General features: G+C 43.6%; 1 long non-coding RNA gene across 1 annotated transcript; it reads left to right on the top strand.

Annotated features, from left to right (window-relative positions):
- Positions 1-38,247: 38,247 nt before the first annotated feature.
- LOC311150320 lies at positions 38,248-38,654 on the top strand. The gene is made up of 2 exons (XR_014615089.1): positions 38,248-38,346; positions 38,431-38,654. It is a non-coding gene; the product is annotated as an uncharacterized lncRNA (long non-coding RNA).
- Positions 38,655-52,261: the final 13,607 nt, after the last annotated feature.

Raw genomic sequence — 52,261 nt, 5'->3', positions numbered from 1 at the left:
TGTTTTTTTCCCCTCATCAATCTACACACAATTCCCCATAATGACAAAGCAAAATAAAAAATAAAAAACTTAAATATAACATTTACATAAGTATTCAGACCCTTTACTCAGTACTTTGTTGAAGCACCTTTGGCAGCGATTACAGCCTCGAGTCTTCCTGGGTATGACGCTACAAGCTTGGCACACCTGTATTTGGGGAGTTTCTCCTATTTTTCTCTGCAGATCCTCTCAAGCTCTGTCAGGTTGGATGGGGAGCGTCGCTGCACAGCTATTTTCAGGTCTCTCCAGAGATGTTCGATCAGGTTCAAGTCCGGGCTCTGGCTGGGCCACTCAAGGACATTCAGAGACTTGTCCCGACGCCACTCCTGCGTTTTCTTGGCTGTGTGCTTAGGGTCGTTGTCCTGTTGGAAGGTGAACCTTTGTCCCAGTCTGAGGTCCTGAGCTCTCTGGAGCAGGTTTTCATCAAGGATCTCTATGTACTTTGCTCCGTTCATCTTTCCCTCGATCCTGACTAGTCTCCCAGTCCCTGCCGCTGAAAAACATCCCCACAGCATGATGCTGTCACCACCATGCTTCACCGTAGGGATGGTGCCAGGTTTCCTCCAGATGTGACGCTTGGCATTCAGGCCAAAGAGTTCAATCTTGGTTTCATCAGACCAGAGAATCTTGTTTCTCATGGTCTGAGAGTCCTTTAGGTGCCTTTTGGCAAACTCCAAGCGGGCTGTCATGTGCCTTTTACTACTCTACCATAAAGGCCTGATTGGTGGAGTGCTGCAGAGATGGTTGTCCTTCTGGAAGGTTCTCCCATCTCCACAGAGGAACGCTGGAGCTCTGTCAGAGTGACCATCAGGTTCTTGGTCACCTCCCTGACCAAGGCCCTTCTCCCCCGATTGCTCAGTATGGCTGGACGGCCAGCTCTAGGAAGAGTCTTGGTGGTTCCAAACTTCTTCCATTTAAGAATGATGGAGGCCACTGTGTTCTTGGGGACCTTCAATGCTGCAGACATTTTTTGGTACCCTTCCCCAGATCTGTGCCTTGACACAATCCTGTCTTGGAACTCTACGGACAATTTCTTCGACCTCATGGCTTGGTTTTTGCTCTAAAATGCACTGTCAACTGTGGGACCTTATATATACAGGTGTGTGCCTTTCCAAATCATGTCCAATCAATTGAATTTACCACAGGTGGACTACAATCAAGTTGTAGAAATATCTCAAGGATGATCAATGGAAACAGGATGAACCTGAACTCAATTTAGAGTCTCATAGCAAAAGCTCTGAATACTTATGTAAATAAGGTATTTCAGTTTATTTTATTTTATACATTTGCAAAAATGTATAAAAACCTGTTTTCGCTTCGTCATTATGGGGTATTGTGTGTAGATTGATGAGGGAAAACATTTATTTAATCAATTTTAGAATAAGGCTGTAACGTAACAAAATGTGGAAAAAGTCAAGGAGTCTGAATACTTTCCGAATGCACTGTATTTAGTATATTTTTATCTCAAAAGGATAACTTATTTAATGTTTCACTATTTTTATTAAATTCATTGAGGAGGATGGTCCTCCCCTTCCTCCTCTGAGGAGCCGCCACTGCATCTTGTACCCTTAACCTTTTTTCAACTGACTGTCGTATTTGTTGATTAAATCGGACTTGATTAATATTATGAGTAATCCAGGAATGTCACAAGTTAATTGACACGTGAAAACTTTAGAAAGTGGCAACTCTATAGAGCTCAATGACAACAATGAATGGCTAAATTACTTCCGGACACGCGGAGCTCCTCCTCCTCCTCCTCCTCACCACTCTATGGCGCTGCCCATGCTGTCACAAAAACTGTAATGGCAGATACAAAGATGAGTCCTCTATCTAGCTCTATGCCACAAATAGAACAATGAGACGGATATTTCACTGGATGTATAAATATGAAGCATCTGCTTGGCGTTTCCATTCACTACCAAATATGGTAGTGAGAGGAAGCCCAGGGGCCGGGGGTGGGAGAAGATAGAAGGAGATGGATTTTGGCCTACATTCTGCACATTTTCTCATCGATGAAACATTTGATCTCAATACAGTTTTCTGATCCCAAAACTAGAATCTGTTATGAACAGAGTGGACTACGTTTGGTACACGTTAGCCTATGCCAAAGTTGTAAAAAATCGCGTTGTTTAGAAGGAGTGCAAAGGCGAATTGAGTTATTGCACACGCTCACTTCACAGAGTACGCGTTCTCTAACGAAAATATGCAGATATATGCTAGAACGGGCCAATAGGATCTCGCCAGCTCGTGCTTGGCTCTGCCCACCCCCTTGCTTGTTCTGCTCACTATGACACATCTGTTCCCATTGGAAACGACAGGCTGTGGTCTATCTTGGTTTAGCTATACAAATCTGTGTCTATGCCTTTCACACACCATTGACCTCGCGAGCATTGTGCGTACTTCTCGCGCGACTTCTTTCCACCTCAAGATTTTGATCTTGATTGTGCATTCAAGCAGAGAGGAACTGCTTGATTTTGACATTTTCAGATATAATACGTTTCTAATTTTGTCAGAAAGTTGTTTCCATTTCAAGTTAAAGCATACTGTTAGCTAGCTAGCTAACGTTAGCTGGCTGGCTCGCTAGCTAACGTTACATGTATGATCTGTGTAGTAAAATTATTCGTATCTCAGATCCATTTACATTGCTAGTTATAGCCTAATGTTAGCTACCTGAGATTAATGCAGGGTAGTAACGTTATGAGTTGGGATTATGGTTAATTGTTTAGCTAGCTAGTTACATGTCTAAACAAAAGACTCCACTATGCAAGTAACCATTTCACTACACCTTCTGTATCCTGTGCATGTGACAAATAAATGTTGATTTTATTTGATATAATATGTGTTTACCAGAGACGGTAATGTGAAGAACATGACATGCACTAAAGTCAAATTAGGATATACAGTGGGGAGAACAAGTATTTGATACACTGCCGATTTTGCAGGTTTTCCTACTTACAAAGCATGTAGAGGTCTGTAATTTTTTATCATAGGTGCACTTCAACTGTTAGAGACGGAATCTAAAACAAAAATCCAGAAAATCACATTGTATGATTTTTAAGTAATTAATTTGCATTTTATTGCATGACACAAGTATTTGATACATCAGAAAAGCAGAACTTAATATTTGGTACAGAAACCTTTGTTTGCAATTACAGAGATCATACGTTTCCTGTAGGTCTTGACCAGGTTTGCACACACTGCAGCAGGGATTTTGGCCCACTCCTCCATACAGACCTTCTCCAGATCCTTCAGGTTTCGGGGCTGTCACTGGGCAATACGGACTTTCAGCTCCCTCCAAAGATTTTCTATTGGGTTCAGGTCTGGAGACTGGCTAGGCCACTCCAGGACCTTGAGATGCTTCTTACGGAGCCACTCCTTAGTTGCCCTGGCTGTGTGTTTCAGGTCGTTGTCATGCTGGAAGACCCAGCCACGACCCATCTTCAATGCTCTTACTGAGGGAAGGAGGTTGTTGGCCAAGATCTCGCGATACATGGCCCCATCCATCCTCCCCTCAATACGGTGCAGTCGTCCTGTCCCCTTTGCAGAAAAGCATCCCCAAAGAATGATGTTTCCACCTCCATGCTTCACGTTTGGGATGGTGTTCTTGGGGTTGTACTCATCCTTCTTCTTCCTCCAAACACGGTGAGTGGAGTTTAGACCAAAAAGCTAAATTTTTGTCTCATCAGACCACATGACCTTCTCCCATTCCTCCTCTGGATCATCCAGATGGTCATTGGCAAACTTCAGACGGGCCTGGACATGCGCTGGCTTGAGCAGGGGGACCTTGCGTGCACTGCAGGATTTTAATCCATGACGGCGTAGTGTGTTACTAATGGTTTTCTTTGAGACTGTGGTCCCAGCTCTCTTCTGGTCATTGACCAGGTCCTGCCGTGTAGTTCTGGGCTGATCCCTCACCTTCCTCATGATCATTGATGCCCCACGAGGTGAGATCTTGCATGGAGCCCCAGACTGAGGGTGATTGACCGTCATCTTGAACTTCTTCCATTTTCTAATAATTGTGCCAACAGTTGTTGCCTTCTCACCAAGCTGCTTGCCTATTGTCCTGTAGCCCATCCCAGCCTTGTGCAGGTCTACAATTATATCCCTGATGTCCTTACACAGCTCTCTGGTCTTGGCCATTGTGGAGAGGTTGGAGTCTGTTTGATTGAGTGTGTGGACAGGTGTCTTTTATACAGGTAACGAGTTCAAACAGGTGCAGTTAATACAGGTAATGAGTGGAGAACAGTAGGGCTTCTTAAAGAAAAACTAACAGGTCTGTAAGAGCCGGAATTCTTACTGGTTGGTAGGTGATCAAATACTTATGTCATGCAATAAAATGCAAATTAATTACTTACAAATCATACAATGTGATTTTCTGGATTTTTGTTTTAGATTCCGTCTCTCAAAGTTGAAGTGTACCTATGATAAATATTACAGACCTCTACATGCTTTGTAAGTAGGAAAACCTGCAAAATCGGCAGTGTATCAAATACTTGTTCTCCCCACTGTAACGTTATGCCAATGAGACAGTGTCCAAGTTAAAACAATCTCAGGTAGAATGCCCTGCTTTTATTCTGTCACACTCACAACCGTAAGCTATTTTTGTAATTGGCTCGCCATTAACTTGTAAATAATGATCTTGTTGTGAGTTTATTTTTCTGTAATAATGAAGACAAATTAGCTAAAGTGAAGACGTTGTCAGCTATATAATATGGTCATTATTTGAACTGGCTAGCCAGCTAACTTAACATTTTTAAACAGGTGGTTTTATTGGTGTTGAAATACACTAGTTATGCTATTTTGGACCACCAGGCTGCTGATGTCATGTAGCTTGTAGTATTTGTGATTATACTTTTTCATAACGCCAACAACAAGTTTGATGTCGGAAAACAATAGAATGTTCATGATGTAACTGCGACAACTGTTGATAGACGTAGTATAAACCAGCCTTTAGTCTTGAAATCTTTAGTTGTTTAGTACATGGCCTCACATGTCAAGCCTTAAAGAGATGGGTGGGGCTTAAGAGGGTGTAAAATATGCTGAATGGGTGTAGACAAAGAAGAGCTCTCCAGTAGGTTTACCAAAACATTCAAGGGCCATTTTCTCAAAAGTGAGGTTACAAGTTTATCAACTTTCAAAGCAGAATTACTTTCCCATTGTTCCTCAACTGTAGTGTATGATATACCATTTTCTAGCTCTGAGTCTCTACTTTTATCCAATGTAAAAAATAAGACAGAATCGAGCCAGTCGGTCACAAATACTGTAGACACTTCTTTGATAATTTGCTATTTCTATATTTTAGAGATGTTATATAATATAAAATCATTAGAGAAATATTGAAAATGTTTTTTTCACCCATGAAATTCATTTTATGGATGAACATTTTTCCCAATAAAATAAACAAATTCACAATTTATTGGCAGACACTACCAAAAATAAAAGAATATCACATTTGGTAATGCTTATAGGTTTACCCATCTTATCACTAATATATATTTTCATATCTGTCGAAAATATTTCACTATGCAAACAATCACAAAATAAATTATCTACAGTGAGGGAAAAAAGTTTTTGATCCCCTGCTGAATTTGTATGTTTGCCCACTGACAAAGAAATTATCAGTCTATAATTTTAATGGTAGGTTTATTTGAACAGTGAGAGACAGAATAACAACCAAAAAATCCATAAAAACGCATGTAAAAAATGTTATAAATTGATTTGCATTTTAATGAGGGAAATAAGTATTTGACCCCTCTGCAAAACATTACTTAGTACTTGGTGGCAAAACCCTTTTTGGCAATCACAGAGGTCAGACGTTTCTTGTAGTTGGCCACCAGGTTTGCACACATCTCAGGAGGGATTTTGTCCCACTCCTCTTTGCAGATCTTCTCCAAGTCATTAAGGTTTCGAGGCTGACGTTTGGCAACTCAAACCTTAAACTCCCACAGATTTTCTATGGGATTAAGGTCTGGAGACTGGCTAGGCCACTCCAGGACCTTAATGTGCTTATTCTTGAGCCACTCCTTTGTTGCCTTGGCCGTGTGTTTTTGGTCATTGTCATGCTGGAATACCCATCCACGACCCATTTTCAATGCCCTGGCTGAGGGAAGGAGGATCTCACCCAAGATTTGATGGGACATGGCCCCGTCCATCATCCCTTTGATGCGGTGAAGTTGTCCTGTCCACTTAGCAGAAAAACACCCCCAAAGCATAATGTTTCCACCTCCATGTTTGACGGTGGGGATGGTGTTCTTGGGGTCATAGGCAGCATTCCTCCTCCTCCAAACACAGCGAGTTGATGCCAAAGAGCTCGATTTTGGTCTCGTCTGACCACAACACTTTCACCCAGTTCTCCTCTGAATCATTCAGATGTTCATTGGCAAACTTCAGACGGGCATGTATATGTGCTTTCTTGAGCAAGGTGACCTTGCGGGCGCTGCAGGATTTCAGTCCTTCACGGCATAGTGTGTTACCAATTGTTTTCTTGGTGACTATGGTCCCAGCTGCCTTGAGATCATTGACAAGATCCCCCTGTGTAGTTCTGTGCTGATTCCTCACCATTCTCATGATCATTGCAACTCCACGAGGTGAGATCTTGCATGGAGCCCCAGGCCGAGGGAGATTGACAGGTCTTTTGTGTTTCTTCCATTTGCGAATAATCGCACCAACTGTTGTCACCTTCTCACCAAGCTGCTTGGTGATGGTCTTGTAGCCCATTCCAGCCTTGTGTAGGTCTACAATCTTGTCCCTGACATCCTTGGATAGCTCTTTGGTCTTGGCCATGGTGGAGAGTTTGGAATCTGATTGATTGATTGCTTCTGTGGACAGGTGTCTTTTAAATAGGTAACAAACTGAGATTAGGAGCACTCCCTTTAAGAGTGTGCTCCTGATCTCAGCTCGTTACCTGTATAAAAGACACCTGGGAGCCAGAAATCTTTCTGATTGAGAGGGGGTCAAATACTTATTTCCCTCATTAAAATGAAAAACAATTTATAACATTTTTGACATGTGTTTTTCTGGATTTTTTTGTTGTTATTCTGTCTCTCACTGTTCAAATAAACCTACCATTAAAATTATAGACTGATCATTTCTTTGTCAGTGGGCAAACATACAAAATCAGCAGGGGATCACTACTTTTTTCCCTCACTGTATATTCTCATTTTCCAATTGTCAAAAGCTACATTCATTTTCTACATTAAATACATATTTAGAAATAAGACTATTACAAGGATAACATCTTGTGAAGGATCTTGTAAGATACTTTTGTTACTTTATTAGTTATCAAATATTTATGTTAATTAGTCCACCCTCGCTGCCATTTCACATCAAATGATGCTGCCCATTGAAAAATTACAGCAGGGGTAATCTTCCTGTTAATAATGTCTCTGACTAAATTGTTATTACATTTCTAATATATTGATGCCATTAATTTCTACACTATCACTGTAACTTAGTGCATGTAATGAAAAGCTTGATCGATCCTTCAGTTTCATTAAAATGTCATATTCCTTACACAACATAACAATGTTATATTTGGCTAATAATTAATTGTATGTGGTCCTCTGTAGCTCAATTGGTAGAGCATGGCGCTTGTAACGCCAGGGTAGTGGGTTCGATCCCCGGGACCACCCATACGTAAAAAAAATTAATAATTATGCACACATGACTGTAAGTCGCTTTGGATAAAAGCGTCTGCTAAATGGCATATTATTATTATTATTATTATTGTAAGTATTAAGATTACCATTATCATTTATAAGTTGACTAACCACGAAGATGTTATTGGCAAACAAAAAATTAAAAATTAAGTTTTATTTCTATATCTAATATCACCGTTATTCCAAATAAAACATTTGTGTGGAGAGAGGTTGTGCTTGTATAACAAAGACCAGCACATTAGAGCTTGGTTTTGAAATTTTGCTAATTTAACAGGAAGTTTACCCACAGCATTGGAGTAAAAAATTAAGCCCCCCAATTTTCTGGAAAATAAACGTTGGTATTATATTCCAAAGACTATAAGGTGTTTTGAGATCCTTCTTAATCCAGTTAACTTTTGTAGTCTGATTAAACAGCATAAAATCTAAAACATTAAGACCACCATCACAAATCTTATTGGTAATGACGTCCTTCCTGATCTTGTGTGGCTTATTTTTCCAAATTAAATGGAATTATAATTTGTCGAGAGTGGTACACGTAGACTTTGGAATCTCTAAAGATGTAAAAAGATGAGAAACTCTAAATAATAATTTGTCGAGAGTGGTACACGTAGACTTGGGAATCTCTAAAGATGTAAAAAGATGAGAATCTCGAAATAAACCCTCTGCCTTTAACACAGAACTCTACCCTGAAGAGATCAATCTCCTGCCAACGAAGAATTAGATGTATTTTCTATAGATTTAATTAAGGGATTTACATTAATTTCTTTAATTTCATTAATATTTTGGGTAATTTTGACACCTAAGTAGATTACAACATCTTTGACAGAAATGTCAGGACTCACTGCGTCTTTAAGTACTAAAAGTGGTCAAATTTCACATTTTGCAATATTCAATACCAAACCTGACACTTGAGAGAATTGCTCTACTGTATGTAGGGCTACTGGAACCTGATTTTCATTTCTAAAAAACAGGGTTGTATCGTCGGCTAACTGGGAAATCTTGACCTCTTTATCACATACAGCAATTCCTTCAAATTGACTCTTGGTGACCGTTGAACAAAGAATTTGTGATACTAACAGGAATACAAATGGTGATGCTGGACAGCCCTAACAAATCCCTTTATGAATATCAAATCTAGGTGAGGATCCACAGGAAAGTTTAACACAACTATTACCACCATTATAAAGAGTTTTATGTTGAGTTGATCAAAAAATTACCACATTTGAAATAGTGCAATGTATAAAAAATAAACTCATGGCTAACAGTATCAAACGCTTTGGTAAATCCACAAATAGAATAACAGGATTTTCATCTAATAAAATCAGTATATTCCATCATGTCTAATATCATGCCTGATATTGTTTGAAATATGATGCCCTTTCAAAAATCCAGGTTGGCATACGTTAATCAAATTATACAGACCATTTTAAGTGTTTCGCTATTGATATGAGGTATTTTCACAGTGTTGTAGGAACGATGTTAAAGCCATTAGATAGGTAACTCTTGGTGCCACAGAGTCTGAATACCAAGGATTCCAGTATGTCTAGGGAGCTTACTGGTGTTTATCTTAGAATGATTTATAGATATCCTGCCTGGGGGTACAAGCTGGTACCATCAGGGGAGTGTCCACTGATGATTGTCAGATGTTGCTGAAGACCCATGTAACATTAAGTATATAAACTGAGAGATTTGCTTTGTCCAGAGTTCAGATGACAAAGGGCAACCCACGTGCTGTTTGCTATGCTGAACCCGGTACTGTATCTATTAAATACATGTATCAACTCTCCATATAAGTCTTTAAGTATCTTCTTGCATATTGAATTCCTTGATACCAGAGAAACTCATCATAACAAATGGCGTCACAAACCGGATACAGTTTACGGCCGTACCAACTGGTAAGCAGACTTTCATTTTTTGGGGGATTATGTTAATATCTGCTTATCTGTGGTAAGGCTTGTGGGGAATTTTTGGTTAACTACTCTATCTCACTCAGGGGCGGACAACATAAAAACCAATGCTTTAAAATGCTTATGGATTAAGAACCAATTAAAGGGTTAAAACAGAGCAGAGACATTTCTTTAGTGCAAATGCTGTGCTTCTGATAATGGATGGTTCCCTCTAACTCCCTGCAGCTGGTCTGGGTATGTCAATGACATGTGATGGAGATAAAACTTCTCGTTGTAGCTGTGTGGAGATTGGAGTAACAATGGAACTAGTGTTATCACTTGTTTGTGCTTATGACCTGACACACATAGTCACATGCATATAGTCACAAGGAAAAACCATAGCCACAAGGTCCTGCGAGGATGGCTGTTGGGAAAAGGCTTAAATATATGTGGTTGAGAATGAGTCACGCCATGACATGTGTAAACCATGTTTAAGTATTAATTGATATGTTTTATAATGTGTTATGAAATGATAAGGGTAAAACAGAATGAACATAATTGATACTTTGTACTCCAGATGCATGTCTGGATAGTGAATATAGTCAATACAGAGTGTGATTGTTCTTTAACGGACATATGTATATAATTTTTTGAGTCACGCCACCAATATAATGAGATAAGTGACAGAGGCCCCATTTAGAGAAACGCACGTAGCCCTCGTGAGTAAACATGTGACACCGAAGGATGTTAATCATGTACATATAATGGAGTAACTGTGTAGGTTGTATAAGCATGACTATGCATTTGTGTCTGTATAAAAGGAGAGCTCAGAGTCAGGGAAAACAGATGTTCTGCTGACCATCTCGGCTTTTCGTTACTTTGTGTGATAAAAGTATATTTTCATTCTACAAGAACTCTGGAAGAACTTTTGATTTTTAACAAGTATAGTGATAATTATCCACGACATATTGGCAAGCTTGCCAGGAGTGGAAGGGATCGTTGAGTACTTCGCCATCAGAGAAAGTTTGGACGAATCACACACAACAATACAGTGGCCACTGTTAATACAGGTAAGCGACGTTCTTACTTTTAAACATATAAATTGTGTGATTCGATCAAGCTGAATCTGAGGGTAAGGTACGGGAGGGGTCTCTCCAGCATTAAGGACTACATTTAGGAAAAGTACAGAGTTTTTGTTGGAATGAGAAATAAGTATGCATGCAATGTTGAATATTGGTGGTAATTACAAATAAGGTAAATCCTGCGGATAAACACTTTGGAGAGCTAAAATTAGCACTCCAGAGGACTGGATGGGCAGGTGGCTAGCCAAGAACCTACGGTTACCGCTCTAACGTAAGGTTGTTAGAGGCTGCTCGGGTAGGTGGTGCATCATCCTGTGGTGTGTTGATGCAACATTTAGACAGGGCCGATCAGGTAAAAAAAAGTAGTTCATCCTGAGTAGGTGAACGGGTTAAATAGCCACAAGGGCTTCAAAATATAGAGAAAGTGTTAAATAGAGTAGGTCTGCTCATCTCATGTGGGTGAATGGTTTGCTTGGGCGGCTGTGAGTCATTCAACTGTCTGATTCATTTAAGCACAAGGGGCTGCTCATCTGTGTGAGTGATTGGACAATAATAAGAAATCCTGCAAATAATAGTATTTTCTGTGTTGAGGAAGTGTCAAGGAGAGTACCTATATTTGAGGTCGTTTGAAGCTTCTATGTCTGGTGGAGAAAAGGCGTGCCCAATCTCACATTAGGAAAGCGAAGAATAAATGGTATGTGGATTTTCATTGACCAACTGAGTGTGGAAAATTCACGTTACCAGGAGGGGTCGAATAAATCCTGTTGGAGGAACAGGACATGTGTACTGGTTTGGTCGTAGAATGTTTACATTGTATTTCGGCCAATCTTTTAGGGTATCATTACATTTGGGAAATTTAGAAGTAATGTAGGATTATGGCAAAATTGACCATAGTGAAATGTCAAATGTGATAGGGTTAACATTCCAAATGTGGGCACTTTTATAGAAGAATATATTCCTGCATGTTATACGAATATTGATTGTGTGTTGGGAAATAGCGTTGTGTGAATGTGATATGAGAGTCATGTGAATATGGGAATGAGTTTTAAATCTGAAGTTTGGATAATAAGCTTTTGATATAATGGTATCTTGGGGTTTGTACAACACTGCCTGTCATAGAATATTGTGAGATGTTAGTTCAGGGAATAGTGACCAGTCTATAAGATTCTGGGACGATTTTATGACTGAAGGGCAGGGTCTAGGTATTTAAAGTAGTTGTTCCGCTGGGACTAGATTATGGTAAAGTAACTTGTGGTAATAAAGAATCATTAGAAATACGAATAGTTGGGTTGATAATACCTGGCGCCGACGAAGATGGCGGCCTCGCGACTAGCTCTTAGGAAACTTTGCGGTATTTTGTTTTTTTTATGTATTATTTTTTACATTATTAGCTTAGAAAGTGTTTTGCATCATTACCAACAGCCGGGAAAAACTATTGGATATCAGAGCGGCGGTAACTCACCAGCATTACATGGCTCTCTTGGGATATTCTGTCAAAATCGGTCCAGCCAGATGGGTTCTCAGTTCATCGCGCAGACAGGAATAAATATCTCTCCGGGAAGCAGAAGGGCGGATGTCAGCGCGTGCTGTAGGTGGGTGCTGTGGTGGAATCAAACGCAGGACACAGACGGATAGTCCAACAGACTTTAGTGATCGCCAAACACGGCAATAGGTCAACTCTTGCCCGAAGGCGAAATACGCACGAAGGCGAACAAAACAAAAGCGCACAAACAGGTGCGTAAATACTCCAACAGTGGAGGGAAGCTCAACCGAGCGAAATACAGGAATCACGCCCTATACACGAATGACAAAAATCAATAACACACAACACTAGACACACACAACGAGAAACTTATAGAACACTAATTAGGCTAAACAAGAACAGGTGTAATTAGGCTAAAACGAACATGAAACATACAACGGTGGCAGCTAGTATTCCGGAGACAACGAACGCCGAAGCCTGCCCGAACAAGGGAGAGAGGCAGCCTCGGCCGAAACCGTGACAGTACCCCCCCCGTGACGCGCTGCTCCAGACGTGCGCCGACTCCGGCCTCGGGGACGACCCGGAGGACGCGGAGCAAGGTGCGTCGGGTGCCCACGATGGAATTCCGTCAGGAGAGACGGGTCCAAGATGTCTCTCCTCGGCACCCAGCACCGCTCCTCCGGACCGTACCCCTCCCACTCCACTAGATACTGGAGACCCCCCATCCGACGTCTCGAATCCAAGATGGACCTCACAGTGTACGCCGGTGCCCCCTCGATGTCCAATGGGGGCGGAGGAGTCTCCCTGATCTCACTTTCTTGGAGTGGGCCAGCTACCACCGGCCTGAGAAGGGACACATGGAACGAGGGGTTAATACTTTTATATTCAACAGGCAGTTGTAATTTGTAACACACCTCGTTCAACCTTCCCAGGACTTTAAATGGCCCTACAAACCGCCGACCCAGTTTCCGACAGGGCAGGCGGAGGGGCAGGTTTCTGGTAGAGAGCCAGACTCGATCACCAGGTGCGTACACCGGTCCCTCACTGCGGTGGAGATCGGCGCTCGCCTTATGACGTCGGAGGGCCCGCTGCAGGTGGACGTGTGCAGCGTTCCATGTCTCCTCCGAGCGCCGCGCCCACTCATCCACCGCAGGAGCCTCGATCTGGCTCTGCTGCCAAGGTGCCAGAACCGGCTGGTAACCCAGCACACATTGAAAAGGGGTTAGGTTAGTGGAGGAATGGCGTAGGGAATTCTGGGCCATCTCGGCCCAGGGAACGTACCTTGCCCACTCCTCCGGCCGGTCCTGGCAGTATGTTCTAAGAAACCTACCCACATCCTGGTTCACGCGTTCCACCTGCCCATTACTCTCCGGGTGGTAACCCGAGGTGAGGCTCACCGAGACCCCCAACCGCTCCATAAAGGCTCTCCAGACCCTGGAGGTAAATTGGGGACCCCGATCAGACACAATATCCTCGGGTACCCCGTAGTGCCGGAACACATGGGTGAATAGTGCTTCGGCGGTTTGCAGGGCAGTAGGAAGGCCCGGCATGGGGAGCAAACGACAGGCCTTAGAAAACCGGTCCACAACGACCAGTATAGTGGTGTTCCCCTGTGAAGGAGGAAGGTCAGTAATGAAATCCACCGAGAGGTGAGACCATGGTCGTTGTGGAACGGGCAGGGGTAGTAACTTACCCCTAGGCAGATGTCTAGGCGCCTTACACTGGGCGCACACCGAGCAGGAGGAAACATAAACCCTCACATCCTTCGCCAACGTGGGCCACCAGTACTTGGCACTAAGACAGTGCACTGTCCGGCCGATACCAGGATGTCCAGAGGAGGGTGACGTGTGAGCCCAATAGATCAATCGATCCCGAACCTCGAGCGGAACGTACTTCCGACCCTCAGGGCATTGCGGTGGACTAGGGTCGGTGCGTAACGCCCGCTCGAGTTCAGCATCGACCTCCCACACTACCGGTGCCACCAGACACGACTCCGGCAGTATGGGAGTGGGCTCCACGGACCTCTCCTCCGTGTCATACCGCCGAGACAGCGCATCTGCCTTACCGTTCTGTGACCCAGGGATGTACGTGATCTTAAATGTAAACCTGGTCAAGAACATATTCCATCTTGCCTGGCGAGGGTTCAGCCTCCTCGCTGCCCGGATGTACTCCAGGTTACGGTGGTCCGTCAAAATGAGGAAAGGGTGTTGAGCCCCCTCAAGCCAGTGCCTCCACACCTTTAGGGCCTGTACCACGGCTAACAGCTCCCTGTCCCCTACGTCATAGTTCCGCTCCGCCGGACTGAGCTTCTTAGAATAAAAAGCACAGGGGCGGAGTTTAGGTGGCGCGCCAGACCGTTGTGAAAGCACGGCTCCTAGACCGGCCTCTGACGCGTCCACCTCTACCTGGAACGGCAAAGAGGGATCCGGATGCGCCAGCACCGGGGCCGAGGTAAACAGGTCCTTCAGCCTCCCAAACGCCCTGTCCGCCTCGGCCGACCACTGCAGACGCACCGGACCCCCCTTCAAAAGAGACGTGATGGGAGCTGCCACCTGTCCAAAACCCCGGATAAACCTCCTGTAGTAATTTGCAAACCCCAAAAACTGCTGCACCTCCTTCACAGTGGTTGGTGTTTGCCAATTACGCACGGCCGACACCCGGTCTACCTCCATCTTCACCCCTGACGCAGACAACTGATACCCCAAAAAGGAGACCGACTCCTGGAAAAACAGACACTTCTCTGCCTTAACATACAGGTCGTGCTCCACCAGCCTCCGCAACACTCGGCGCACCAGGGCCACATGCTCGACACGGGTAGGCGAGTACACGAGAATGTCATCTATGTACACAACCACCCCCTGCCCCTGCATGTCCCTGAAGATCTCATCCACGAATGATTGGAAAACTGACGGAGCGTTCATCAACCCGTATGGCATGATCAGATACTCGTAATGGCCCGAGGTGGTACTAAAGGCTGTCTTCCATTCATCGCCCTCCCTGATGCGCACCAAGTTGTACGCGCTCCTGAGATCTAATTTAGTGAAGAAGCGCGCCCCATGCAATGACTCAGTCATGGTCGCAATCAGCGGGAGTGGATAACTGTACTTCACCGTAATCTGATTGAGACCACGGTAATCGATGCACGGGCGCAAACCACCATCCTTCTTCTTCACAAAAAAGAAACTCGAGGACGCAGGGGAAGTGGAAGGCCGTATGTATCCTTGTCTCAGAGATTCGTCTATGTAGGTCTCCATAGCTTTTTTCTCCTCTTGAGACAGAGGATACACATGGCTCCGTGGGAGCGCAGCTCCTGCCTGGAGGTCTATCGCACAATCTCCCTGCCTATGGGGCGGCAACTGCGTCGCCCTCGACTTACTAAACGCAAATAGCCAAATCCCCATACTCAGGGGGAACGTGCAATGCGGGCACCTGGTTTGGACTCTCCACCGAGGTAGCCCCTACGGAAACGCCTAAACATCTACCCACACACTGGGCAGACCACTCCATCAGAGCCCTCTCCTGCCACGAAATAGATGGGTTATGGGTACTCAACCAGGGCATGCCCAGCACCACCGGATACGCAGGAGAGTCAATCAGAAATAGCTGAATCATCTCCTGATGACCCCCCTGCGCACACATCCTAAGTGGCGCAGTGACCTCCCTGATCAAGCCCTCACCCAACGGACGACTATCTAGGGCATGAACGGGGAAAGGGACATCAACAGGAAGAAGGGGAATCCCTAAAGCTAAACAAAACTTCTTATCAATAAAATTCCCAGCCGCGCCTGAATCTACCAGCGCCTTATGCTGGGAATGAGGTGCTACCTGTGGAAAACGCACAGGTATACAGAAATGTGCAACAGAGAGCTCTGGGTGAGTGGGGCGCCTACTCACCTGGAAGGAATCCCCAGTGCGGGACCTGTCGTCCTCTCCCCTAGGAGGCCATCCCCAGCACCTAGCCGCGGTGTGTCCTCCCCGACCACAGTTGGTGCAGGGGATGGACCCCCTAGTAAGCCGACCCCTCCTCTCTCTAGCGCCAGCGCCCCCGAGCTCCATGGGGCACGGCTCGGAGGCGCTGGAGGGTGAAATGGACGGACCCCCCTCGGGACGTCCGCGGGTAGCTAGCAGGTTATCCAGCCTGATGGACATGTCGACCAACTGGTCGTACGTGAGGCTGGTGTCCCTACAGGCCAGCTCCCGACGGACATCCTCTCGTAGACTACATCTGTAGTGATCGACGAGAGCCCGATCATTACACCCTGCATCTGCCGCTAGAGTACGGAATTCGAGGGCGAACTCCTGAGCACTCCTCCTCCCCTGCCGGAGGAAGACCAGACGCTCCCCCGCCGCTTTCCCCTCCGGGGGATGGTCAAACACCGCCCTGAAGCGTCGGGAGAACTCCTCGTAGGTTATGGTGTCCGCGTCGATCCTCCTCCACTCCGCGTTGGCCCATTCCAACGCCTTCCCGGACAGGCAGGAGATCAGGGCGGACACGCTCTCATGTCCCGAGGGCGCCGGGTGCACGGTGGCCAGGTACAGCTCCACCTGGAGAAGGAAACCCTGGCACCCAGCCGCGGTTCCATCGTAAGCCCTCGGGAGCGAGAGTCGGACTCCTCGGGGTTCCGGTGCGGGAATAGGCTGACTGGCCGATGGTGCTGGCAGGGCGGGTGGCGGTGGAGGCGTCCCCCAGCCTCGGATGGTGGTGATCACCTCCTGCAGTGCGGTCCCCATCTGCAGGATCTGGTCACCTTGTTCCCGGACCCTGTCCTCCAGCGTCGCCTGGGCTGCTGCGGCTCCTGCTGATTCCATTTAAAAGGTGTGTTATTCTGTCAGCGCGTGCTGTAGGTGGGTGCAGTGGTGGAATCAAACGCAGGACACAGACGGATAGTCCAACAGACTTTAGTGATCGCCAAACACGGCAATAGGTCAACTCTTGCCCGAAGGCGAAATACGCACGAAGGCGAACAAAACAAAAGCGCACAAACAGGTGCGTAAATACTCCAACAGTGGAGGGAAGCTCAACCGAGCGAAATACAGGAATCACGCCCTATACACGAATGACAAAAATCAATAACACACAACACTAGACACACACAACGAGAAACTTATAGAACACTAATTAGGCTAAACAAGAACAGGTGTGACAACAAACAGACAAAAGCAAACGAACATGAAACATACAACGGTGGCAGCTAGTATTCCGGAGACAACGAACGCCGAAGCCTGCCCGAACAAGGGAGAGAGGCAGCCTCGGCCGAAACCGTGACAGCGGAGGTGTGTGTTTCATGATTAACGTCTCATGGTGTAATTGTAGTAACATAGAGGAACTCGAGTCCTTCTGTTCACCCGACCTAGAATATCTCACAATCAAATGCCGACCGTATTATCTCCCAAGATAATTTTCTTAGGTTATAGTCATGGCCGTGTATATCCACCCTCAAGCCAATACCACGACGGCCCTCAAAGAACTTCACTGGACCTTATGCAAACTGGAAACCACATATCCTGAGGCTGCATTTATTGTAGCCGGGGATTTTAACAAAGCAAATTTGAGGACTTGGCTGCCGATGTTCTATCAACATATCGACTGTTGTACTCGCGCTGCTAAAATCCTCGACCATTGCTATTCAAACTTCCGGGATGGTTATAAGGCCCTCCCCCGCCCTCCTTTCGGCAAATCTGACCACAACTCCATTTTGCTTCTCCCTTCCTATAGGTATAAACTCAAACAGGAAGTACCCGTCCTAAGGACTATTCAACGCTGGTCTGACCAATCGGAATCCACGCTTCAAGATTGTTTAGATCACGTGGAATGGGATATGTTCTGGGTAGCTTCCGAAAATAATTTAGACATATACACTGAAACGGTGACTGAGTTTATCAGGAAGTGAATAGGTGATGTTGTGCCCACTGTGACTATTAAAACCTACCCTAACCAGAAACCATGGATAGATGGCAGCATTCGCGCAAATCTGAAAGCGCGAACCACCACATTCAACCATGGCAAGGTGACTAGGAGTATGGCAGAATACAAACAGTGTAGCTACTCACTCTGCAAGGCAATTAAACTGGCAAAACATCAGTATAGAGACAAAGTGGAGTCGCAATTCAACGGCTCAGACACGAGACGTATGTGGCAGGGTCTACAGACAATCACGGACTACAAAAAGAAAACCAGCCACTTCGCCGACGTCTCGCTTCCAGACAAGCTAAACACCTTCTTCGCCCGCTTTGAGGATAACACAGTGCCACTGACGAGGCTGTGGACTCTCCTTCTCCATGGCCGACGTGATTAAGACATTTAAGCATGTTAACCCCTGCAAGGCTGCCGGTCCAGACGGCATCCCTAGCCGCGTCCTCAGAGCATGTGCAGACCAGCTGGCTGTTGTGTTCATGGACATATTCAATCTCTCCCTTTCCCAGTCTGCTCTTCCCACATGCTTCAAGATGGCCACCATTGTTCCTGTACCCAAGAAAGCAAAGGTAACTGAACTAAATGACTATCACCCTGTAGCACTCACCTCTGTCATCATGAAGTGCTTTGAGAGACTAGTCAAGGATCATATCACCTCTACCTTACCTGTCACCCTAGACCCACTTCAATTTGCTTACCACCCCAATAGATCCACAGATGATGCAATTGCCATCACACTGCACACTGCCCTATCCCATCTGGACAAGAGGAATACCTATGTAAGAATGCTGTTCATTGACTATAGCTCAGCATTCAACACCATAGTACCCTCCAAGCTCATCATTAAGCTCGAGGCCCTGGGTCTGAACCCCGCCCTGTGCAACTGGGTCCTGGACTTCCTGACGGGCCGCCCCCAGGTGGTGAAGGTAGGAAACAACATCTCCACTTTGCTGATCCTCAACACTGGGGCCCCACAAGGGTGCGTGCTCAGCCCCCTCCTGTACCTAGTCCCCTGTAGCTCAGTTGGTAGAGCATGGGGCTTGTAATGCCAGGGTAGTGGGTTCGATCCCCGGGACCACCCATACGTAAAAATGTATGCACACATGACTGTAAGTCGCTTTGGATAAAAGCGTCTGCTAAATGGCATATTATTATTATTATTATCCTCAACACTGGGGCACCACAAGGGTGCGTGCTCAGCCCCCTCCTGTACCTAGTCCCCTGTAGCTCAGTTGGTAGAGCATGGCGCTTGCAACGCCAGGGGTTGTGGGTTCGTTTCCCACAGGGGGCCAGTATGAAAATGTATGCACTCACTAACTGTAAGTCGCTCTGGATAAGAGCGTCTGCTAAATGACTAAAATGTAAAATGTACTCCCTGTTCACCCATGACTGCGTGGCCAAGCACTCCTCCAACTCAATCATCAAGTTCGCAGACGACACAACAGTAGTAGGCTGGATTACCAACAATGACGAGACCGCCTACAGGGAGGAGGTGAGGGCTTTGGGAGTGTGGTGCCTGGAAAATAACCTCTCACTCAACATCAATAAAACAAAGGACTTCAGGAAACAGCAGAGGGTGCACCCCCCTAACATCGACGGGACCGCAGTGGAGAAGGTGGAAAGCTTCAAGTTCCTTGGTGTATACATCACCGACAAACTGAAATGGTCCACCCACACAGACAGTGTGGTGAAGAAGGCGCAACAGAGCCTCTTCAACCTCAGGAGGCTGAAGAAATCTGGCTTATCACCTAAAACCCTCACAAACTTTTACAGATGCACAATTGAGAGCATCCTGTCGGGCTGTATCACCGCCTGGTACGGCAACTGCACCACCCACAACCGCAGGGCTCTCCAGAGGGTAGTGCGGTCTGCCGAACGCATTACCGGGGGCAAACTACCCGCCCTCCAAGACACATACAGCACCCGATGTCACAGGAAGGCCAAAAAGATCATCAAGGACTTCAACCATCCGAGCCACTGCCTGTTCACCCCTCTATCATCCAGAAGGCAAGGTCAGTACAGGTGCATCAAAGCTGGGACCGAGAGAATGAAAAACAGCTTCTATCTCAAGGCCATCAGACTGTTAAATAGCCATCACTAGCACATTAGAGGCTACTGCTGCCTATTGAAATCACTGGCCACTTTAAGAAATGGAACACTAGTCACTTTAATAATGTTTACATATCTTGCACTACTCATCTCATATGTATATACTGCATTCTATTCTATAATATTATTCTGTATCTTAGTCCATGCCGCTCTGTCATTGCTTGTCCATATATGTATATATTCTTAAATCCCATTCCTTACTAGTTTTGTGTGTATTGGGTATATGTTGTGAAATTGTTAGATATTACTGCACTGTCGGAGCTAGAAGCACAAGCATTTCGCTACACCCGCTATAACATCTGCTAAACACGTGTATGTGACAAATAAAATTTGATTTGATATGAATATATTAGAATTTTATGAATTTTATGTGCGTGTAATGGATTACTAGGAATTTGATAAAATAATAGGTGTTGACTTGCGCACCCAAAATGTAGACATACGTGAGGGGTGGGAGACAGTACATAGATCATTTGATAGAAATAAGATTAAGCATTATCGTAACTATCTATCATTTCAGAGTAGAGGTGATATAGTGAAGGAATTGTAATATATTGTAGGGGAAAATATAATCCATTTGATTAAACTCGTCAGATCTGGTTTCAAAATCAATGAATGTAGATTTGACTCGTTGACTGCTAATTCATTCCCTTCGAGCTTGTGAGATCTTTTTCCTGTAAAGCTATTTTCTGATAATTGTGTTATGTGCCAAATGTTAAAACTACAGACCATTATAATTGGAATAAAGGAGGATTTACTTGTCATTTCAATAAAGCATAGGTTCTGCATGACTGACTAAAATCTTTTTTTTTTAAATTGTAGTTCCACTATGGTTATGGGTTGCTTAGATTGATAGAACAGTCAGTGTTGATTTTGTGATGTAAGACTGGGATTTAGCAGCTTGCGTCTTTCGAATTGAATGACTCACTTATTCAACAGGAATAGTGGGACGAGTTCAAGAGTCATTTTTTGTGTGGTCTAATGATTTGGGAGTTTAAACTACTGTGAATGGGATTGTAATTTGGAATATTGAATTGAATATGGATATGAATTTAATGTATGCTTGTCCATTATAGCAAGTGTTTGTTTTATTAAATATAGCCTAATAAGAAAGGACAGTTACATAAATGTAACAGCGGACTGGCAATTATAATTGAGATGTGGCAATGATTTGAATTGATAACAGAGGGAAGTGATTTAATAGGGAAGTGAGAATTTCAAATTTGAATTGTTTAGGTAGACTGGAATGAAATGAATGTATTTTAATAATATGAATGCAAATATACTATTAGCTATTGGTGGTTTGTGAATAGACTTTACTAATGCCATGTTTTAGTTCGCGGGTAAAAGAGAGTTGTACTTTCTGGACTGTATCGAGCTGTAAGAGACATTTTAAGCAGAAGTCTGAATAGGTGAATGGAAAACATGTATTTGACAAATTCTTATTGTCATTACTTTATTCTATAGTTTGCGTAACACCAGTGACGTATGCAAATAGTTAATGAATTCTAAAACGATAATTTGTTTTCATTACGTGAACCAGTGGATTGCAGGTAGTTTTAACTATTATGCTGATGGAATAGCACCAACTTATTGTGGGTTCTAGATTTGTTAAACAACAAATTTATATTTTAACAAAATTTATGCAATAGGCTACAATTATAACATTATCAGAAAAAGGCACAAGCTAATGCGAAACAGCTATTACCTATGACATTGATCCAGTAATGATACCAGGATAATAGTAATAACATTTAGGATAGGGACTAGCTGTCCAGATATAAACAAGTAAAAGAGAAAGCTAAAAACCAAGATTAGGGAATAAATGCCGAGACGAAGATTAAAGAGAGAACAGATACAAAAATTCAGATACGGGAAAAATTGAGTATGTCAATACAACTGGAGGGTTTTTGAAAAGTAGAGTAATGAGGATATTGATCGGGGAAAATAGGGTGTGGTCTAGTGACCCGAGGCTGAACAAACCACTGGGAATATACCTAAGCACAAGAAAGCGAGAGTGGTTTTATAAAATTGAGATAACTTACAGGAAAGTAATGAGAAAGATAAAGAAAATAAAATAATATTAAAAGGAGGGGCACAAGGGATATAAACGCATTTTTGGAAAAAAGCAGAGTATGAAGATATATTAGGAAGAAGGATACCATGGATTGAGGAATATAAAAACTTTTAGCTGAGAAAGCTAACAGAAATAATTTACTTTGCATCCTAATATAAACACTGAATCAACAATACAAGGAGTAAGGATGGCAGGAACAGCAGTATAAATCATGAAGAGAAGGTTCCCAGAAAATAGTGAAAAGATTGGTAAAATCTCTGATAAATGGGAAATAAGAACTAGAAAACTAGCAACAAAATGGCCAAAGGAAGGAACGTCTGATGTAGCAGTGTGTGAGGAAATGGATACCCTAATAAAAAACTATAAGACAGGAGAGAGAGGGGAGAAAAGAAAGAAGAAGCGAGAAGGAGAGAGAACCAAAAAAGGCTGGCTTAACTACACCACCATCATACACAGAAGGGGGGCAGTATTCTCAGGTCACAGGTCTAATCTCAATAACAGGGAATGTAGAGATAGAAGTAGAAAAAGGGTTCCACACCAAAGAAAGGAAAATAATCACATTTAGATATAGACCGTTATGGAGGACTGAAGAGTATGTTAAACAAATTGGAAATTATAGGATAGATGGACAAGATGTTGATGGACAGAGCAAGTGGGATGATGCAAGTAATGAGGAAATAAAACAGTGTGCTGACTCTGAGCAAGAACAGAGTGAGACAGAGGGACAATTATCACAGCAAGGAGCCACAGGAGATAATTCTATAGTAACAGAACTAGGTGAAGCACTGCAAGCCCATCTGGAAAAATCAAAGAAAAAATTAAGTAACAGAAGAACAATAAAAAAAACTGACAAATATGGAGCCCAGTATCCCATTTTGGTAAAGGAGACACAGGTTCACTATGTGCCTTTGGGATCACAGGACTTGGAAGGCCTGGTGACTAGACTGCCAAACATACATGAATGAGCAGGGAAATGGATTAGAACATTTGAAGAACGAACAATGGGGAAGCTACTGGCGGTGGGAGACTTGAAGGCAGTGCTGGCCAGGGTGGTGGGAGTGGCCAGAATGGAGGACCTGTTGCAGGCGGCTGGCCTCATACAGGCGGTGCGGAGTTTGGAATCTGATTGATTGATTGCTTCTGTGGACAGGTGTCTTTTATACAGGTAACAAGCTGAGATTAGGAGCACTCCCTTTAAGAGTTTGCTCCTAATCTCAGCTCGTTACCTGTATAAAAGACACCTGGGAGCCAGAAATCTTTCTGATTGAGAGGGGGTCAAATACTTATTTCCCTTATTAAAATGCAAATCAATGTATAACATTTTTGACATACGTTTTTCTGGATTTTTGTTGTTGTTATTCTGTCTCTCACTGTTCAAATAAACCTACCATTAAAATTATAGACTGATCATTTCTTTGTCAGTGGGCAAACATACAAAATCAGCAGGGGATCAAATACTATGACACACTCTGAGAATGGAGTATCCAGCCAAAATAGACCTTAAGGCACTGAGAGGGGAGCCATTGGGGGATAAAGAAAACCTGGCAGGTTACCCGAAGGACCAGCTCAAAAGGTGGCGACAAGAAACAGAAAAAGATCCAGAGGGGGATCCACTGATGACAACACTGTTCAGGACATCATTGATGGAAGCAATGCCAATGCCTGTCAGAAGCAGACTGAAAGATGTGGTGGGAATAACGTCAAAATCATGCAAAGAATTCTGCTACCATATTCTCCATGCAATGGAGAATTACAGGAAGGATTCACGGAAATTGGCGAAGCAGTGGAGAGAGATTCTGAGAAAACTGGGACAGATGCAGCTGGAAGAGCTGACAAGAAAGAACAAAAAGAAAACACAAGCTCCGGTGATTACTTCGACACTGCCAGAAGAGGTCGCCATGGCACCTGTTCTCCAAGGGGGTTCACAAATACTGCCTCAACCACAAGGCCAAAGAGCTTCTGCCTTACCAGTAGTGAATGTGCACACACAACAATCCCCTAGACAGTGGCAAAACAAAAATAATAAAAGCGGACTGAGGAATCAAGGGCACCAACCACAGCAGCAGACATACCAAAATGGTGGACTAAGAGGCCCGCTAGGTGCCTGCTGGGGGTGCAATCAATCAGGACATATAAGAAGGGATTGTCCTACCAACCCATGGTTGCCTAGGCAACCACAACAGTGTAATTGACAAAGAAATGACATCAGCTCAGATACATGGAAGCAGTCTCAGACACAGGCTCCACAGGTCCCAGTGAACCCGTGGGGAGGACTAAATCAGAGATACTAAGGATGCCCAGGGAATCCTAAAGGGTCAGCTAGTGGCAGTAACTATGCAGGCTGATTAAGAACCTATACTGCAGGTTCAGGTGAATAATAGTGGCAAACCAATGATGATAGATACTAGAGCATCTTATGCCTCTCACCTCCCCATATTAGACAAATATGTAAAAACATTAGAATTTTCATGACAAACGCAGTTAATACATATGACAGTTCCAGTAAAACCAGAAGCAGGAAAAAGCTACCTATATTAGTGTGAGAACAAACTTCAGGGCTAAAGTTCAAGAAATTAGAGTACCAAAAGTAGGCTATCATTGTACACTGCAATATGGTTCATATCAAAATAATTTGCTAGAACAACTATGGTTAAGGAAGGCATGAGGTAAACCAGCTTCCATGAGATCGCAATATTTTGTAATAGGAAAACAAGGGTCTCCAATGGAAGCACAAGAATCTCTAGGATCTGATATCATACAGACCTGGTTCATAACACTTTTAGTGGCCAAGGGATAACAGCCAATGTTGTTGTTTACTTTTTTGAACGCATGAATCATGATGTGAATCATGTGTCCAAAGGGGGGAGTACTGGTTAAAACAGAGTGACTGTAACAGGCCACCAGTACTAAAGGCAGACAAACAGAAGTGGAGATTGGTTCATGATCTGAGAGCAGTAAATGCAGTAGTTCAGGATAAAGCAGAGGTGCCTAATCCACACACACTGTTAACAAATGTTCCAACAGATGGAAAATGGTTCTCAGTAATAGACTTATGTGGAGCATTTTTTTGTGTACCCTTGGCATGAGAAGGTAGACACTCATTTGCATTTATTATTACACCTATTATTAATATTTGTAGTTGGGTAGGGTTTTATTTTTGGTTTCATAGGGTAGAAATAGTACACCTTAAAGGGCACATAAAGTACATTTTTGGAAGTTTCTATTGCCAGAGTTTTAAGTACACAAATTCTCCTGATAAGAAATTTACTGAAAAAACCCAATGTAAACTTGGTACGTAACATTTTTGAAATGTTTAAAATATCGTTAAATAATATATTGGATAAAGGGGAAGGAAATGGAAAGAGACATTAATTTACATGGGGTTGAATGAACTCTGGTCTTTGTTCTGACTTTCTGGTTGGGCCTGATCACCCTCCCTAGAAAGCTAGAGACATTGTGTGAGATTTATATGTAGTGTGAAAACACTAATAATTAGGAATAAGCTTATAATTTAGCAATAGGCCTATGTATGATTCATACCATAACAAGGACAGAGAAAGAGAACTAGCCCTGAATGAGGGACACCTGTTGCTAATAAATTGTACTATTCCTTGAATGACCTTATGAGATACAAGTAAGTTAAGGTGTTATCAAGGGTTATTATTCTAATTTGATTTGGTGTTTTGGTTTAACAGACAGTGTTGTTTTGTTTTTTGGGGCCTTACATCTGGCACTAATGAGTTATCGCATGCAAGCTAACAGAAATACGCATCTAAACACTGCATGAAATGCTTACAGGTTGACATGCCTGTGCCGGTGCTTAGGGGACCATATGAGGGTCCGCCTCTAGAGCACATGGAAAGGGAATTGGAAGGGTATATCAGGCAACTAACTGTCATATATGAAGTTATATACCAACAGGAGAGAAGCAGAGTTCTAAAACCAGAGGCGAATCCACCACGACCAGTGGTCCCGGGGGAGAAGGTCTACGTCAGGGTCTTCAGAAGGAAGTAGAACGAACAGAGACATGTGGTACCCTACGCCTTCATCCAGGTTACACCAACTGCTGTAAGGGTTGAGGGGAGCTCGACCTGGTATTATCTAAACCGATGACAGAGAGATGAGGAAGTTGAGGATGCCGAGACCCTAGTGATGGAAGAAGTCCTGAGCGAAAGGGACCAACGCCGGCCCGGAGTAGAAGCCCAGAAGCAGATGGTCATTATCACAACATTGAGGACCACTTGACTGCCCTTATGGCAACCTAGATTGTCTATATGTGGTAGTGGCAGGGGGTGTATGGGCCTGTCATGGTTACAAAGCTCAACAGAAACAATTGGAGGTTAGCTTAGAGGGAAACCTTCCAGATTTGTACCCAGTACCTGACTTTGCTCCTTGTCCTCGTGATGGGTCAGACTATGAGGAAGATACATTGGTCTGACTATATATTCTTATAAAATGTAACCACAGATGGCAAGGCTAAGAATAAGTACATGCACATGCTTACACTCATTTTATGTTAACTTTTGTTTTATTGGTTGGGACTTATTTAAGTCCCAAAGGGGGGATATGTGGGGAATATTTGGTTAACTACTCTATCTCACTCAGGGGCGGACAACATAAAAACCAATGCCTTAAATGCTTATGGATTAAGAACCAATTAAAGGGTTAAAACAGAGCAGAGACATTTATTTAGTGCAAATGCTGTGCTTCTGATAATGGATGATTCCCTCTAACTCCCTGCAGCTGGTCTGGGTATGTCAAAGACATGTTATGGAGATAGAACTTCTCATTGTAGCTGTGTGGAGATTGGAGTAGCAATGGAACTAGTGTTATCACTTGTTTGTGCTTATGACCTGACACACATAGTCACATGCACATAGTCACAAGGAAAAACCATAGCCACAAGGTCCTGGGAGGATGGCTGTTGGGAAAGGCTTAAATATATGTGGTTGAGAATGAGTCACGCCATGACATGTGTAAACCATGTTTAAGTATTAATTGATATGTTTTATAATGTGTTATGAAATGATAAGGGTAAAACAGAATGAACATAATTGATACTTTGTACTCCAGATGCATGCCTGGATAGTGAATATAGTCAATACAGAGTGTGATTGTTCTTTAACGTACGTATGTATATAATTTTTTGAGTCACGCCACCAATATAATGAGATAAGTGACAGAGGCCCCATTTAGAGAAACACACGTAGCCCTCGTGAGTAAACAACATGTGACACCGAAGGATGTTAATCATGTACATATAATGGAGTAGCTGTGTAGGTTGTATAAGCATGACTATGCATTTGTGTCTGTATAAAAGGAGAGCTCAGAGTCAGGGAAAACAGATGTTCTGCTGACCATCTCGGCTTTTCGTTACTTTGTGTGATAAAAGTATATTTTCATTCTACAAAAACTCTGGAAGAACTTTGATTTTTAACAAGTATAGTGATAATTATCCATGACAGGCTGAGCTGTAAAGAATGTTTAAAATTCAATATTTTAAAGGAGGAAGATGAGTGCTATTCAAGAATGTAAGAAAATATGTAAGAGGAGTATCAAATTAGACAATGGCATGGTGCTATGATTTGAAATAGGATGCGTTCAGATTATTGAGTATAAACAACAGAGGATTAACGATTGGGCGCAGGCATCCCTTAATGTGTAAGGCATTGAAAAGAGAAAAAATATATAAAATATATACTGTAGGTTACGGGCCTTTGGTGTGTATCATCATAAAATAAATAGGTTACGGGCCTTTGGTGTGGAGAATCATCATAAAAGGAAGTACAGAATTAGTCCATTGTGAATTACTCAGAACGATCATATTGGATCATGGCACCAATGATCAAAGAAACAAACACAATTTTAATAGAGATCAAGGTGGGGATTTGATTCAAATATTTAATTACTAACATTGCATGAACTAATATAAAAATAATGGGGAGTCAACTCAGTAGTCTAACAAGACAATCACAATTATGAGCAAATCAGAGCTTGATTTGCCTCGAAGAGGAAGAAAGGAGATGACAAAATTATTACAGACAAATCCGCATTTAAAACAAGTCTCTATTAAAAGTATCGAAAATCAGACACTGCGGGAAGGGATGTTAAGTAAATTAGGATTTTTTCTATGTGGAACCATAGCTCAGTGATTTATCAGCATGGACAGATAAGGAGTATCCTCAGGAAAGTAGTTTAAAAAAAACAAAGGGATAAAATACATTAATTTTAATCTGATGTGTGCATAATAAGTTATAGAAATGTGTATGATAATTTTATATAAGTTTGGATAATACATTTCGATATATAACAGAATTAGGTCATAGAATATCAAGGAGTGGTATTGAGAGCGGGATGTTATTCTATATAGTAGCGGAAAGTATGTATTTTCTGGGAGGATCCCATGACAGGAAGGGAAGTGTCCGGGGAAAATACAGTTGTTGTGTTGTGGTCCCGCTGGGAGTATGGTTAAAGAAGCTGTTTTGTGTCGATTGAGAATTGTTAAAAACACGAAGGGATTGATTGATGTGAGTACCTAAGAATTTCTAGCGTTCTACATGGATTATGTTAATATATGAAAATATGATTAATTTTAGGTGTGTATAATCGATTACTGGAGATTTGATAAAGTAATAATTTGAATAATATTCATATACTAACTTTCACACCCAAACGTAGACGTACGTTAGGTGTGAGAAACAATAAATAAATGTTTTCTGAGTTGATGCCATTTATGGATCATTTGATAGAGATCAGTTTAAGGGAAAACTACAAAGCCAATTTAGGGGTTCCATTAAAACTAATTATTATTGCGGAGCTAAGGTGATATAGGTAAAGGAATTTCATTATGTCGCAAGGGAAAACATAATCTGTTTGATTAAACTCGTTAGATCTCTTTCCAAATCAGTGAATGTGGATTTGACTCATTAATTGCTAATTTATTCCCATTGAGCATGTGAGATCTTTGCAAATAAATACTTGGACGACCTTTAAGGCTATTCTCTGGTAATTGTGTTATGTGCCAGTTGTTAAGACTACAAATCATTGTAATTGGGATTTAGCAGCTTGATTAGTTCAAATTGAAAGGCTAAGTTATTGAACATGAATAGCGGAACGATTTCGGGGGAATATTTTTTTTTTGGTGTGGCCTAATGGTTTGCTAGCTTCAGCTACTGAGAATGGGGTTATAATTTAAAATTTTGAATTGGATATGGATATTAATTGAATATATTTTTGTCAAAAATAGCAAGTGTTTGTTTTGTTACCTGTAGCCTAATTAGAAGGGACAGTTACCTAAATGTACTGACTTCTAATAACAGCGGATTGGCAATTGCGATAGAACTGTGGCCATGATCTTACTTGATAACATGAATTTCAAAGCCTAACAAGCTCCGCTAGGGTGAGTGGAGTATAGTATGTAGGGATAGTAGCTAGCAAGCTAGCCATCTTTAGACAGTTAGCTTGGGAGCTTGCTTGCCTTTGTGAGAATCAAGGAGAGGGGATATGAGATAACATTTAAATTGAAGGTATGTATGAGAGAGAGCACGAATGATGTTTACAAATAGTCTAACTTTATATTGCGCCGCATTTCAACGATCGCTACATGGTGTAAATTTGAGGGTTCTGTTGATAAAAAATGTTAAAGGGAATTGCAGTTAGTTTTGACTATTACTGTCACGCCCTGGCTCGGGGGACTCTCGTATGTTGAGCCAGGGTGTTAGTTTCTATGTTTTGTTGTGGGTCTAGGTTATTGTATTTCTTTGTTTGAGTGACTCCCAATCAGAGGTAACGAGTGTCAGCTGTTGGCTCGTTGTCTCTGATTGGGAGCCATATTTAACGATCTGTCTTTCACGTTGTGTTTGTGGTTTCTTGTTCTCGTTGGGTTGTGTTCAACTGTAGATGTCACGTTTCGTTTGTTATTTTGATCGTGTGATCATTTATCTAATAAAAGATGTTCACCTTCAACGCTGCGCATTGGTCCTCATTAGACGATCGTGACAGAAGAAACCACCAAGATGGGACCAAGCAGCGTGTCCAGGAGCCATCGCCAGGGAGATCCCTCACAGATCTCCTTCGCCTCCTGGACTGGGTCAAGCCGAGTGAGGAAGAGAGGGGCTTGACATTATGGCAGAAGGGCGAGAAGCTGGCGAGGGATATGGAGACCTGGTCCACGGGTAGGAGAGACGCCCCGAAAATTTTTAGGGGGGGGCTCACGACGTCGGACCAGCAGGAGGCCGCGATAGAGCGGCCCAGTGGGTTGCCGGAGAAGGCCGCCGGGTTACGGGGGCCACTGGTCGAAGAGGGGATGGAGGAAGTAGAGGCACGGCGAGAGGTACTGGCGTGTGTTGCCAGTCCGGTCCGGCCCGTTCCAGATCCCGGTGTAGAGCCAGTGGTGTGTGTCCCCAGTACGGTCCGGTCTATTCCTGCTCCCCGCACCGAACCTGCGGTGCGCGTCGCCAGCCCAGTCCGGCCCATTCCTGCTCCCCGCATCAAGTCTGTGGTGCGTCTCGTCAGCCCGGCCCGGCCCATTCCTGCTCCCCGCATCAAGCCTGTGGTGCGTCTCGTCAGCCCGGCTCTGCCCGTTCCTGCTCTCCGCGCCAGGTCGGTGGTGCGCGTCGCCAGCCCGGTCCGGCCCATTCCTGCTCCCCGCGTCAAGTCTGTGGTGCGTCTCGTCAGCCCGGCTCTGCCCGTTCCTGCTCTCCGCACCAGGTCTGTGGTGCGCGTCGCCAGCCCGGTCCGGCCCATTCCTGCTCCCAGCACCAAGTCTGTGGGGCGTTTCGTCAGCCCTGTCCGGCCCGCTCCTGCTCCCCACACCAAGCCAGTGGTGTGCGTCGTCAGTGCAGCACGGCCCGTGCCTGTTCCCCACACCAAGCCAGTGGTGTGCGTCGTCGGTCCGGCACGGCACGTGCCTGTTCCACTGGAGCCGGATCCGCCGCCTAGGCGGAGTGCCCACCCAGTCCCTCCCCTGTTGTGTTTCGTTGGCGCGGTCGGAGTCCGCGCCTTTAGGGGGGGGTACTGTCACGCCCTGGCTCGGGGGACTCTCGTATGTTGAGCCAGGGTGTTAGTTTCTATGTTTTGTTGTGGGTCTAGGTTATTGTATTTCTTTGTTTGAGTGACTCCCAATCAGAGGTAACGAGTGTCAGCTGTTGGCTCGTTGTCTCTGATTGGGAGCCATATTTAACGATCTGTCTTTCACGTTGTGTTTGTGGTTTCTTGTTCTCGTTGGGTTGTGTTCAACTGTAGACGTCACGTTTCGTTTGTTATTTTGATCGTGTGATCATTTATCTAATAAAAGATGTTCACCTTCAACGCTGCGCATTGGTCCTCATTAGACGATCGTGACAATTACAGTGAGGGAAAAAAGTATTTGATCCCCTGCTGATTTTGTACGTTTGCCCACTGACAAAGACATGATCAGTCTATAATTTTAATGGTAGGTGTATTTGAACAGTGAGAGACAGAATAACAACAACAAAAATCCAGAAAACGCATGTCAAAATTGTTATAAATTGACTTGCATTTTAATGAGGGAAATAACTATTTGACCCCTCTGCAAAACATGACTTAGTACTTGGTGGCAAAACCCTTGTTGGCAATCACAGAGGTCAGACGTTTCTTGTAGTTGGCCACCAGGTTTGCACACATCTCAGGAGGGATTTTGTTCCACTCCTCTTTGCAGATCTTCTCCAAGTCATTAAGGTTTCGAGGCTGACGTTTGGCAACTCGAACCTTCAGCTCCCTCCACAGATTTTCTATGGGATTAAGGTCTGGAGACTGGCTAGGCCACTCCAGGACCTTAATGTGCTTCTTCTTGAGCCACTCCTTTGTTGCCTTGGTCGTGTGTTTTGGGTCATTGTCATGCTGGAATACCCATCCACGACCCATTTTCAATGCCCTGGCTGAGGGAAGGAGGTTCTCACCCAAGATTTGACGGTACATGGCCCCGTCCATTGTCCCTTTGATGCGGTGAAGTTGTCCTGTCCCCTTAGCAGAAAAATACCCCCAAAGCATAATGTTTCCACCTCCATGTTTGACGGTGGGGATGGTGTTCTTGGGGTCATAGGCAGCATTCCTCCTCCTCCAGACACGGCGAGTTGAGTTGATGCCAAAGAGCTCGATTTTGGTCTCATCTGACCACAACACTTTCACCCAGTTCTCCTCTGAATCATTCAGATGTTCATTGGCAAACTTTAGATGGCCCTGTATATGTGCTTTCTTGAGCAGGGGGACCTTGCGGGCGCTGCAGGATTTCAGTCCTTCACGGCGTAGTGTGTTACCAATTGTTTTCTTGGTGACTATGGTCCCAGCTGCCTTGAGATCATTGACAAGATCCTCCCGTGTAGTTCTGGGCTGATTCTTCGCCGTTCTCATGATCATTGCAACTCCACGAGGTGAGATCTTGCATGGAGCCCCAGGCCGAGGGAGATTGACAGTAATTTTGTGTTTCTTCCATTTGCGAATAATCGCACCAACTGTTGTCACCTTCTCACCAAGCTGCTAGGCGATGGTCTTGTAGCCCATTCCAGCCTTGTGTAGGTCTACAATCTTGTCCCTGACATCCTTGGAGAGCTCTTTGGTCTTGGCCATGGTGGAGAGTTTGGAATCTGATTGATTGCTTCTTTGGACAGGTGTCTTTTATACAGGTAACAAACTGAGATTAGGAGCACTCCCTTTAAGAGTGTGCTCATAATCTCAGCTCGTTACCTGTATAAAAGACACCTGGGAGCCAGAAATCTTTCTGATTGAGAGGGGGTCAAATACTTATTTCCCTCATTAAAATGCAAATGAATTTATAACATTTCTGACATGCGTTTTTCTGGATTTTTGTTGTTGTTATTCTGTCTCTCATTGTTCAAATAAACCAACCATTAAAATTATAGACTAATCATTTCTTTGTCAGTGGGCAAACGTACAAAATCAGCAGGGGATCAAATACTTTTTTCCCTCACTGTATGTGTTAGGCCTACTGCTGCTAGGTAGCTCTCTCTCTGCTCTCTCCCTCCCCTCTGTCTGTCCTTGATTGCAGGAGTGAAGTCTGTTGTGCGGGAGTCAGGGTTCCAGCTGCAGCTCATTCACCATAATCACCTCAGCCTTTAAGACCCGGTCAAACTTGCCACTCATCGTCAGATCATAGTCAAGACTACCATGTTAGTTTCGCTGTTGACTCAACCTGCTTGTTTTCGCCCTTTGTGTTTTTGGCCTGTTCTAGTTACTTTTCTCCTGTGCCACAGATTATTGGAACCTGACTCCTGCCTCCGCTTCACTCCTGCCACCACCATCCTGCTTACCACTACCGGACCTTCCTTTTGGACTCACCACGGACACTAGGACGTTACAGTACCACTCCTGCTCTGAACCTGGATCTGTTACCCTCCCTGTTAACCTGGACTTGCTCTTCCCCTATTATTGGAAACCTGGACAAATTGAACTTTTGTAAATAAACCTGTTAAACCTTCACTGGCTCGGTGTAGTTGTCTGCATTTGGGTTCATATCTAGTTAAATCGTGACAGTATGATCTGACCAACATGAACCCAGCAGACAGTAGCTCGGATACCATCCCAGAGTGCACTCAGATTCGGACTGCCATAGCCAATCAGGGCATTTTACTTGGCCAACATGATACCTTGTTTAAGACTATTTCTGAGAACAGTCAGGTGCTGCTTAATCAGGTTCAATTACTCACCAATCAAGTGTCTGCCCTTACTACTCAAGTTAATAATGCACCCCTCGTGCATGGCATACAAACTGCTCCTTCTCCTGCTCCGCCTGTTTTTCTTGCCCCTCCAGCCCAGATCAGAGAGCCTTTTGTTCCTGCTCCAGAGCGCTATGACGGGAACATGGGAACCTGTGGTGATTTTTTGACTCAGTGCTCGTTGGTGTTTGAACAACAGCCCCTCACCTACGCCTCCGAAAGAACCCGTATTGCCTACCTTATCAACTCTACTAGCGGTTCCGCTCGTTCCTGGGGATCCGCGGTCTGGGAGAGCCAGTCGGACATTTGCAACGCTTACGTTGCCTTCACCACTGAGATGAGGAAGGTTTTCGACCACCCCGTACGGGGCAAGAAGGCTGCTAAACGTTTGTTGTCTCTTCGGCAGGGGTCTCGCAGTGTGGCGGAGATGGCAGTGGAGTTTCGAACTTTAGCGGCAGTGAGTGGTTGGAATGACGAGGAATTACAAGGAGTGTTCATTAATGCTTTGGCTGAGACCTTGAAGGATGAATTGGTGTCATATGATGAATCGCCTACGCTGGATAATCTTATTTCACTCACCATCAGGTTGGATAATCGGATTCGGGAGCGCCGCCGGGAGAGGAGTGGTAGTTCCAAGCAACCTGTCTGTCGTCAACCAACTCCTCCCCGCCTCTTCCCTAAGGAGAGGGCCGAGTCTTCCCGAGTCGATACTAGGAGCACTGAATCCGAAGCCATGGAGGTGGGTCGTGCACGGTTGTCCTCAGAGGAGCGGGCACGTCGTATTCAGGCTCGGGTCTGCCTGTATTGTGGAGAAGCTGGTCAATTCGTTCCTTCCTGCCCAGTTCGTCCGGGAAAAGGGCCGGCTCATCATTAATGGGAGAAGTTTTGGTGAGCCGAGCAGCGGATTCTTCCTCTTCTCCCCGCATTCTGCTCCAGGCATCCCTCCAGTGGCAGTCCCAGGTTTTCCCTGTTAGTGCGCTGGTTGACTCTGGTGCCGATGAAAGCTTTTTGGATCGAGAGTTGGCTCAACAAATGGATTTAGAGACTGTACCTATGGACCATCCGCTGCAGGCTAAGGGTCTAAATGGACAATTGTTGACCCGTATTACTCATCAGACTGTGCCTGTTTGTCTCAGAGTGTCGGGTAATCATCAGGAGAACATTCAGTTTCACATCATTGACTGCCCTCAGACTCCCCTGGTCCTTGGTATCCCCTGGCTCATAAGACACAATCCACACATTGATTGGGTGACAGGTAGAATTGTTTCATGGAGCACATTTTGTCATGTGAATTGTTTGTGTTCTGCTCAGACCCCTGCCAGCACTGTGCCTCAACCTCCACTGGAGTCCATGGATCTCTCTGCTGTCCCTGACGTGTATCATGACCTGGCATCCGTTTTCTGCAAACACAGAGCTAATTCTCTTCCTCCTCAACGGCCTTACGACTGCGCCATTGACCTCCAGCCAGGAGCCGCTCTCCCCAGCATACTCTCGCCTGTACAATCTCTTCCGCCTGGAGACGGAGGCTATGGAGAACTACATTCGGGACTCCTTGGCGGCAGGTATTATTCGTCCTTCCTCGTCACCTGTAGGAGCAGGATTATTTTTTGTTGGAAAGAAGGATAAGACCCTCAGACCCTGTATTGATTTCCGTGGACTTAACAACATCACCATTAAGAACAAATATTCTCTGCCTTTAATTAATTCTGCTTTTCCCCTCCTACATGGTGCAACTATCTTTACCAAACTGGATCTACGAAATGCGTATCACCTGGTGCGCATTCGTAAAGGTGATGAATGGAAGACTGCCTTCAACACACCCTTGGGACATTTTGAGTATCTGGTCATGCCTTTTGGGTTGTCTAATGCCCCTGCTGTTTTTCAGGCACTAGTGAACGATGTCCTTCGGGATATGTTGAATCGTTTTGTTTTTGTCTATCTGGATGATATCCTGATTTTCTCTGAGTCCTCCCAGGAACATGAACTGCATGTGCGCCAGGTGTTGCAAAGGTTGTTGGAGAACAAGCTATTTGTGAAGATGGAGAAATGTGAGTTTCATGTGTCTGAGACCTCTTTTTTGGGATACATAATAGCTCAGGGGGAGTTGCGGATGGACCCAGCTAAGATCTCTGCTGTCACGGACTGGCCAGCCCCCTCCACCCGCAAACAACTTCAACGATTCCTGGGGTTTGCGAACTTCTACAGGAGGTTCATCAAGGACTACAGCCGCATTGCGGCGCCACTCACCGCTCTCACCTCCATCTCACGACCGTTCGCTTGGAATGAAGGGGCCGAATCAGCGTTCGAAGAACTGAAACATCGCTTCGCCTCGGCTCCCATTCTGATGCAGCCGGACCCCGACCGCCAGTTTGTCATAGAGGTGGATGCATCCGACACTGGGGTAGGTGCGGTGTTGTCACAACGTTCTCCTGAAGATAATAAACTGCATCCCTGTGCTTTTCTTTCAAGGAAACTTTCTCAGGCAGAGAGGAATTATGATGTTGGCAATCGTGAACTGCTCGCCGTTAAGCTGGCTCTCGAGGAGTGGCGGCATTGGTTGGAGGGGGCGGAACAACCCTTCATCGTTTGGATGGATCATAAGAATCTGGCATACATCCAGTCAGCGAAGCAGCTCAACCCCTGTCAAGCCAGGTGGGCACTATTTTTTGGGAGATTCAATTTCTCTCTGTCTTACCGTCCTGGGTCACGCAACGTCAAGCCTGACGCCCTGTCTCGTGTTCATTCGGCTGTTGATACTGGTAGTAACCCTGAACCCATCTTGCCTCCTACCTGCAGTATTGCGGCCATCACATGTGACATCGAGGGGATTGTTAGACAGGCTCAACATCATAAAGCTGACCCTGGGAGGGGTCCTCCTAACCGGTTGTTTGTCCCTGAGGCTGTTCGCTCCCAGGTACTTCAGTGGGCTCACTCGTCTCCCCTTACCTGTCACCCTGGAGTTACGCGGACCCTTGACTTTGTGCGACGGAAGTTCTGGTGGCCCAGGATGGAGGCGGACACTCGAGCCTTCATTGCTGCTTGTACGGTATGTGCACAAAGTAAAAACTCCACCCAGGCCAGCGCTGGTCATCTACGACCTCTGCCAATACCCAGCCGGCCCTGGTCGCACATTGCCATGGATTTTGTCACTGGACTTTCCCCCTCGTCCGGAAAGACTGTCATTTTTACTGTGATTGATCGTTTTTCTAAGTTCGCTCATTTTTTGGCTCTACCTAAACTGCCCACGGCCAGAGAGACGGCTGATATTTTGGTTGAACATGTGTTCCGCTCTCATGGTTTACCCTCTGATATTGTCTCTGACAGGGGTCCCCAGTTTGTCTCCCAGGTATGGAAGGCGTTCTGTAAAGCTTTGGGCATCACATCCAGCCTGTCCTCGGGATATCATCCCCAGACCAATGGGCAAGCCGAGAGAGCGAACCAGGAGATGGAGACCGCTCTCCGCTGTGTCACAGGGTCTAACCCTGGGTCATGGAGCTCCATGCTCCCCTGGGTGGAATATGCTCATAACACCTTGACTAACGCTTCCTCTGGTTTGTCTCCCTTTCTGTGTGCTCTGGGTTATCAACCTCCCCTGTTCCCTTCTCAAGAGAGGGAACTGGCGGTACCCTCGGTGCAGTCCCACATGCGCCGCTGCTTCAAGGTCTGGAGGAAGGCCAGGGTAGCTCTGTCCCGAGCTTCGTCATACATGCAGAGGCAAGCCAACCGTCACCGGTCCCAGGCTCCCGGTTACTCTCCTGGTCAAGAGGTATGGCTTAAGTCACGTGATCTTCCATTGAAAGTGGAGTCTAAGAAGATGGCGCCGCGTTTTATAGGACCGTTCAAGATACTGTCTATTGTTAACCCCTGCGCAGTTAAGCTACAGCTTCCTGCCTCCCTACGGGTTCATTCCACTTTTCATGTTTCACAGATTAAGCCTGTGTCTGTTAGCCCTCTGTGCCCGCCCTCTCGTCCCCCTCCTCCGCCCAGGATCGTGGGTGGGGGTCCTGTCTACACTGTCCGGCGACTTCTGGATGTTCGCCGCCGGGGTCGTGGTTTCCAGTACCTGGTGGATTGGGAGGGTTATGGTCCTGAGGAACGTTCCTGGGTGCCCAGGAGCTTCATTGTGGATCCTGCTCTGGTCCATGAATTTCATAGGTTACATCCCGATAAACCCTGTCGGCCGCCAGGTGGCGTCCGTAGAGGGGGGGGGTACTGTTAGGCCTACTGCTGCTAGGTAGCTCTCTCTCGGCTCTCTCCCTCCCCTCTGTCTGTCCTTGATTGCAGGAGTGAAGTCTGGTGTGCGGGAGTCAGGGTTCCAGCTGCAGCTCATTCACCATAATCACCTCAGCCTTTAAGACCCGGTCAAACTTGCCACTCATCGTCAGATCATAGTCAAGACTACCATGTTAGTTTCGCTGTTGACTCAACCTGCTTGTTTTCGCCCTTTGTGTTTTTGGCCTGTTCTAGTTACTTTTCTCCTGTGCCACAGATTATTGGAACCTGACTCCTGCCTCCGCTTCACTCCTGCCACCACCATCCTGCTTACCACTACCGGACCTTCCTTTTGGACTCACCACGGACACTAGGACGTTACGGTACCACTCCTGCTCTGAACCTGGATCTGTTACCCTCCCTGTTAACCTGGACTTGCTCTTCCCCTATTATTGGAAACCTGGACAAATTGAACTTTTGTAAATAAACCTGTTAAACCTTCTCTGGCTCGGTGTAGTTGTCTGCATTTGGGTTCATATCTAGTTAAATCGTGACAGTATGTTGGTTGGGCAGCATCAACTTTTTGAAGGTTCTAGATTTGTTAGTCAACAGGTTTATATTTTTACTAAATCAATGCAACAGGTTGCGATGATTAGATTACTGGAAAGGGGTTATGGGTTTGTTAGTTTAGAAGGTGTATATTCCACTTAATGGAACACAGTATTATCTGATATGTCTTGAGTGGGATTCTCTTCCAGGACTGGTGGAAGAACCCTACTGTATGTATGTTAAGTGAAATGTAGGAGACCACGTATCAAACAATTTGTAATAGATGCCTGGGATAAAATATCACTGATTCCGGACTAATTGATTACATTGGCGACTGAATAAAATATGACATTTAGAGGGGTGAAAGGAACAATTTAAGGGGAAACAGCTATTTCCTATGCTGTTGATCCAGTAACGATACTACGATAATTTGACATGGGAGCAAATGAAGGCGATTTTGGGGTTGGATAATCCTTGCGAGAATTACAGACAACGAAGTATAAAGGGTAATCGATTAAAAATACTCATTGCAAATTGGGAGAAACTTGGGTGGTTTTCATCTTTTGAGAGATTTTAGGTAATCTTATTCTGGAGTAGTTATGAGGAATTAGATTGAAACAAACGATTATTGATGTGAGGTAGTACAGTGGAATTTTCTGCATCATGTTATGTGTGTAATTACTGTTTTGGGATTGCTGATTGTAAGTGAATGTTAACTTTCTGTTCCAGGAGAATGGGGGTTTAATTATCTCTCTCTGTGGAAAGATTCCAGAGTCTGTGGGCTGGGGGAGCAGTTTGTTAAATCTTAAAGGCACACACATATGGAATTTTGTGAAGTTTTATTTTATGAGTGAGTTCTAATTAAACATGTGATTTCTTTTGAAAATAACTGTACTAAGGACTTACTGTACACTTGGGATATGAAATGTATGAAATGTTTTGACTGTTGTTAATGATTAGTCTACTATAGAATGAAACACTTCTTTGAAGGATTTGAATTACCTCAGACCTCTGTTCTGACTTTCTAGTGTGATTTAATCACCCACACTGGAAAGCCAGGAGACATTGGATGATGAATTTAAGGTAATTTATTATACAGAGTTGGGGGTCATTTGTAATACTGATAATTATGAAGAAGTTTATAGTTCATAGTCGTATATATGATGCGGACCATGACAAGGAGAGAGAGAGAGCGCTAGCCCTGAATGAGGGACACCTGTCGCTAGTCAATTGTACTATTCCTTGAATGACAAGGGTTGTCATTTTAAGTTAATTTGTTATTTTGATTTAACATAGTGTTGTTTTGTTTTTTTGGGTGCATGAATCACGATGTGACTCGTGTACAAAGGGGGAATTACTGGTCACCTAGGGCCTTTTGGTAAATATGCAAATTGTATTAAGAATATGAGCAGTAGTAATTAATGTGTTGTGGGTTAGATGGAATATGTTATGTGCAAATGTATTAGTGGCCAGAGACAAAGTACAAAGGGGGCCTGTCTCTGAAAAATAATGTGCTACAACAAGCTGCAAGAATCTGCACTTCCTAATCTCAGGGCTTCTCCTGATTGATAAGAAGACAGGGTATAGTAGCATACTGTGTCTCACTTAACAATGGGCCTAATTCACCAACCGTTTTTACGAAGTAATGTGTTCTTAAACCCCACTTACGCAATTTTTACGAAGATTCTGACATTCACTAATGTTTTCTCATCTTGGATTTGTTCTTAGCTAAGAACAAAATCCACGCACACTCAAGAGCATTCTTATGCACATTTGAGTGATGACAGTTTGCTCCAAATAATTGGTTACTGCATTTCATTTAATTCTACAGTCGTTTACAATGATAGTATTTTACTGTAATGTATTTCTGATAATTTGTTGAAAAAAATCATAGTATGAAAAGAAACACTAACACTGCAATTTACATCAGCAATTAAGCTGATTAAATCCTGCATTATGTGGTGATTGATCGCGCTATTTATAGGGCCAAAATGGGCCTGTTTCTGCACATCAGGCATGCTATCAAAATGGCACATCTATTGCTGCTTGACGACATTGCCGAGCGTGCTCTGAGAAGGGAACGCATCTTTGAGGATCACGTTTATGTATTTGCAGAGACTGACGTGTACTTGATCGGACGGTTTAGGCTTCCAAGACACGTTTTAATGGAGCTGTGTGTCACGTTCGTTCATGAACGGTTCAGACCAAGGTGCAGCGTGATATGCATACATGTTTATTAGACTTATAAACACAACGACAAAACAAGAAACGAAACGTGAAGTCCAAGGTACACAAACAACATACCTAACACGGAACAAGATCCCACAACCCACTAGTGCCAATAGGCTTCCTAAGTATGGTCCCGAATCAGAGACAACGAGCGACAGCTGCCTCTGATTGGGAACTACACCGGCCAACATAGAAATACCCATACTAGAACCTATAACATAGAACAACACAACATAGAATATACACACCCTGACTCAACAAATAGGAGTCCCCAGAGTCAGGGCGTGACAGTACCCCCCCGACCGCACAACCTTTACTTAACAGGGTAGGGGCCGGGTGGGCATTCCGCCTCGGAGGCGGATCCGGCTCCGGGCATGACAACCACCTATTCTCCCCCTCCCTGTTGCGCCCCTGGTCTGGTCTGGACCTCGGTGCGCTGCTTCCCCTCTCCTTCCTCCCACTATACTCCAAGCCCTGTCTGGACCCTGGTGTGGGAGACCCCGAACCTGGAGAGGGGCTGACGTCTGGGTCTGGACTGGAGCCGCTGACCGGATCTGGACTGGACCCCGGTGGAGTGGACTACTCTGGCTCCGGAGTTGAGCCGCTGACCGGAGCTGGATCAGGCACCGGTTGCAGGTAGAAATGGTGCTGGACAGGACCCTATTCAATGCCTTTGTTGCTCATCTTCAGCCGGTTTAGAGTTTTTTTTTTAGGTTCACACCGTTCTTGATTGAATTATCCCTGCTATGCATCAAGACACCCTCTGTAGTAACCTCGAGAGAGAGGACAGAACATAATCCAATCGAAGCTATCAACTGCTTTTCTCATGCTTTTCTCATGCTTTTCTCTGGGGAGTGTGAAAGGAGTCCACGGGGAGTGAGCATGGGGAGAGATTCGGTCAACTACAACATTTCTGATGTTGCTGGTATACTGGTTGGCAAATGGACAAGACAGGATGGGGGGTAGAGATGATAGCTGATCGGGTGAGACATTGAAATTGGGATATTGTCATGGGCAATCCAAGTTGAACTATGAAGCTGTCTGAAGAACATAATGAAGAGATGCCAGAAGATGAAGTGCGGGGGAAGGACGGGTTGGTCAGCTGTGTCCGTAATTTGAGTATCAGGTTGATGTAGGAGGTATATACACTGCTAATTTTATAGTAATTGGGACTAAGAATGCATTATGATAATGGTCTGTAGTGATTTTCATGATGAGGAAGGTAATAATAGAATTAGGGATAGTTATACTGTATGTTAATATAAGTGTACATTCTGACAGTGGTAATGTGTGCTAAGTTGAGGGTTTTTAACTTTGAGTGATAAGAATTGTAATTCTAACTTTAGTTGGAATAATTAATTTGGTTTTGGTTATGATTTATAAGATGAATGAGTGATTTAAGTAAGTCATTAGTATATATTAGTAACGAAAGATGTTGAAACTATTTTCAGCATGACATGGTATTGATTACACATTCGCAAGATAACTGTCTTAAATAGATATCATGGTTAAAACAAAGATACATTATTTTAATGTGTTAGGATACACTTATATTGGTTAGTTCGAGTAGAAACGTTTGAATCTGACTGTTTGGAAACATATAAGGTTAATGCAAGGATTGGGCCTTATATCATGAACTAGTTGATTTTTATGTTACCGTATTCACATATTAGTAACTATATACACATTCTGTGTAGCTCAGTTGGTAGAGCATGGCGTTTGCAACGCCAGGGTTGTGGGTTCGATTCCCACGGGGGGCCAGTATGAAAAATGTATGAATTCACTAACTGTAAGTCGCTCTGGATAAGAGCGTCTGCTAAATGTAAAAAATGTAATATTTGGATGTATTGATATGAGACCTATGAAGTCCCAGAGAGGGGGGATTGATGTGTATTTTTACATTGAAAGGGTTCCACATTGGTACATATGTGTTGCTATGCAATAATTTATTTGGTTCATATCACTGGGTTGGTGTGTGAAAGAGGAATGTTTGTTTTCTTGTCATATGTTCTGACCTCGGGGTAGAATTCCTTGCTCCTACCTAATCCAAGGCTGTCCTGCTCATCTGTGATTGAAAACAGAGTGTTATCCTTTGTATCTCTCCTAAGGCATATTACAGGAACGGATTTAGGGTTGAACATAGTTCAGACTAATCATGGTACCTACTAACATTCATGGGTTTTCAAGCAATTGGGTCTGAAATGTCACTCATAAGACAATATGTAATTGGTAATCGTATAGCATTGGATGCTATTACAGCAGCTCAAGGGGGAGTGTATGTGATTGTAGGGGGAGATACAGTGAGGGAAAAAAGTATTTGATCCCCTGCTGATTTTGTATGTTTGCCCACTGACAAAGAAATGATCAGTCTATAATTTTAATGGTAGTGCTATTTGAACAGTGAGAGACAGAATAACAACAAAAAAATCCAGAAAAACGCATTAAAAAAATGTTATAAATTGATTTGCATTTTAATGAGGGAAATAAGTATTTGACCCCTCTGCAAAACATGACTTGGTATTTGGTGGCAAAACCCTTGTTGGCAATCACAGAGGTCAGATGTTTCTTGTAGTTGGCCACCAGGTTTGCACACATCTCAGGAGGGATTTTGTCCCACTCTTTGCAGATCTTCTCCAAGTCATTAAGGTTTCGAGGCTGACGTTTGGCAACTCGAACCTTCAGCTCCCTCCACATATTTTCTATGGGATTAAGGTCTGGAGACTGGCTAGGCCACTCCAGGACCTTAATGTGCTTCTTCTTGAGCCACTCCTTTGTTGCCTTGGCCATGTGTTTTGGGTCATTGTCATGCTGGAATACCCATCCACGACCCATTTTCAATGCCCTGGCTGAGGGAAGGAGGTTCTCACCCAAGATTTGACGGTACATGGCCCCGTCCATCATCCCTTTGATGCGGTGAAGTTGTCCTGTCCCCTTAGCAGAAAAACACCCCCAAAGCATAATGTTTCCACCTCCATGTTTGACGGTGGGGATGGTGTTCTTGGGGTCATAGGCAGCATTCCTCCTCCTCCAAACACAGCGAGTTGAGTTGATGCCAAAGAGCTCCATTCTGGTCTCATCTGACCACAACACTTCCACCCAGTTCTCCTCTGAATCATTCAGATGTTCATTGACAAACTTCAGACGGGCATGTATATGTGCTTTCTTGAGCAGGGGGACCTTGCGGGCGCTGCAGGATTTCAGTCCTTCACAGCGTAGTGTGTTACCAATTGTTTTCTTGGTGACTATGGTCCCAGCTGCCTTGAGATCATTGACAAGATCCTCTCGTGTAGTTCTGGGCTGATTCCTCACCGTTCTCATGATCATTGCAACTCCACAAGGTGAGATCTTTATGGGAGCCCCAGGCCGAGGGAGATTGACAGTTATTTTGTGTTTCTTCCATTTGCGAATAATCGCACCAACTGTTGTCACCTTCTCACCAAGCTGCTTGGCGATGGTCTTGTAGCCCATTCCAGCCTTGTGTAGGTCTACAATCTTGTCCCTGACATCCTTGGAGAGCTCTTTGGTCTTGGCCATGGTGGAGAGTTTGGAATCTGATTGATTGATTGCTTCTGTGGACAGGTGTCTTTTATACAGGTAACAAACTGAGATTAGGAGCACTCCCTTTAAGAGTGTGCTCTAATCTCAGCTCGTTACCTGTATAAAAGACACCTGGGAGCCAGAAATCTTTCTGATTGAGAGGGGGTCAAATACTTATTTCCCTCATTAAAATGCAAATCAATTTATAACATTTTTGACATGCGTTTTTCTGGATTGTTTTGTTGTTATTCTGTCTCTCACTGTTCAAATAAACCTACCATTAAAATTATAGACTGATCATTTATTTTCAGTGAGCAAACGTACAAAATCAGCAGGGGATAAAAAAAAAAAAAAAAAGTTACATTCCCTCACTGTACATGTTGTACATACTTACCATCAGAATCGGAAGGTCTTGGAAATGTAACTAAAGCTATGGGAAATATTAGAGAAATACGGGATGGAATTAGGATTAATGAAGAATGGAGAATGATGACTGAAGTTATTTTTATTGGGATATATTTATCTACCTATATTGTAGTCTACATGTACAGTGGGGGAAAAAAGTATTTAGTCAGCCACCAATTGTGCAAGTTCTCCCACTTAAAAAGATGAGAGAGGCCTGTAATTTTCATCATAGGTACACGTCAACTATGACAGACAAAATGAGAAAAAAAATTCCAGAAAATCACATTGTAGGATTTTTATTTGCAAATTATGGTGGAAAATAAGTATTTGGTCAATAACAAAAGTTTCTCAATACTTTGTTATATACCCTTTGTTGGCAATGACACAGGTGAAACGTTTTCTGTAAGTCTTCACAAGGTTTTCACACACTGTTGCTGGTATTTTGGCCCATTCCTCCATGCAGATCTCCTCTAGAGCAGTGATGTTTTGGGGCTGTCGCTGGGCAACACGGACTTTCAACTCCCTCCAAAGATTTTCTATGGGGTTGAGATCTGAAGACTGGCTAGGCCACTCCAGGACCTTGAAATGCTTCTTATGAAGCCACTCCTTCGTTGCCCGGGCGGTGTGTTTGGGATCATTGTCATGCTGAAAGACCCAGCCACGTTTTATCTTCAATGCCCTTGCTGATGGAAGGAGGTTTTCACTCAAAATCTCACAATACATGGACCCATTCATTCTTTCCTTTACACGGATCAGTCGTCCTGGTCCCTTTGCAGAAAAACAGCCCCAAAGCATGATGTTTCCACCCCCATGCTTCACAGTAGGTATGGTGTTCTTTGGATGCAACTCAGCATTCTTTGTCCTCCAAACACGACGAGTTGAGTTTTTACCAAAAAGTTCTATTTTGGTTTCATCTGACCATATGACATTCTCCCAATCCTCTTCTGGATCATCCAAATGCACTCTAGCAAACTTCAGACGGGCCTGGACATGTACTGGCTTAAGCAGGGGGACACGTCTGGCACTGCAGGATTTGAGTCCCTGGCGGCGTAGTGTGTTACTGATGGTAGGCTTTGTTACTTTGGTCCCAGCTCTCTGCAGGTCATTCACTAGGTCCCCCCGTGTGGTTCTGGGATTTTTGCTCACCGTTCTTGTGATCATTTTGACCCCACGGGGTGAGATCTTGCGTGGAGCCCCAGATCGAGGGAGATTATCAGTGGTCTTGTATGTCTTCCATTTCCTAATAATTGCTCCCACAGTTGATTTCTTCAAACCAAGCTGCTTACCTATTGCAGATTCAGTCTTCCCAGCCTGGTGCAGGTCTACAATTTTGTTTCTGGTGTCCTTTGACAGCTCTTTGGTCTTGACCATAGTGGAGTTTGGAGTGTGACTGTTTGAGGTTGTGGACAGGTGTCTTTTATACTGATAACAAGTTCAAACAGGTGCCATTAATACAGGTAACAAGTGGAGGACAGAGGAGCCTCTTAAAGAAGAAGTTACAGGTCTGTGAGAGCCAGAAATCTTGCTTGTTTGTAGGTGACCAAATACTTATTTTCCACCATCATTTGCAAATAAATTCATTAAAAATCCTACAATGTGATTTTCTGGATTTTCTTTTCTCAATTTGTCTGTCATAGTTGACGTGTACCTATGATGAAAATTACAGGCCTCTCTCATCTTTTTAAGTGAGAGAACTTGCACAATTGGTGGCTGATGTAGTGTATTAGGATTATGCCTTTGTTAAATGTTTTTCATGAAGAAATGGAATGTTGTTTATGTTAGTTCAAAAGTAGTCAGTTTTAGGGTGACGCCCCAGGGGAGACCGGTGATTGGACGGAAGAGGGAGCAACCCATATTCTGCCATTGTTTATAAGTATGAGCTAGACAAAGAGGGAGTCAGAGCAGCCATTAGAATTCGAGGACACTGCTCTCCAGACCCTGCAAGTCTGTAACTCATGCTGAAAGCTTGTGATATAAATAAAACTTATGATCCAGGTTCAGTATGAGCGGACTCCTTTGTTTGACAGCAATGAGCACCAGCATTCGACGCGACACGATAAATGGGGGCTCGTCCGGGATCTGTATGCATCGTTCTTTGTCCCATTCCTGAATCGCGAGGTGACTACCGCTCAACCCGGCTAAGGTGAGATTCCTCACAAATTATTGGGCGTTTAGTTGTTTGGCTGGTTTATGAAGGGGCACTGAAAGGTGTACCGTTTAAATTACTTGGGTTTTGTGCGGATGTGGTGCTATTGCGGTCGACTAGGAGTCTGTAATAATTATTCTAAAATGTGGTTGCATTGGTAAACGGTAAATAATTGGAATTTTAGAGCAATCGATGGTAGGGATTAAGGCAGATATTGGCAGATGTACAATTAAGGCAGATATGCGTATACATTAGAGCACTGTACCGCGTAAGACCCCAGGGGGGCCATTTAGAATGGGCCGACAAATCCGGTTGCGCGTTAGAATGTGCAGTCGGTGTGTTTTAAAGAAAACTCGGGTTGATGGAATTTATCTGATTGTGATTATTGCTCGACTTTCATCCGACGGGGGGTCCGCTTGGGTGTAATTTCTCAGTAGATGGTCATTAAAACCCACGGTAGCACAAACGGTAGGAAAATAAGTCAAAAGGAAAGGGCAGTGTAGGGTCCTTGTTGCGTGGGGTAGGCCACAGTTAGCTAAAGGCTAATGTTAATGCTAAATGCTGGCTGGGTTTCATGCCACATTGTACATAGCGGCTAATGCTAAATGCTAAGGCTAAATGCTAATTGTGTTGCGTGCTACATGCTAACGGGTGTCCTTAGAGGTCCCATTGCGATGGAATAACCCTCTTAAATGTGTTTGTGTGTGTGGAATTCAGAGTTCTACGCAAATGTGAGCTCTGTTAAGTGTTATTGTCTGACTATAAGTGTAAAATAGAGAACTGAGGTAGAATGCTGGCGTTCTATTGTTTGGCAATCGTATTGTTAAATGGATTTGCGCATGCGCTTGATTTTACGGCGCTAAAACTACAACACGAGGGGATTTGCTAAAACTACAACACGGGATTGTGGGTAAAGTGTCATATTTCTGTGGGGCTGCGTGCTGCAGGGGGAGACAGAGAAATAGCCACAGACAAGAGAGATTTGGACACGAATCTTCTAATCGTTAAAGTGACTGTTGTTCGAAAATGAAACTATTTGTTGAGATGTAGTGAATTTATAAATTAGATATATGTTGACGGATTATAATGAATTAAATTAAATGACAGATTAAAATAAAATAAAAATGTTTTTGAGCGATCTATTTAGTCCTGAGTTAAGTCTTAAAGCGAATGTGAGTGGGGGAATATTGAATATGGTTGAAGTAACTCAGTATTGCATTAACTACTAAAATCTTTTCCTGTGTCTCTGTTCTTTTGTCATATGAGAGGAGCAATAGGACGATACGACAGGAGAGAGAGAGAGAAAGAGAGGGGGTGCTGACATACACGTCACGTGACGCGACAGAGGATCAAGTCAAAGAGGTTTTGGTACTGGTCTGGTTACAAAATCTTCCACTACAGGATATTTGATGTTATGACAATTTCACATAGGCTTGGCAAATACTGATTCATTAAAAATTGCATTTTAGAGTCTCTGGTATCACTTGGATTTGATTGGAGATGTGTTGGGAATCAAGGACTGACATTATTCTGTAAAATTAAGATAATTAGGTGCTTATAGAGCAAGGGGGTTTATGGGAATTGTAGTAATGGTAAGGTTAGAGGCTTTGTTAGAGGCTTTGTTTTTAGGATTGTAGTCTGAAGTTGACTACTTGCATTTTCTTTCCTGATGGGTTGTGGTAAGATAGCCACCACTAATTGACAAATTGGTAAGATAGGATATAGAAATAAAAAATTGGTTTTAATTATTCATAATTTTTAATTTATTTTTTAATTGATTTTTTATTTTAATTAGAAATGGTTTTTGAATAAAAAATTTAATTGATTTTTTTCATATTCATATTTTGGTTGATTGATAAAAAAAAAAATAAAAAAAAGTTTTTTTGTTTTTTTTGTTTAGGTTATATTAATAATTAAAGGGGGGAAGCCATAGGCTATATAGTCTAAAATAAAATAATTCACGATAAAGGAATATAAAAGGGTTGTTACAATGGGGAAAAACGACATCAAGGCTATGAAAGTCATTACACCGGTTGATATAGTACAAAATAGTAATCCTTTAACTAAAGTAGTGTTAGGTTATCCGGCAAATGAAACAAAAGTTGCCCTTCATTCTCAAACAAAAACTGATAAAAGATTCCAGCGATAAGATAAACAAAGGTATAGAGAAGGTGACAGAAAAACTAATGGCAGAAGTTAGTACACCTTTCTCACACACGGATTCAGCAAAAAGACACCCACCTTATGAGAAGGAAGTAGAGCTTAGGGATGTTTATCCTCAGCTTCCAGTGATCCTCCAGCAGGGTGATTATTGCATCAGAGATGAAGATGAACGAATAATAGATAGAGGACAAGCAGAAACGACAATGAAGATGAATCCAAAACTCCAGAAGTAAGAAAAACCGAGATGTCTGGAAACTAAGAGAAGAATGAGGTTCGGAAAGATGAGGATGAAGATACAGAAGAGAAGAAAAACTGCTGAGAAAAGGATCCCAAGAATTGGAGGAGAAGAATACATTGAGGCCAAGAAGCTGAAGAAAAGTAAGAAGATGATGGAAGATGATATTTCGAGGACAGAACTTAGAATATAAGCTGTTGAAGAATCCTGATATGTCAACAACAAAGAACAGGACGAAGAAACTCTCAAAAAACTCAATCATACAACTGGTGGAGAAGGAGAAGAGAAGCTTTGGTTATGAAGAATCAGAGTGAACCAAATCAACAATCACTGTTACAGCTTCAACTGAACAAGATCAAATGCAATTGTACCAGCCACCAAGGGGGGTACCAGGTGTTTCATATCCACAGCCAGTTTCTGGATAGACACAGAATTGGAGAGGAAGAGGACGAGAAGGCTTAGAAGGAGGAGGAAGAGTTCAGCTACACTTCCAGCAACTTTCAGAAGAGTGTTATAATTGTGGACAGATTGGTCACTTTACCTGTGAGTGCAATGCACCAGGAGGAAACAACAGAGAACATTTCTAAGGAAGATAAAGGAGCAAGTGAAGATCACCTGTTCTCCAGGTGAACCCCTACAGGGGTCCGGAGCAAGGATTCTAGAGGTGCCTAGAAGATCCGAAAGGGGGGTGTCAGCTGATAGCAAGAGAAAATATCTAACAATTGAAGTCAAAACAGAGGACTATGAGAAGTGATAGTGAATAGTGGAAAAGCTTTTATCTGTGTTCAGCCTAAAGAGGTTAAACATCTCACTATGTAAAATTAACTAATTAGGATAGGGATTTGAGGTAGTAAAACAGTTAATTACTCTTAAGGAACCAATGGAGCTCTGCTATAAAACTCAAAGAGAAATTAAAATAGACATACTAATATTAGAACATATACCTATTGCATTGTTGGGAAGAGATGCAGGGTGTAAATTGAACTGTACAATAAGATGTACACTAGACGACTGTCTAGTAGAGGATTTTAAAAGAATAGGGTTTTTGGGAACCAGATTGGCTTAAAAAGATAATATCATAGGAAGGATGATAATCTATTAGACTGCCTATTAGACAATCTGTCTGAAAAATAAAGTTAAAAGGGGTGACTGTTATTCTGGGTTACATTCTTACACCAAGAGATTTCAGGCTAGGCTAAAAGGTGTTTAGTCGTTTGCCAAGTCTGTGTGTAAAGAAGTCAGAAGCATGTGGGGACTTCCCAATCACACATTCAAAAAATTGGTGGTAAAGGGATTTTGTGAATAGATCAGTGGGAAAAGGTTTTTAAGGGTTAGGAGAAAATATTAGATTAAAATAAGTTAGGAGAACTAGGTTGAAGGAACTCTAAGACAGTAAGCTAAGTTTCAAAGTTAGTAGTAAGAGAGAGAACAGTGGTGAAGGACATTTTAGAGTAGGAAGATCAAGGTAATTGTGGGTGTATTTTTTTAATAATCAAAAGTTTGAAAGTCAGGGATTAGAGGTAGGACTGAGAGTTGAAAAAGTGACACTAGTGGTGATAGATGGAAGTACAAGCAAAGAGTTCAAAGCTTTGGGGAAACTAGATGAAGTAACAATAAGGACATTAACACTTCAGTCTATTAAAACAACAGTGAGAAGCAATTTAACTATTTCAACATTGATAGTTATTAAAGCCATAAATATATCGCATTTGATTATAAGGGAACCAATAGCTCCAGCACCAATTTTAGAGGAAAAGACTGTTATTAGGGTTAGGATGGGGACGTTCCTCCCACATGGAGAGATAATTATGGAGAAGAAGTATTGTTATCAGGACCAGATGTAGAAGCTGTTGCACCTAGTCAAAGGAAGTATATTTTGTACAACGATATGAAGTGGAAGAGGGTTATGAGTGATTGTTCATTTATTTTGCGTAATGTTACAGAGAAAGATCAGGGAGAATATATGTGTACTTATCTAGTGCAAGCATTAAAATTTGTTCCGGTTACGACTTATTGGTTAAAGGGCTATGTAATTCGTAAAGTGACGCTTAAAATGGAAGATGTGAAATCTGTTGAAGATTCCACAGTCACCGAGGGAGTTCAGGAGGAGTAGATTACAGTAGTCACTCCAACAGTAAATAATGCACATAGGATATCGGTAGCTTTCCCACTAGAAATAATTAAGGTTAATACATCAACTAAATCAACTACTTTAATGGTAACTTTGGAAGGGATTAATGATACGATGGCAATGGCAAATGTAGGAAGTATGACACCGACAACAACTTTTCTGAAATTAAAGGGGGTAGCAAGAAGGACTCAGGGGTTTATGTTACGGATGGAGAGTGCTGTCAATGATAGTACGAATAGGGTTAAAATAGGAGAGCAGATAGTAGTAGAGAACAATATAGATTCATCTGAAATAGTGAAGGATACTATCATGGAGGTACAGGATGAGGTCTTTGATTTTAATGACAGACAAGGAGAGGTATCTGATCAGTACCGCTCGTTAGGGAAGAGAGAAACTAAATGCATGTGGTTTGATTCTTCTGTTGTGAAAAATTAGAGATAGAGGGGCAGGTAGAAATCTTTGGTTCCAGCAGTTAACTCATTCTGTAAGATCAGTGAGGAATCTTGAGGGTCCATGTCTGTTGAGAATTCCAGCCAAACATGTTAGAGACGGTCGCTCGACCTCTATCAAGCATGTGTCAATCTTATGCTTTGTCATGACTGTTGTATCAGCAACAACAATCAGTAACAGATAAAATAATGTCGTTGTCAAAACATTTGTGTAAGCCTAGGTTTAGGTGTTCTTGGTTAAATGAATTACCCTATGTGAATTTG

This window comes from Coregonus lavaretus, assembly GCF_964263955.1.
Source record: "Coregonus lavaretus genome assembly, chromosome: 22".
NCBI lineage: Eukaryota > Metazoa > Chordata > Actinopteri > Salmoniformes > Salmonidae > Coregonus > Coregonus lavaretus.
The sequence above is the reverse complement of the archived record's forward strand: the minus strand, read 5'-3'. Positions and strand labels throughout refer to the sequence as shown.